The sequence below is a fragment of the Primulina tabacum genome, chromosome 7 (genome assembly GCF_025594145.1).
Source record: "Primulina tabacum isolate GXHZ01 chromosome 7, ASM2559414v2, whole genome shotgun sequence".
Classification (NCBI taxonomy): Eukaryota; Viridiplantae; Streptophyta; class Magnoliopsida; order Lamiales; family Gesneriaceae; genus Primulina; species Primulina tabacum.
Genome location: NC_134556.1, coordinates 34,004,214 through 34,076,302, shown reverse-complemented (window position 1 = coordinate 34,076,302; position 72,089 = coordinate 34,004,214). Strand labels below are relative to the sequence as shown.

Genomic DNA, 72,089 nt, shown 5'->3' with positions numbered 1-72,089 from the left:
GAAATATCGTGGCTCGTGTTGGGACAGAAACTTAATCATACTGATCATGCTAAGAAGTGATGAAGTCCGATCCGGAAAGAAGACCTACCTTTTTTGGAGCCATCCATTTGTCGATATGAAGCAAAGAGTGGTCCGCAGATTTCTTTACAATTCCAATCTGAACATAAGACGGGGAAAATGATTCTCAAAGATCTGAGAACACAATCAAAAAAAGACCACTGTAGGAACTAACATCAACTATCTGTATAATCCTTCGAGCTGCTAAAAAACGTAGATTCTACAGTCGATTTACTGATGTTTGTTTTCCTGCTATCCCTGCACTTGTTATACAGTACATCTGGGCAACTCCAGTTCATAAAGTAAAAGTACATGCTTCAAAATTTTATGATTTCAAACTAACATGGAAAAAAAAAAAGAATACAAAAAAATCGACAAACACCTCATACCCACAAGTCCAATCATTACTAAACAACCCTTTTGGATATAACATATGCAAAATGAAGTGAAGCGACAAACACTTGATCAAATGGAACTACAGGAAAGAACAAGCATGGAGGACAAAATAACGAGGGGGCACTCGACTTCTGAAAAGAGGAGCAAGAGAAGTGATAAACCTCGTCGCGATAAGCTTCAACGGGGTGCTTTCCAAGATCTTGATCGAGGGCTTCGAAAATCTGATCTTCATTTTCAGTAATCAGCTTGATTATGGCCCGGAGCTGGGATTTACGCCACTCCACTCCTCTCGTCTTCCCTCCGCGGAAAGTTCGGTGCAGCTCCGCTAAGCTTAAGCCAAGTCCTTCCATTTCTTCCGTGCGTGTACCAACGACTCAAGCACAACATGTGTGATTTTACTGATCCTGCAGACTCCATTAAATGCACTTTGCCGGCCCCCTTCAACTTGAACCAAAAAATTGGATTATATCATTTCAGAAAAAATAAAAAATATAAAACAAAGAATTGGAATATAATATATTACATTTTCTAAATTCCAAATAAATTAACTTATATGGACATAATCACACTCAATATATTATTTTTTTTATTACAACACACGCGATGGAATCGAACTCGAAGAGCCATCTAATCTAACAGGGAATGAGACCACTAAGTTACATCTCACACGCAATATATTATTTGAAGATGATACAACTTGCAATCACTATTTTTTATTATATGTTCGATAAAATTTCTAATTATCACATAAACGAGCAAATCAAGATAAACTTAAATCTAAATAATGGATCAGATCTTTATTGATGACTCCCAGAAGAAAAAAAAATATTTATTTTAATTATGTAATTGTCATGTTGTAATGTTTTGATTTTATGATTCATCAGAATACCGCGTGACATCGAACGTGACAACATTTTCGACATCTCATCATCCATCCAACTAAAGAAAATTAAAAGTCAACAAACATTAAACGTGGCCAATAATTTACATGCTTATGGTTTTTTAAGCATTAATTTGTTTGACAGTCAGTGTTAAGTTTTTTGTTATCTTATCTAAAAGACGAGTATATTAGAAAGGATATAAAATATAAGATTAAAGCATGATAGATGAAATGGAGGATGATATCAGGAGTCTTATGTGATAGAAAGACGTTTACGAGATTGAAAGAAAAATATTATAAGACTGTTATTCAAACAGTTATGCTTTATGGCTCGGAATGTTGGGCTACTACATGACTACATATGCATAAGATGACGGTAGCAGATATGCATATATTAATTTGGATGTGTGGCAAAACGCGCAAGGATAGAATTAGGAATAAAAAATTGTGAGCTATTTAGATGTAGCCCTCGTAGATGATAAGACTAGGGAGAGATGTCTAGCGTGGTTTGGTTATGTGAATAAAAGACCAAACACGACTCTTAATCCGACGTATCTTAGATTTGCATGTTAATGGAAGGAATAGAATGATTAGTAGACCATTAAAAACTTGGCTAAAGATGATTAAAGATGATATCTTAAATCGTGGTTTAAGAAATGGCGTGTGAGAGAATTAATATTTATGTAGTGTATGATGATATTTTTTAAGCATTATATCATACCAAGCATCAATGCATCATGCGTTTTTAAAATTACAAAAGGATATGGATAAAAAAAAAAAAGTAAAGTTAAATCCTTTAAAAACGAAAAAGAAAAGTTATAAAAATTATAATTAAAAAAAAATTATAAATGCCATGTTTTAAAACTGGCACCATTTTCAAAAGTTGCGAATTACACGATGATGGAGTGATCGGGGTGAATCTTATGTTATATTATATTTAGTATTTCAACTGTATTATATTTTGTTCAAACAAATTTTGTTTATATGAATTATTAAAAAGTAAACTTTTCGAACATCATATAGAAGCATGATATACTAAATTATAGACAAAAAAATCGAGATGTCTCTTTAAAAAAAAGAATATTTCAATCACAATAAACGATCAAAACAGTTTATTATTGATTTTTTTATATAAAAAAATGAACCAAATAGTTTATCAGTTATTAATTGTATTTTATTTATATATAATGTTCAGTGACGGAGTTTGTTTGAGCAAAGTACAGCACATTTTAGAGCACAAATTAGTATACCAGAAGGATTTCGTCCGGACTTTTCGATCTTTGTTAACAAATTCAAACAATTAATTTTTATTTTTAAAATGCATATATTTAGATGGAAGATTTAAAAATTTATCCTCATTTCGGTCCTCAATCTGAAATATAACTTCGATTCCACTTTTTTAGCCAAATCACACAAAGGTCCATGGGGATAGTGAATAAAATAATATTTGTCAAACATTCTATAGGACCGAACGCTTGCCGTTTTACCAAAAGTTATAGCTGGTGGTAATGGTGCAACTCAAATCTTTTAAACCGCACAACAACTCAAGCACCACGATTCGATCGCTCTACTAAGCAGGGACAATTATTGCACCCAACAATCTCCATCCCAATAATTACACTCCTTGCAATCAATGGGAATCGAACCCGTGACCTTAGTTCTGATACCAATTGTAAAACCGAGCGTTTGCCGCTTTACCAAAAGCTATAGCTGGTTGTAATTGTGCAACTCAAATCTTTTAAACCGCACAGCAGCTCAAGCACCACGATTCGATCGCTCTACCAAGCAGGGACAATTATTACACCCAACACATTCTTTAAAAAAAACAATCATCCCATGTTTATTTGAATAGGCTCAAATATACTTGAAAATTTTTATTTTTTCAAAAATTTAATTTGACTTACTTTCTTAAATTTTCAGGTCCTCATCTCTCCCAACTCTTCTTCTATAGCGATGATTGTAGATGAAACATTGGCGTCATTCGATTGTCGTGGGGCTTCGGTTTGTTAGTGTGATTTGTGAGTGAAACAAAAAACAAATCTTCTCGCATTGTAACATGCGTGTTTCGAACCAAACAGCTTATATTATTTGATCCTTTCACGTATCATACATTCAAAAGTAGAAAATAAATAAAGATATTTACAAGATTTGAATCTGGAATTCGATCGCAAATCGATCCATGAAATTGCTCTTACCAGGGATACAATTTTTTGTAAAGATATGAGAACCTGCAACGACTACTCTATCGTGCGCATTGAGTATACCTCGGATAACAAAATAGTATGCAAATCACGCTAGTTGAGTTCATGGTTATAAGCTAATTTAATTATTTGTCTCACTTTGCTACGAAAGCCTAAGTCCGTTATACATTCTTAAAAATCTATAAATAGATAATCACACTCACTATCCAAAGTACAAAATTGTCTATTTGAGTTCTCTATCTTTCGGAAAATATTTATGAAATGTCTCCTGAATTGAGCATCAGAGTGTCAATATAGTGCAACCCCTGACACCTCTTAATTAGTGACGTGGGTGACTATCCACGAAGTTGGTTGTTTATCGATATATAGCTACGTCAACCTATTTCGAGCCATCCATGTATGACTACCTAGTTCTTTTTATGAGTCAATCGTCTACAACTACGTAGACCAGTTCACTAGCAAACCGTCTACGACTACCTAGATCTGTTTAAGAGCCTGTCAGATATTCCTACATTGATATACGTGATCCGAAAACTTCGTCAAATAATATTTAAGGAGTCAATAGCAGGAAAAAAACCCGAAAACTTTAGAAGATTTACGTGAAAGAGCGGAAAATACATAGGCGTAGAGGAATCTTTAGTATGATCATATGTTTGAGGAAAAAGAAAGAGAGGATAAGAAAAATAAGAGGGAGGGAAGGAAGAGGAGAAGAGGAGAAGAGGAGAGCTCTAGTCCCTCTATCCAGCACATTTTTTTCAATGATTTTAATATGAGAGTAGATTTATAAGTTATTAGGTAGTTTCATATCTTTGCTATTTATTACACATGACAAGTATAAATACCTAACGTGACATCCAACCAAATTTATATGTATCATAATTCTACTTCAACTAACTAAAGGTAAATATTAATGAGAAATATAAAAATAGCTAGCGACTTTAAAGAAATTAAGGGGAAAAAAGTTTTCATACGAATCTATTTGAGAAACTGTTGTATATGTTTCAAAAATAATTTTCTAAATGCCGAATTTTATCTAACATATATGGTCAGAGGTGATATTTAAAATTTTAGCCCAAATCTTAGTAAAACATTTATTAACTTATTTAATAATTTTTAGGATAGCAACTACGGATAGAGCATTTTCAGTAATGAATTTTATGAAGATAACACTTTGTAATAAAATGAACAACGATTTTCTTGCAAATTGTTCGGTTGTTTGCATTGAGCGAGGTTTGTTGATTCGATAGATGTTGAATCCATGATAGATGAGTTTGACGAGATGTTTCACAGTATAAAACATATCATTAATGAATTTGATTGACTATCTTGTATATTTTTCTATATTATTTTTATTTGCTTTTTTTTTTAAGACTTATTTGTGTGTGTATTTTCTTGAAATATTATAGTTCTACTATGATAGACTTATTACATAATTTGATGTATTAATTTGTCATGAACAAATATTTTTCAATTAAAAAAATGACGATTTAGGGGTGTATCAGTTGCACAGATTTGCTGACTTTTTTAAATAATTTTTTTTTTAAGTTGATGAATTTCTAGTGATTTTTTCAGAATTTTACAGATTTCTAAAGATTTTACATAATCTTTGTGGATTTATTTAGCACGACTTTTTGGACATTTGTTAACATTTTCATAGAACCCTATCCATTTTATAATTTATTGTTGTGATTTTTTTTAAAAAAATTTAACTAATATTTGAACATAAATAACTTTTATTTATTTGTCAATATACATATTTCATATTTATTGATTTAATTTACAAAATACAATAAATAAGTCAGTATTAAATTTATTACAATTAAAATTTAATATTAATTCTATTCAATATATTTATTTAATTAATTCAAATTTTTAGAAAATGAATAACAAAAATTTCAATATTAATAAATTATCAAACTTAGAATAATTTTATTCATTTTAAATAATTTTTTGTATAAAAAATATATCAAATTTATTTTTGACAATATGTTTAAAAAAATAAACAAAACAATTATTTATACCAGAAAATAAAAAATAAATATGTTAAAATATTTGAGTTAGTATAACTTTATAAAATTTTAATATATTTAACTTATTATAATTATCTTTATATATGTGTGTGTTTATAAACTTTTAAAATTATGTATCAATCACAAACATATTATATATATATATATATATATATATATATATTTACTTTATGGGCCAATAAAATATTATAAATTTTTTGTTATGTGTGTAATAAATTTTTATTAAAATTTTTAGTAAAAATAATTTAAATTTTACAAGGTTTGTGACTGAAATTAGAAAAATAGAATAAACGATCTTAAAAATTTTGAATTTAACTTTTTTTAGCAATAAAAATATGTTTTAAAAAAGTCAGAATAAAAGGAAAAATATATGGAGGAGAAAAAAATGAAATTTAATTTTTGTATTGATTTTTTTAATAAAAATGAAATTTAGCACGCGAGTTTGAAATATTTCTCAAAATGTCCATCCAAATATTTAGGTCGAATCAAATATATTTTTTGACATTTTATAGTTGTATCTTATATTTTAATTCTTGTACTTAATATAAGTTTGTGGAGTTACTAAATGTCTATTTGATATTTTTATTACACCTAAACTTTTGTAGAGTTTTTAAATGTCAAATTTGAATGTCGCATAATTATTTTTCCATAAAAATTATTAAAAGTCTAAAACCAATATACCCCTTTATTTTCAGTTCAGTCCACTTAAACACAAAATCCTGGTTTCATCCTACATATGATGTGCTTTAATCACTAATTTAATCTACCAAATTTCATAATGAATCGGGCCTCAACTTTTTATTCTATTATGTTGGGTGTAATAATTGTCTCTATTTGGAAGAGCGGTCGAACCGTGGTGTTTGTGCTGCTGTGCGATTTAAAAGATTTGAGTTGCACCATTATCACTAGCTATAACTTTTGGTAAAGCGACAAGCGAGCGGTCCTACAATTGATATCAGAGCCAAAGTCACGAGTTCGATTCTCATTTATTGCAAGGAGTGCAATTATTGGGAGAGAGATTGTTGGGTGCAATAATTGTCTCTGCTTAGTAGAGCGATCGAACCGTGGTGCTTGTGCTGCTGTGCAGTTTAAAAGATTTGAGTTGCACCATTACCACTAGCTATAGCTTTTGGTAAATCAGTAAGCACTCGGTCCTACATATTATTTTGAACTACGGTCCAAAATTTTTATTTTTGTAATGCCCAAGATTTAATTACTGTAATCAGACATTGATTAATTGATAAAATTGAAGTTACAAGAGCTCGAAAGGAGAAGCCGGGCGTCGGTGTAATGCAAGCTCAATATTTGTACAGATCTGTTGGCGCCCGAGCGGTAGAAAAGGGCCGCCCGAGCGCCAATACATCAAAATATTGGATTTTGGATAGAACGTATGGCGCCCGAGCGGTAGTTTATGACCGCCCGAGCGCCAGAGTTCAATAAGAAAAATGTTGGGCAGAAGGTTCCGCGTCCGGGCGGTAGTTTGTGACCGCCCGAGCGCCGCCTGGAGATTGTTAAGAATAAGACACGTATCTTAGCATGCAACGTGGATATATATATAGATATAACAAGTTTCAATTTCATCATAACGTTGGAAAAGGAATCGAGAAGCTCCGAGAAATATCCTTACGCCTTTTATCGTGTAGATTTGTGATTTACGAAAGATCCGCCCGTCTGATTTTCAATCGACTTCAGTACTGTATTTCTATCGACAAGAGCTTCAACTGGACGTAAGTTTTATTACGTTTTGATACGATTTGAAATTGTGACATTGCCAGAATCAAATATGATTGATATATAGTGTTCTTGACATAGTAGACATCGTATAATTGAAATCGGATCGAAGAACAGACTGATTATGCAATTGTTATGAATTCTCAGAGTGATTTGATTGTGATTAGACCGATGTGATATCAGAATTATGTTGTTATTGATTATAAGTTGTACCGATATTGATTATGAATTCTGGTATTATATCTGTGATGTTGAGATTGACGGGGTTATCGAGACTGTATCGTTATACCGTCGAAACATCAATGGGTTGATATTGATCAGATTCAGTAGTGACTTCGATTATATCGTGATATCGTCGATATGGATTAGATTGTATCTTGATTCGATATTGATTAGATTATGTGTGATTTGAGTATTGATTAGAATAGATTTGGAATTGAGTTGCATATTGAGATTGTGCCTATGCGATATTGTATTTCAGATTGATATGGACAGATTTGACTTCGAGACTTTGACTTCGGCAGACCGCGAAGACAAAGGTATAAATTAATGTTGAGTTGGGATTGCACAACTCGAGTGAGGTTTGGCTCGAGTTTCCCTAAATCACATACTTTACCTTATTGTATTGATTTGATTGACGTACTTGTTCTCTTGATTTATAGACAGCAGGTATTAGACGAGTAATCTTGTGACAGAAGTGCCTGATAGTGGTGGGATCGCCACGGGCACATTGCACGATGTCACAAGATAGTGTATTGACGATAGGACCACAGTCCATGACGGTTAGGTCAGGACACTAGATGTTTGGTTATATCGACTTGGATAGAACTGGAGTCTTTTCTATTACTGTTGGTCGATATAGGAATACCGACATCTTTATATCTGGGTGTTATGGTTATATCGACGTGGATAGAACTGGAGTCTTTTCTATTACTGTTGGTCGATATAGGAATACCACATCTGGAAACCGGGATCCCTAGACTAGGATTGAGTCTAGTCTTAAATGTGAAGTCATGAGTCTAATTGACAGTTATATTGATTCATGTTGATTATGTTCCTGAATATGGTACATATTGATTTATGTTCCTGATGATGGTACATGTTTAGAATAGGATTTATTCTTGATATGGATTTATATTCTGATTTGAATACATGTTAGACATATCTGTTATATGCGGTTACATTGTTTTTATGATTGCATGTATACATGATTTATACTGAGAATGTAATTCTCACCGGAGTTATCCGGCTGTTGTCTTGTTTGTATGTGTGCATGACAACAGGTGGGATAGGATCAGGGTCAAGAAGAGAACGAGGCTGGACTAGATAGCGTGGAGATCCGGGCTTCGAAGCAACTTAGGATTCAGCACTGATATATAGTTGAACCTAGTTGAATTCTTGTAGATAGTACAAGATTTATATTTTTATGTTTAATATGTAATTTGAATTGAATTACATTACGTTTCCGCTTTGTATTTTAAAAAAAATTTAGACCCTGCTTATTATAAATGTTTAAATTATTCCTAAAGACGATTAAGGAATGAATTAGCGTCCGGGTCCCCACAATTTTTTTAAAAAAATAAAAACTCAACTATTTTTCTTAAAAAATATGCAATTTCCAAATTCTTATTCTTAAGTAAAAATCTTCCAAAAGGAGTGCCTGGGTGGCCAAAGTATTTATCAACATTGTTTATGTTTTTTTTATATATATATAAAAATGTAAAGAACATCTACATATCAACAATAATTGTTGATTTATTGACGTGATATGGAGATTTTTATTTTAGGTTCTTATAAAATCAAAAATTAGAAAATTAATCCAGGAAATTAGCTACTATTATTTTCAATGTTTAATTAATTAAATTTCAATGCTAATAAGCTGATCTTAATTTTTTTTTAAAATTTTAATAGTGTGACCGAAATGAATCGAGTTGTAAAAAAAAATTTGAGCTTCAAATTAGCTATAATATTTTAAATTTTTTATGTTCGATTTTGGATCGAATTAAAACTCAAAAGCTCGAATAGTTTAAACTTTTCTGCTCGAATTAAAGATCGAGCTCGAGTTTTGTTCAAAATTTTCAAACATATCCGTGGATTATTGGAACTACTGTTCAAAATATATGTCACGCCCCGGAACGAGGGTTGGTTGACACCGGCGTTGCTCTCAATTTTACATTCAAAAACAACAAGCCTCAGAAGTACAAAATTCAGAAACCAGTCTTTTATTCATAATAATCATTGTCTGATACAAACTCAATGATAAATGTTTTACAGCGGAAATGTAAAATCAGAAAATACAATGTCTGAACAGATGCAGCGGAATATAAGTCAGAACTAAGAACAACGATCTTCATCACCAGCCCCAAAACTGAAGTTGCTCCTCTTCTTCTAACAACTCTTCATCGTTCTTATCTGAGATGAGTTTGGTGGGTGAGTGATATGATTGTCACTCGGTAAGCGGGTGCGGGAATAACTCCCAGTTTTCGAAATCATTTTCATACAGAAACAGTAATATGAATGATATACAGAAATTCTCATTTTCATAACAGAAATCAATATTCAGTATTCGGAAATCAGTAATCAGTATTCAGAAATCAGGAATCAGAAGTTTAACAAGTAAGCATTGAGCACGTTCGTGAATTTCATGGCTAAACTGATATCAGTCCCCTATATGTTCTCTCCTCTAATGGGTGAGGCCAGTAATCAGTAATCAGTAATGTTCATAATATATATTCCTATCATTAGTTCATCGAGTTTCAGTGCTTCAAAATCAGATATCAGAAATTAAGAATATACTTTTGCTTTAAAACAGAAATCATCAAACTGGTTTCAAGATATTTATACATAAGCCCACTTACAGTAATTTGCTAAAAGTGTTTCGGTTGAAGTCTGAAATCTGCTTCTTCTTGCTACTGGTTTCTGCTGCTCGAAAATCAGCACTCTCTTAGCTCGAAAATTCAAGTGATAATCTCAAGATTTGTGTAACCCATTTCAGAGGTTTGAGAGTGTTATATATAGGCAAAATTCTGACGGTTAGCCTCCCAATTAATGGTCATAATCTGACATTAACAATCTTTATTCCGTTTTAAATGCTTCAGTTACAAGTCATGGCTGAATTAGTAACTGTCTGCTGGAATTTCGTGCTGCTGCTGCTGGATTCTAATCTGCTGGAAAAATATCAGCTTCTGAAATATTAGCTTCTGCTGGAATTTTTAGCTTCTGGTGAAATTTGCTAGCTGCTGCTACTGCTGGAATTTCAGGTTCTCACATCCCTCCCTCCTTATGAGAAGTTTCGTCCTCGAAACTTGGCTATGCATGATCTTCAAAGAGATAAGGGTATTGTTCTCGCATCTTTTCTTCCAACTCCCAAGTAGCTTCTCTTTCGGTGTGATTGGACCATTGTACTTTGATATATGGAATAGTTCGTCGCCTCAGTACTTGGTCTTTGTTATCCACAATTCGAATCGGAATTTCTTCATATTTCAGGCCTTCATTTAAATTTCCCTCAACCAACAGTGGTCCGGCTTCAAGAATATGACTAGGATCGGAAATATATCTCCTCAGCTGCGAAAAGTGGAATACATTGTGAATTCTTGACATGTCGGGTGGAAGTGCTAATCTATAAGCAAGTGTTCCCACTTTCTCAAGAATTTCAAATGGTTCGACGTATCTGGGATTCAGTTTCCCAGCCTTATTGAATCGGATTACACCCTTCATGGGTGATACTTTTACATATGCCTTTTCTCCAACTTCAAATTCAACGGGTCGTCTTTTCTGATCAGCCCAGCTTTTCTGTCGATCTTTTGCAGCTCTTGATCAAAGCGACTTTATCCACTGTTTCTTGGATCATTTCGGGTCCAACAATGGCTTTTTCCCCTGCCTCATCCCAATACAGTGGTGATCGACATTTTCGTCCATACAGAGCTTCGTATGATGCCATTCCAATACTACTGTGGTAACTATTATTGTATGCGAATTCGATTAAGGGCAGATGTTCGCTCCAATTACCACTGAAGTCTAGAGCACAAGCTCTCAGCATATCCTCAAGAGTTTGAATTGTTCTCTCTGTTTGACCATCGGTCTGAGGATGATAGGCCGTACTAAGAGTAACCTTTGTCCCCACAGCTTGTTGAAAGCTCTTCCAAAATCGAGACGTAAACCTAGGATCTATGTCTGATAGTATGCTAGCTGGTACTCCATGTAATCGAACGATCTCATTCATGTACAAGGTGGCTAGCTTGTCCAAATTATAATTCATGCGGACAGGTAAGAAATGCGCAGATTTTGTGAGTCTATCTACGATTACCCATACTCCGTCATGACCTTGTCTCGTCTTTGGTAAACCCACTACGAAATCCATAGAAATATGCTCTCATTTCCATTCTGGAATTTCTAGAGGTTGCAGAAGTCCTCCAGGTCTTTGGACTTGCTGGCACACGTAACACTTGGAAACAAACATTGCCACGTCTTTCTTCATTCCACTCCACCAAAACTTTTTCTTCAAATCTATGTACATCTTGGTAGTTCCAGGATGGAATGAAAATTTCGACTTATGTGCCTCAGACATTACTTCTTGTCGAAGGTTATCGATGTCTGGTATGCACAATCGTCCTTTCATCCACAAGATTCCTTTGTGGTCCATAACGAAGTTTGGTGATTTCCCTTCTTTAGCTTTCTCTTTCAGTTTCACCAAAGCGGAATCTCTATCTTGCCTTATCTTGATAGTCTCTCGAAGGCATGGTTGTACTGAAAGTGATGTCAGGATCATCTTACTCATATTCTTTCGACTTAAAGCATCTGCTACCTTGTTGTCTTTGCCTGGGTGGTAGCTTATCGTCAAGTCGTAATCCTTCATGAGTTCAATCAATCGCCTCTGCCTCATGTTTAACTCTTTCCGAGTGAACAAGTACTTGAGGCTTTGATGATCGGTGAATATTTCACATCTAGCACCATATAAACAGTGTTTCCAAATCTTGAGTGCATATACCTCTGCTGCTAGCTCGAGGTCATGTGTTGGGTAATTCTGTTCATACGTCTTCAATTGTCTCGATGCGTATGCAATCACCCTTCCCTCTTGCATGAGTACACATCCTAAACCTCCTTTAGATGCAGCACTGTAGATGGTGAAGTCTTTGCCTTCATTTGGCAATACTAACACCGGAGTTGAGATAGGCTTCTTCTTCAAAGTCTCGAAGCTTTGCTCACAATCTTCACTCCATTGAAATTTAGAGTTCTTCTGTGTGAGTTTGGTGAGAGGTATTGCTATTGAAGAGAATCCTTCAACAAATTTTCGATAATAGCCTGCTAGTCCCAAGAAACTTCTAATTTCTATCACTGACTTTGGTCTCGGCCAATCTGAGATTGCTTCTACTTTCTTAGGGTCCACAGCTACTCCTGCTGCTGATACGATGTGACCCAAGAATGTGACGCTTTCTAGTCAAAATTCGCATTTCTTGAACTTGGCGTATAGCTCTTTTTCTCTCAGCGTCTGGAGGGTGAGACGAAGATGTTCCTTGTGGTCTTCTTCACTTGACGAACATACTAGAATATCGTCGATGAATACCACAACAAACTTGTCAAGAAATGGCTTGAACACTCTGTTCATGAGATCCATGAATACTGCCGGAGCGTTTGTTAACCCGAACGGCATCACTGTGAACTCATAGTGTCCATATCTTGTTCTGAAGGCTGTCTTCGGAATATCGTCTGATTTGACCTTGAGTTGGTGATAGCCTGACCTTAAGTCGAGCTTGGAAAAGACTGTAGCTCCTTTGAGTTGGTCAAACAAGTCATCTATCCTTGGAAGCGGATACTTATTCTTGATTGTGATCTTATTCAGTTCTATGTAATCGATACACAATCTCATGCTTCCGTCTTTTTTCTATACGAACAGGACAGGAGCTCCCCACGGAGATGCGTTTGGTCGAATTCGCTTCTTATCCAACAATTCTTGAAGTTGTTCTTTGAGTTCTTTCAACTCTGCTGGAGCCATACAGTATGGTGCTTTTGATATTGGTGTAGCCCTAGGAATCAAGTTCGGGGATTGTGCCAGGGAGTTCTTCGGGAAAGACATCCGGAAATTCCTGAATAACTGGAATATCCTCTATCTTTAGAGTAACTTTTTTATTTACCTCGCTGATCGATCATTGCTAGTTAGACTTTCTAGGTCTGAGAAGTAGAAAGGAAAGATTTATGTTCCTTATCTTTACCACGAAGTACGATTTCTTCTTGGATTGGGGTTTGGCATTCTTACTCCGACAATCTACCATTACATGATTCTTGTCCAACCAATCAATTCCCAAAGTACACTGTATAAGATCGGCACTGAATATATGCGTATCCATACTTATTTTTTTCTATCTTAAAATTAACACGATTACTAACTCAAATCTTGAAACCAATATAGAATCTTAGAATATAACTCCTTATCAGCCGATTGCTTCAAGTCCCAATAATTATAACTTAGTTAAAATTTCTTTAAACCTTGAACAGAAGAAACTAAATCCTCAGACAATTCTTCTTTTACTAAATCTTTTCTTAATCAAAACCATGAGTCTAGCATGTTTTAACAAGTTTCATTGGAGGTCCTTTACTTAGCATCTCAAATTTAATGTACATATCATTAATTATTGACACAAAATTTTTTTCTACATCTGAATTTCAAAGCTTATACAATCCTTATCTCATATTTTCATAAATAATATATTATCCGCGAGTCAAACAATTCATCTTAAGTCAGAAGCTTATCTTCGATAGATAAATTCCCAAAAATGTAAGTCAACTTATATCAGATAGGTACATTCCCAATATGATTCAACTTATCTTGGTACATTTCCAAAGAATGTTACACTTCTTTCTTTTCGTATGATAATACCAATCTAGTCTACCTTATCATCTCTTCATTATCACTGTTCTTTTTCCACTACATCTATAGGTACTTCTTCTTCTCTAAGCTCTTAATGTAGCTACTCTGATCAGTCATAATCTTCATCTAAAACAGGAGAGTGAATGTTCAGAATTGATCTCAAGAGTACAGGTTGAGTTATAGACAATTACTGGAATGAACAAAATCAGTACTGTCTATGCATTCAATGAAAGAAAATAGCTCAAAATTTTTCGGTCTCAGAATTCCATGAAAAATTTACTAAAAATCCTTCACATCAAGAACATGAATGGTACCAAGTTTGGTGTAAAAATGCTAAGCCGTTTGGAAATGAAAATTCCTCAAAGTTTCGAAAAGTTGGAAAATTTTACGGAAATGATGATATCACTATCTTAAAGAAGGATTTTGGGGTTCGTCGGCGATGCTAGAACAATTGAATGGTTCTAGGTTAGGTTCTCCTTGTCGAGAGCTTTCCAACGCCTACTTTTAATAGTAAAAATTCCTCCTGGATCAAAAATTATGGCCGTTTGAAGTTTGCGCGAAAAACACCTCAACTTCCAGTGCCATTTGTAAGGTCTACTGCATGCGCTTGCTGGAATCCACTGTCTACTGCAATTCTGATGCTACTGCAATCAGTCTGCTGCTTTTCCAGCATTGTCTGCTGCTTTCCAGCACTATTAGAACCAGTCTGCTGCATTCCGAGTCTACTGACCCAGTCTTCTGCATTCAGATCTACTGTTTTCCATCTACTGGTTTGATACTACTGGTTTCCATCTACTGGTTCTGGTTTCAGATCTACTGGTCTACTGCTTTGTTTCCCTACTGATTTTCCTAACTGTACGTAGTTAGTCTATATTTTCAGTAGTTTATTACAGTAGTAAATTTTCAGAAGTCTATTACAGTATCTTATTTCAGTAACTTTCAGGAATTAATTTCAGAACTCTATCAGAACTTATTATTTCTAGTTCCTCCTCCCCAGATTATGAAACCTGGTTTGCTCTGATACCACTTCAATGTCACGCCCCGGGACGAGGGTTGGTTGACACTGGCGTTGCTCTCAAATTTACATTCGAAAACAACAAGCATCAGAAGTACAAAATTCAGAAACCAGTATTTTATTCATAATAATCATTGTCTGATACAAACTCAATGATAAATGTTTTACAGCGGAAATGTAAAACCAGAAAATACAATGTCTGAACAGATGCTGCGGAATATAAGTCAGAACTAAGAACAACGATCTTCATCACCAGCCCCAAAACTGAAGTTGCTCCTCTTCTTCTAACAACTCTTCATCGTTCTTATCTGAGATGAGTTTGATGGGTGAGTGATATGATTGTCACTCAGTAAGCGGGGGCGGGAATAACTCCCAGTTTTCGAAATCATTTTCATACAGAAACAGTAATACGAATAATATACAGAAATTCTCATTTTCATAACAGAAATCAGTATTCAGTATTCGAAAATCAGTAATCAGTATTCAGAAATCAGGAATCAGAAGTTTAACAAGTAAGCATTGAGCACGTTCGTGAATTTCATGGCTAAACTGATATCAGTCCCCTATATGTTCTCTCCTATAAGGGGTGAGGCCAGTAATCAGTAATCAGTAATGTTCATAATATATATTCCTACCATTAGTTCACTAAGTTTCAGTGCTTCAAAATCAGATATCAGATATCAAGAATATATTTTTGCTTTAAAACAGAAATCATCAAACGAGTTTCAAGATATTTATACATAAGCCCACTTACAGTAATTTGCTAAAAGTGTTTCGGTTGAAGTCTGAAATCTGCTTCTTCTTGCTACTGGTTTCTGCTGCTCGAAAATCAGCACTCTCTTAGCTCGAAAATTCAAGTGATAATCTCAATATTTCTGTAACCCATTTCAGATGTTTGAGAGTGTTATATATAGGCAAAATTCTGACTGTTAGCCTCCCAATTAATGGTCATAATATGCCATTAACAATCTTTATTCCGTTTTAAATGCTTCAGTTACAAGTCATGGCTGAATTAGTAACTGTCTGCTGGAATTTCGTGCTGCTGCTGCTGGATTCTAATCTGCTGGAAAAATATCAGCTTCTGAAATATTAGCTTCTGCTGAAATTTGCTAGCTACTGCTATTGGTGGAATTTCATGTTCTCACAATATATATTAAATATTTGACTGAAATAAAAACTCGAGTTCATCTTGAAAAAAATTAATCATATTAAATTTATGTTCGAATTTGATAATTTCAAATATTTATATGTTGTGGATGGCCGATATGACCCGGAGCTTTTAGAACAAAACGCAATAAGAAAGGGGAAAGAAAGCCTACCTCGTTCTTTCTGTTCTTCTTCGATTTGCTAAACGGCAAATAAGCGCACTACAAAAAATGCGGAGCTCTGAGAATGGTGGGATTGAATCAAGTAAAGAAATTTCAGAAAGGGAAGGAAATATATTAAGTTTCTTAGACTCCACGGATAGTTATCTGATTCTCATGGATTCTTTGTCTTCAGCTCTCCGCCAGGTATATAGGGCAATTAATTTTCTTGATCCCAGTTTCCTCAGGTTCTAATCGATTAAAGATTGGATTTTTTGACATTTGATTGAAATAACCTTATGTAATCATGTGTTTAAAAGCTGGTAATCCCGCGGTTAGAATTATTGGATTAGAAGTTGTAAGGGATCTAGTTGATAAAGGGGAATGAAAGAATAATTATCCTACAATATCATGTTGGTGAATCTCGTTTTGGCTAGAATTATGATTCTTGAACTGCTTGTTTTATGAGCAATTGGCTCATCTCAGACTAGAATTTCAAATTTCATATGTAACGATTCTTGAAAATACATGTTTTACCTCAAAAATATGTTAAGACTCCTAGAGTTTTTGTTTTCGGTCATACAGGGCTGGTTGGAATTAGCCAGTGCTCGGCATTCAATGGGCGCATCTCGCATAAACAGCACCTTGTTCGATCTCAAGTCTCATCATGCTTCGACGACTTTACAAATGCACCAGTATGATGGTATTTATTACTTGGAAAGCTCTATTTGGAACTTTGTGCATTATGTTGATTTAAGAATTTGTATGTGTTGGAAGTTATGAGATCAATGTGGGAAGTCAAATGCCGCAGTTTTATATTCATTCGTTCATCAGAGACTTGAACTTTTAAGAAGAGAATAAAGATGACTGAACTTCATAAGAAAGCAGTTTTCCGGGGATCAATCAAATGGAGAAAAAATCAGAAGCAAGAAGACATATAATTTACTTGAAAATCCATCTAAAATAAAGAAAGGAAAAACCATGGATGCACTGAGAAATTGTTTGTTAATATCATGAAAGTCAATGTAACAATTACAAGAGGAAATTTTTGTGAATATTTTCTTGGACCTTTGTACTTAAATATACATGGTTTTTAACGAGGATTTTGAATTTATTATGTTCCCAGATAGCCCTGATATGGGTTTACCCAACTTCACGTTGTGCAAATGGGCATCGTCTGATGATTCCGAAAGGTACCCCGAGGAAGCCAAATTTGAGGAGGATGAATTGCTGCAGAACAAGTCTAAGAGCCCACGGCTTCTGCATCGGCATACATCTCAGAACTCTGGTATACTTTGCGTCACCAGGCGATCCCTCTATACCCAGGCACAGCCGTCTACTAAGGCGAGTGTGCCTGGGCTTGCCTTTGAAACCCACTTAGGTGTGCTCAAGTGCGTCCGAGTGGGACTTTCTTTTTTTGTTTCGATTCTCTTAAAATTTTTAAGAGAAAATAGAAAAGAAAATCCTACCAAACATCATAAGAAAATAAGCACCAAGAAAAGTCATATGTATTTCATTTTCTAAAAAGAAATTTATTGCAGCTTTATTTCCTAAAGTATTTGAAGATACATATATAGATAGAGCGTTAAACTAGGCTAGACTCTATATCGATTGAGTAGACAAACTAGTGGAGAAAATCCCTCCAGCACCTCTTTGCGCCTTAGTGCTCCTTGCGTCTTTAACAACTATGAGCAGAAGTTTGATTATGAGATGTGTTAATGTTTTCGGCCTTCATGAGTTTGTCCGAGGCAGGCATCTGTGGTTTTCTTGCTTGCCTGTTATTATTCTGAAAACTGTATTAATCATCAAAGAAAGTGACGAGAGAAATTAACACCACAAAATTTGGCAGTTTGGCCAATGATCGCCTAGATGGCTCAAGCTCTTGTATTTCTCTTTTGGTAATATATTACAATGACCACCTAATTACAGAGGTTATTTACACGTGTGAAGGTTAGTGATTTGAGGATTTCACCTTATAAACAGAATAAAATAAAACAAGCGTTTCATGCTAACAAGTGATGCTATAGTTGTGAAATTATAACCATGCCACTACTTGATTCTTGATTTTTTATAAAATAATCAAGAAGAGATGGGAGTTCTTGCTCTTTATTTCTCCTTTCGTACTATTTTATTGATTGATTGATGATTGATATATCTTTTTGTGTGTGCTTTGGTCGTGAAGATCCTAAGGAGATTGGTTCTGAAGGTGGTGGATCTCCAGTTTCAGTTGTTAATCAAGTAAGCTGCCAATTATCCCTCGTATGCATTATTGAAACAGGTGTCCATCGTGGCACAGAGAAGTCAAATCATGCGTGCATCCTGTGACTAATAAGTCATTGATCTCTACATGTATAATTCTTTAAAGGCAGTAACATGAAAATTATTAACTGTCAAATCTTTATTCTTTATGCATGAGCATAATCTGGTTTCTAATTTTTCTAGTACTTGACACATGTGAAACATTTTGAAGTTATGGTGTTTGAGGAAGAAGGGTTGGGACTTAGAAGAACAAGCATGAGAAGTTTGCCTCTCAAACGCAAAAAATTCCAAATTCACTTCAAGTTTTTCTGAGATATGATTTTCGGCTATTAAAAGACATTAAGTCATACTCGTAGCCTAGATTTTTTATTATGTTCCTGAATTGGATTTTGTATATGGATATTGTTTGATTGGCCATTGATTATCAACAGGCTCAAATAGAACGAAGCAAGTCTTTGTCTATGTTCGGAACGTTGGTCTCTCCTAAGCTTCGTGCAACTCAACTATCATTTGAGAGGGGTAAACACCACCTTCTTTCCTGCTGAAACTTTTAATTGTTTGACAACATATACTTGATTCTATTCATCTATCTTTTACGCTTCGGGCAGCTCTGCAAATATTGGTGGAGATATCAAATGTAAGAGCGTCTTTGCTACACGCTCATGATCTAGTGCAGAATGACCGGAAGGCAAACGAATAATAACTGCTGGTGTATCTTCTAACTGATCCATTTTGTGAGATGGAGATAAACGCAGCAGCCATTTACACTCTTGTGATGGCAGTTATTATTTTTGACAGATTTAGGGTACTTTTGCTTGTATACTAAATTATACTTTTTAACTTCGATACTAGAATTGAAGTTGGTTTCTTAACTTGCCTTCATAGTGAGTGAAAATGAGTTGAGACGATTAGGAGGCAGATTTATGGTTTAGTGGCCAAAAAATTGCTATCTATTGTTGTTTTTCAGTTCAACATATCCTAGCATCGTTTGATTCGTAGGATGAGATGATATTTTTGGTCAACGATTTCTTTTAGCTAATGCTTGATACATTTAAATTTTATGAAAATAATAAAAATTAAATCATGAAAAATTTATGTATAAAGAGAGTTCGAATATATAAACTCAAATATATTTTCTCTATAAAAATAAATAAAAAATTTAACGATTATTAAAACTAATTGAGTTATAAAATTTAAATACAATATTTTATTTATCATGATACTTTTAGCTTCTTAGGATCATTTTAAGAAAATAACGAAATGTCAAAAGAGATTTGTTTTAAGCAATCTATATTTGGTGAGCAAGATACTTTTTTACATCCACTCATACTCTCTAATTGAGGGGACTTTTGAGAATGGAGATCACATGTTGTGTGGGTAAGCACAACACGAGGTGTTATTAAAGAATTTGTTGTTTTATCAAAATCTATATTTGATGGTAACAGTATAACTTAAATCTTTTAAATAATAAATCAGTTCAAACAACATGTTTCGATTGTTATACCCAACATGGATATTATCGTACCCAACAATTTCTCTCTCAATATTGTACTACTTGCAATCAATAAGAATTGAACTTGTGACCATGGTTCTGATATTAATTGTAGGATCGAGCCCTTGCTACTTTACCAAAAGCTATAATTGGTGGTAACAGTGTAATCCAAATCTTTTAAACGTACAACAACTCAAGTATCATGTTTCGATTACTCTACTCAACAAGGACAATTATTACACTCAACAATTATGTATTTTTTTTATACAATATCATCAGTTAATCATCTCAATTCGTCTGACAATTTTTCAAATTTATCTGAAAATACGAGGTGTTCGCAAGATCATGGAGTGCTAATTTTCTATAAAAAGTGAACGACAACACGCGATATATACTTACCCCATAAAAGAGGATCCAAATTCATCATTTGCTCTCCATAATTTGATAATCACACTCTCCAACTTGACATTTTATTAATTAATAATCAACATTATCCTCCCTAAATGTTATTTGATATTCAAAACTTACGATTAATTGTTTCACATTAATGACTTATTAATTATATTTATTTAAAATACAACTTAAATTTTGATATTACATAGAAATTTGATTTACTTTTAATTTTAATAGTTGATTGAACCAATTTAAATTTGTATTTTGTTTTATTTAATTTGATATAGATCATTTAGTATCTAAACATGTTTTTGTATTTATTTTGATTCTCTATTTATTTAAAAATCTAATATATACAATATATCAATCTTTTTAAAATAGATATTTATGTCTTAAATATATAATTTTGTTATTTTGGAATTAAGTTTTTGTACAAAAACAATTGATTTTAAATAGTTTTTATAAATTTAATATATTTTTATTTAAATGACAAACAACTGATGTGTTGTATATTTAAAAATGTAAAAAAATATAATTTAATTAAAATTATGAATTCATAGCACATTTAAATTATTTAGAAAAATTATTTTAAGTTTTTAAATAATATGATATAAAATCTTTTTTATTGTTGCGTAAATTTATTAAAATATTAGAAAATCAAAATTCAATACATCCCGATACTTTTCCATTTTTTTTAGTTAACCAAAATTTATATACCTCTATTAAATATCGAGATAAATTTTTTGTTATTTTATATTTTATTTGTATATGATAAAAAAATTCAAACGAAACTGTTGATTTTATTAAAAATACACGTGTCTTTAATAAAATAATGACTCTGTTGCCTTTGTGTGATGTTACTAATATTGGCCTTGTTTTAAAGATTGTGTAGGCTATTGATGGTATACTTATATGCATTTGTGTTCTTCCTAGCAAATAAACAGACTTTCTTGGAAGAAAAAGGTTTACTTCAACAAATATTATGGCTGTATGCGAATTCGATATGTGCTTCACTTTTATATGAGCTGATCTAAAATGTTATGTTCTTTATTCTAAATCTAAAATTTATAAATAAGCGATGGGAAAAATTACATTTCCCTCTTTCACCTGAAGGTTCGATACTATCATTATTTATGTATTTAAATTTATTAAATCAATACTTAACTCCTATTTTTGACATGTAACTATTATTTAGTCGATGATGATCATCCAACTTTCAAAGTATTTACAAGACCGTTGATAGACTTAATTTAATTGTGGTAATGATAGTCAAAACCAGTAGATCGCGTTAGTAAAACCAGAAGATAATATAAAAGCAGAAGTTCTCGTATCGTCTTAACAAAGCAGTACTCTTCGAGTACTTATCAGCTTAGATAAACAGAAGCAGAACTTGACTTTTACTAAATCAGAACTTATCGAACATATATTAAATGTTACCGTTACTTTACTTAGTACGAGTATTAAATGCATCATTAATGCTGAACAAAGTCATTTAATATGTTTTACCAATTGTGGTATGAAACAAGACTGATTGTTCTGAAACTTTTTGCAGGAACCTTTTTCGATAATAAAGCTGATTCTATCAGAAGTCAAGGAAGCCGCTTTGTTTATAGACATTGGATTCAAGACTTCTATAAATACACAAGATCAACGACGTTTATAGGTTACCCAACAACGATTACATTCTCTAATATACGAACGTCGATTTGAGCACTCAGAACTACTTATCATCTTCAAGCTCAATATACAGAAAAGCAGCACATGCTTCATAATAGTTAACTGATCTTTTGATATCATATTGTACTGACTGTTTCTTACTCTCTCTACAAGCTATTCACGTTACTATATTTTTGAGAAGAGTCTGTAATCTGAAAAAGAGTCTTTTTCAGAACTTTGTTGTATTTGTTTTATTGTGTTGAGGAACTAAGAGTTTCAGTAGGCAAAGCATAAGTCTTGCTGAAGTGGGTGTGTACAAGTGTTGTACAGTAAAATCCAAAGTCTTTTAGTGATACCTTCTGGAAACAGAAGATGGAGAGACGTAGAAGATTTCATCTTCGAACTTCCATAAACAACCATTGTCTACTGCCTACTGTTTTATCATTTTCACCATTAAACCATCAGATCGTTTTCGCATTATATTGTGGTCTGCGGGTTATATACTTGAACAAGATAAGCTATAATCTCTAACATGATTCTAGCACCCCTTTGCAAAAACGAAAAAGAGTTTATTCACCCCCTCTAAACTCTATATCGATCCCCAACAAGTGGTATCAGAGCGGGTTTTTCTTGTTCTATATTTACAACAGATATGACACACTTCAGCAAGGTTCTCATGTTCTCAAAAGAAGACTTTGATGACTGGAAGATCCAGATGCAAGCTCATCTTGCAGCTCAAGACGATGACACGTGGTTTGTCATCACAGATGGTCATTTGAAGATCTTAAAATCTAACACTGTTGTTGCTGTTACTGAGGGAGCACCCCAGATGGTTGAGAAGCACAGAAGTGAATGGACTGACGAAGATAAAAAGAAAGTCAATCTTGATAATGTTGCAAAGGACATTCTTTACAAAACCCTCGACAAAAATACCTTCAGTAAGATCAAAATGTGTTCTACTGCCAAAGAGATTTGGGAAAAACTCATCCAAATCTGTGAAGGAAAATGAGCAGACGAAGGAGATTAAACTGTCTGTAGCAATGCAGAAATTTGAGAATCTCAAAATGAATGCTGGAGAAACTCTGAATGAGTTTGATGAACGTTTCAGCAGCTTGGTTAATGAACTAGCAGCTCTTGGGAAAGAATATGACAACAGAGAAATTGCACTCAAAGTGATGAGAGCTTTACCCAAGGAATGGGACGTTAAAACAATGGCTATGAGAGTCTCTAAAGATCTAAACAAGTTGGAGCTACATGACTTGTTTGCTGACTTAAAAGCCTATGAGTTCGAATCTGGAAGTGAGAAGCGGAGAAGAGCCCTCAACAAATCTACCTACCAAGGCTCTTGCTGCTACTGCTACTGCTGCTGCTGCTGCTGTAGTTGTTCCACAAGCCTTACCTGCTACCACCATTGAGAGCACTTCTGAAAAGACTGCTGAAAAGATCATTAATGATGATGTGTCTCTATTTGTGAAGAAATTCTCCAGATTCATGAAGAAGAATCACCGAGCTTACCAAAGCCCTAACCGGAACTTCAAGAAGGACTCACCACCTGGTGACTTGGCGTGTTTTAATTGTGGAAAGATCGGTCACTTTATTGCTGAATGTCCAAAGCCAAACAAGGATGATCAGAAGAAAAAAGAATACAAAAGGAATGACAAGAAATTCAGAAGAGACCGCAAAGCGATGATTGCTGAGGAAAGCAAATCTAAATGAGCGGATTCTAGTTCTGAGTCTTCTAACTCAGAAAGTCATTCTAGCGAAAGTGATGCAGAAGATATCAAATGTATCATGACATATATTGAACTAACCTCGACATCTGGAGAGGTACTTGACTTTGGCTCTGACGAATTTACACGAACTGATTTGATTAAAGCACTGCATGACATGGTGGAAGAGTACTCGAGACTTTCTCAATTATTCGAAGAAGTTAAGATTGAAAATCAAGACTTAAAGAATCAAGTCAGTAAGTTCACTTGCTTGCAAGAGAAAATCTGCAATAATTTAAAAGATGAGATGAGTAAGTTAAGAACTGAGAATGAAAGAGTGAATGCAGACTACCAAACAATGAGGTCTGAAAACCAGAAGCTATCTATTTTGGTAAATGCATGGAACAAGTCTTCTATTTCTTTAGAGAAGATGCAAGAATTTCAGAAGCAATCCGGTGACAGGAAGTGGTATCGGATTCAGCAATAATGAAAGCACTTCTGAAACGAGTGCTAAGCCAGAACTGGATAAAGGCAAAGGGAAATTCATTCACTTTGTCAAATCCAGTGTGATATATGAACATGTAGTACCAACTGTTCGAATTGAAAAGACTGTAGATCAGACGAACAGAACGAAGCATTATGGTCTGGGTTATGTTTAGGGATGGTAACTTTCCCACGGGTTTGGGGACCCCACGGGGAAAACCCGAAACGGGGATGGGGATCCCCGTTTTTTTCGGGTTTGGGTTCGGGTTCAGGGATTTTTTTAAATCCCTGATGTAGTTCGGGGCAGGTATGAGATTATTATCCCCATCCCCGAAATCACCGAACCCGCCCCGAAAATAATATCAATAATAAAATAATAGTATTATTAGTATTAATAATATAATAATATTATTATTTTTTAAAATATTTATAATATTATTATTATTATTATTGATATTGATATTGATATTGATATTAATATTACCTATAATAATAATAGATAATAATAAATTTTGAATTGAGAAAATCTCCGAATCCGTCATCGTATTGCCATATTAATATTTGTAAAACGGGGATAGGGGACGGGGATGGAAAGTTGATCCCCGAAGTTTCGGGTTTGGGGATTCCCCGAAACCCAAAAAGCGGGGATGGGGGCGGGGGATGGGGATGGGGATGGCAAACCCGCCCCCGGCCCGGCTCATTGCCATCCCTAGTTATGTTGAACCTAAGGGAAGAGTTCACCTAGAGTTCTGGATCCAGCAGAGGTTCAACTCAGGATGACAACCCTCTATGAAGGTTAAAAAATACCAGTACTATAATTATAGACCTGTTCAGAAGAGATACAGGCCAGACAACAAAATAGAAGGGAAGAACAACATTAAGATGCATTCTGTTAGAAATAGCAGACCTTCTGTTGCACACACCTCTTTGGATACGCGAAGTACAAGGTCACATAAAATTGTACAAATGTGGGTTCTAAAGGGCTGATAAGGATTGGACCCAAATAGATTGGGTACCAGATACTAAAATTTGTGTTTGTAGGAACAGGAGAGGAAAGCCAAAATCAGCAGCTCCACATGGTATCTGGACAGTGGATGTTCTAGACATATGACTGGACAGAAGAATCTACTATCAAAAGTAATGAGTTGTACTGGACCAAAGATAACATTTGGGGACAACTCAAAAGGGAAAACCGTGGGTAAGGATAAGAATATCCATGGTAACATTATTATCAATGATGTACTATTAGTTGAAAATCTTGTTTACAACTTGATTAGCATTAGCCAACTGTGTGATAATGGTTACTCTGTGGCTTTTCAGAAGCACACATGCACATTTAAAAATGCTGATGAGTCTACTGTATGAACTGGAAAAAGAGAAGGCAATACATACAAAGTTTCATGGAATAAAGATCATATTAATGTTCCTACATGCTTAGTTGCCTCTCTTAGTGATAAACATTGGCTATGGCACAAGAGATTGAATCATCTGAATTTCAAGTCAATCAATAATCTCAAGAAGCAAAACATAGTTGATGGTTTGCATGATATAAAATTCGTTAAGAATAATGTGTGTTCTGCATTTCAACTTGGTAAGTAAGTCAGATCTAGCTTCAAGAATAAAGATAAAAAATCAACTTCAAGGTGTTTGGATTTATTGCATATGGAATTTTTTAGTCCAATCCCTATCATGAGCTTAGGGTGAATGAAATATACATTTGTTGTTGTTGATTATGACTTTTCTAGATTTACTTGGGTCATATTTCTTGCCGGAAAAGATCAAATCAATATTCTCCTGATCAAGCTTCTGAAAAAGATTCAAAATAAAAAATCTATTTCTGTCATTAAAATCAGAAGTGGTCGGGGAACTGAGTTTACTATCAAGATTCTTGAGTTATACTTCGATTAACAGGGCATTCATCATGAATATTCAGCTGCCAGAACACCTCAACAGAATGGAGTAGCTGAGAGGAGAAATAGAATCCTTAAAGAAGCTGCTAGAACAATGCTAGCAGATGCAGACATCTCTCAGCGCTTCTGGGCAGAAGCAATCAACACAACATGCTACACACAAAACAGAACAATGATCAACAAAAAGCACAATCAGACTCCGTATGAGATATGGAAAGGGAGTAAGCCTAACGTATCTTATTTTCATGTATTTGGTTGCAGATGTTTTGTTCACAATAATGGTAAAAATTATTTGTCTGCATTTGACTCAAAATCAGATGCTGAACTATTTCTTGAATATTCAGCAGTAAGCAAAGCTTTCAGAACCTGCTACTGCTTTGGCTGAGCCTGATTCGAATCCATCAAACCAGGAAGAAATTTTTTTAAACCCTTTTGTCTGGAGGAAATCCCATCCTCCATCTTTGGTTATTGGTAATCATGCAGCTCCATTAAGAACCAGAAGGCAAATAATTATTGAATATATATATGCATGCTGCTTTTATCTCTCAGGATGAACCAAAGAAAATTAAAGAAGCTCTTCTGGATCCCAGTTGGATTGAAGCTATGCAAGAAGATCTGAATCAATTTAAAAGAAATGAAGTTTGGTTTCTTGTACCTAGACCAACTCATCAAGATGTTATTGGAACACGGTGGGTGTTTAGAAACAAACTAAATGAAGAAGGCACTGTGGTCAAAAACAAAGCAAGACTGGTGGCTCAAGGTTTCAGACAAGAAGAAGGAATAGACTATGATGAAACCTATGCACCAGTAGCAAGGCTTGAAGTGATCAGAATATTTTTAGCCTTTGCTGCCTTCAAAAATGTCAAAATTTATCATATGGACGTGAAAAGCGCCTTCCTAAATGGTCTACTGCAAGAAGAAGTCTACGTTGAACAACCTCCAGGTTTTATCGATCATTTCTTACCGAATCATGTATTTAAATTACACAAAGCCCTCTATGGTTTAAAACAGGCACCTCGAGCTTGATATGACACACTCTCACAATTTCTAGTCAATCATGATTTTACTATCGACACAGTAGACAAAACTTTGTTCACTTTAGTTAAAAATAAGCACATTCTGTTAGTACAGATTTATGTTGATAACATTATCTTTATGTCAACTAACCCCAAATTGTGTGCAAAGTTTTCCAAATTAATGCAGAACAATTTGAAATGAGCATGATGGGAGAATTAACATTCTTCTTAGGACTACAGATCAAGCAACTTGATACTGAAATCTTCTTGAATCAAGCTAAGTATACTAAGGAACTACTGAAAAAGTTTGGCATGGAAACATGCTCTGCTGCTTCTACTCCTATGAGCTCATCTACTAAACTTGACAAGGATGAGAATGGAATTTCAGTAGAGGTAACTCAGTATCGTGGTCTTATTGGTTCACTGTTATATCTTACTGCCGGTAGACCTGATATTATATTTGTTGTCTGTATTTGTGCAAGATTTCAATCTAACCCTAAGCAGTCACATTACATTGCTGCTAAGCGCATACTGAAATATTTGAAGGGCACTCGAAATGTCGGCTTATGATATCCTAATGATTCATCTTTCAATCTTATTGGATATTTAGATGCTGATTACGCAGGTTGCATGTTGGACAGGAAAAGCACAATTGGTTTTTGTCAATTTCTTGGTGATAGGCTAATCTCCTGGTTTAGTAAAAAGCAGACTTCCATAGCTACGTCTACTGCAGAAGCAGAGTACCTTACTGCTGGAAGTTGCTGCTCTCAAATACTATGGATACAACAACAACTTAAAGACTACGGAGTTCAAGCTTCTAAATCACCTATCTTCTATGACAATACCAGTGCTATAGCAATCACGCAAAATCCAGTACTTCATTACAGAAAAAAACACATAGATATCAGACACCATTTCATCAGAGATCATGTGCAGAAGAAGGACATTCGTCTGGAATACGTTTCTACTGATCAACAAGCAACAGATATCTTTACAAAGCCTCTGCCTGAGAATAAGTTTTCTTATTTTCGAAATGTTCTTGGTTTAATTGATTTAACTTGAGTATATTGTTGTTATCAGTTTGTTGATTATTATCAGTTTCCTGTTACTCAACTAATATCAGTTTGTTTATAAGAAAAAGGAGATAATTTGTGGCAACTATTGATATTTATTAAGAATAAAATCGACGCCTTACAACTTGATTCAAACTTTTTTTACAGCATTTTGCCACAATCTAAACCAGTTGTTCAAATCATGACTCCTAATATTCCGAAAGTTTTCGGAATTGGCAACTAAATCAAGCAACTCCCACTCCCTTGACAGTAGCATGTGGTTCATCGCATCTCCTTGACCAGCTCGGATATGTGATCGACTCGAGAAAGCCTCTTAAACCTTATTGCGAGTGACCTCTGTCTAGCAGAAGCAGGAAATTCTCCGGTATTGATTAATTGGAGGTCATGAACAGTAGTCCAAATGGACATAACCTCCGTAAAGACGAAGTCTTCTGCACCTCTTATTAATTCTTGCAAACGTTGAGGTGTCCATGAAGGATGAGGAACATGAGTGCTGCTTTCACAATCCATTGGAATACAAATGTCATTACGAGCAGAAGTTATCTTCATTTATAGACAAGACTTGAGGAAGACGAAGAGTCATTGAGCCTTAAATTATTCAGACTGCGTTTTTCTCATCCTTTCTTCTGTTTATTTCTTGTTATTTATTTATTTATTTGCATTAAGTAAAAAGCAGTTAGTAAACAGAGATATGAAAAAATGAAATATTTCATTCATAAAACCAGATGCATTACATTGTCTTATCTATTATATTTTGTTGATATCAGCAGTTTGAATTACTACAAAGTACTTCAGCAGGAATCTAACTAAGCTCTGCTGGAATCCCCTCGCTTTGCATGGTCATGGTTTGTGAAAGGGATTATTCCGCAGCTTAGTCCTTCTAAAAACGAACAATCTAATTGATTGTTCATATTACAGGCCAATGAATTTCTTCCAAGTCTTCATATCTTGAAAAAGGATGTCTTCGGACATCATCTTACGAGAAGCTATAAATTGTCCTTGCAATTCCTCTGCTGAATCAGTCTCTGGAGAAGACTCCGAGAGAATTTTTGCATCATCCATTTGTGATTTTTTATTTGTGTACATAACTTAGTTTGTGAGATTGCAGGTACTTATATAGAGTATTGGGAAGCTAAAGAGACATCCAACCGGTCACATCATGCACGAATATCAAGAGTCATCTATCATTCCCTCAGATATTGTATCTATTACATTTATTAGTTGCATTAATTGAGGGGAATATTATTTTATTCTGTCTTTTTCTTTTCCGTTCTTTATCAGAAGCAGAAGAAGGTTTGTCTTTTCGATAAAACAATATGTCTACTGGTTTTTATCAAGATGCTGAAATATTTCAGTAATTCTTAACATCCAGTAGATATTATCATAAGACGACAAACCCTCTTCTGATATTTTTCAGTAACCGCTTTGGACATCCCGCCTATTTTAGTTATTTTAAAATTTTGGCGTATCTGACACTCTTTGCTTAACTTTTCAAATTCAACCGTAAACAGATTGACACGTGTCCTTATGTTTCATTGACGGCTGTACATTCTAGACTTTAACAGTCTTTTCTCAGTCATTTCACCTTTACGCTTTCAGATCTTTCGCATACTAGCTACTGCTTTCTCTCGCATTCACACTCTACTGCAGAATCTACTCCAAATTCTTTTTGTTTGCAGAAATGGCCGGAGTTTACACTCTAAATGCTTATCAAGTTAATTTTGCTTCAGTCCTAACAATCAAACAAAAATCTGGTCAGCATGTTTAAAGCCATCGAGAAATTTGGTCTCAGAAAGTTTTTTGAAACACTAGCTGTTATCTACAAGACTGCTCTTTTAGAATTCTATGCCAAAGCAACAGTTGACTAAAGGAAAATCATCTATTCCTAGGGAGATGTATCTATTTCCATTGATGCTGCCCTATTGGGATCGACCTTCTTTCTTCCATGCTTAGGTATCTGTGACTTTTCTGATACTTATGAGGAGGAGATGTCGGCTGCCCTCGTCACTTTGCTTCAAAAAGCTTCTGAAGATGGAATATCAAGTGCTTGCTGATATTGTGGTAAAGGCACTATTGGTCAAAGCTGATACGTTTGACAGATTGACTAAGGAGAAGGTACAAGTGATGTTGACCATCATTTCTGGATTTAAGGTGGATTGGAGTGGATTCTTGTTTAGAATCTTGAAAGATATGGTTCTGAGGAAGAGTTCTGGTTTTGCTGTTCAGATCAGCAAAATGTTTAAGGATGCTGGTTTTCCTTTCACTACTGAACATGACGCTTCTTACGTAACAATGGTCGATGCTGAAAATGTACTTGCTCTAAGGCCAAAGCCATCTGTGGCTGAGTTCATTGCTTTGAAGAAGGAGGTAGGATATGCTCAATATAACGCCCAAGGACCTCAGAAGAAGATCAAGAGAAAAAGAGCGGTTATCTCCACTGATTATGATAAAACAGTATTTGAGGAGTCTGCTGCTCCTACCCAAACATATATCCCTGTCACCCCTAGCAAGAAGAAGGCTCGCACAGTGCTCCGCATCAAGAAAACAGCAGCCATTGCTGATTTAGACACTGTCCCCTAGAGACAAGTGTTTCGAGAAGCGCCTCATCTTTGCAAGAATCTGTTCCTGTCACTAAGCCAGCAGCTACTTCTTATGCCACCACTTCGTCTACTGCTCCGACTTTCAGACCATTGTCTGGAGCCGTTATTCGTGAATCCACTGCAGGATCTTCTGCTTTTAGACCCGTGATGCCTGTCTCATCTTCAGATAAAGGCAAAGGAAAACTAGTTGCAGAATCACAATTTCACGGCGCCAAATCATCCGTTTTAACTAGCATTGATCTTCATTCGGAGGAGATTGAGAAATCTGCCAATGAAGGAATGACTTTCTTTGATGATTGGCATAAGGTTCGAGTATTCCATCCACTCACATTCTTCAGAATACCATGTGCATTTCGTAAAATGGTAAAGAATGAAGAGAAGGTTTCTGATCTTGCCAAAGCTGAAAATGTGATTGAAGTAATGAGACGACGAAGTTTCATTCTTGAGCAGCTGAAACGATAGAAGCTGGAATCAGTTTTAAAGACTCTTCAGTCTAATTTTGATGCTATGATTCCCACTGCTACTCAGGATCAGAATGCGATCCATATTCTGACTGACCGATTGAGAATGATGAATGAGCAACTTCTTGCTCAAGAACAGACATTTGAAGAATCTGTACAGTATTTAGTAGGCTTCATTCCAGACTTTGCTCGGACTAAGCCAGTTGAGGAAAGGACTACAGCTCCACAAGAAGCTAAGGTCTCTAGTAGTCTTGCATCTCCGAAGTTGCCTACTCAATCATCTTCTCTTATTTATGTTCGGGAATTGGCTTCAGTTGATGAAGGAATTCAATCCATTGTTGTTACTGTCTCTACTGCTCCAGAACCTACTCAAGATGATGATGTGGTTCATACAGAAGCTCATCCAGCAGAACAACAGACGGAAGGATTAGATGCTGCTTCACTGCTGCCAAATTTGGAGACATTTTCTACAGAACATCAAGCAGAAATGGAAGCTCTGTTGAACATTCCATCTGAATCCATTCCAGCTTATGCGCAAATGGAAACCACTGAAGCTAATCCACCAGAAGAAAGTGCAGCTCCTGACCAATCTACTGCCTTTGGAGGAAATTCTGCTGAACGGTCCCCTGCTGGTACTACTGCTCCAACCGAAATTGCCTCTTCTACTGCCTTGATTTTCCCTCCTACTGGTTCACCGGCTCACATAGCTCATATTGCTCATCTTGCTGAAATTTCAGAACGTCTACTCGCAAGAACTCCATCACCAGAAGAAGAGCACTTCAATCATCAGTCTGAGATTGATACTCTGAGACGTAATATTGAAAGAGTTTCAGAGATGGTAAAACAGTTGTCCTACGATCATGCTGGTGAAGTCAGTGCCACCAACTTCTTCCGTGAACGCATTTCGAAACAAGTCATTAACACAGCTGAATCATTGGCAAAGCTTGAAGTTGAATCCAGTCTCTTCAGGAAAAATGTTTTGACCAGTCATGCTAACATCATGCTCATTCAATGTGACGTTATTCGAACTGTCTCTGATCATGACTCGTGTCTTCGCACAATCTCAACTAAAGTTGAAGCTACTGATTCGAAACTTGAAACTATCGATGCCAAGATTGAGTCCCAATCTCAATCTCTTCAGGCCCTTAATGATCGCATTTCGAATCAATTCTCATATTTGGAGATGATGAATGATAGCATTATCAATCTTACTGGACGAGTGGATGAATTACTCACTCGTTTTGATGCCAAAAAGGGGGAAGCAGTAAGTAGGACAGAAGGAAGGACAAAATAAGGTAGATCTGGAGGACATCATCATCAAGCTGAACCATCTTTCAGAAGCCAAGATCCTCGGGATGAGGATACACTGTTCAAGGATATCGGAACTGATGATTAATCTTTATGATTAATACTCTTTTGAACTCTGCTTTACTGCTTATTTACTTATCAATTATTTGGTTATAATTGCTATCTGTTTTTGATATAATTGTTTTTTTCATCATACTAACTTATAGGTTTTGGCATCACCAAAAAGGGAAAAATTGATAGAATTAATTTAATTGTGGTGATGATAGTCAAAACCAGTAGATCGCGTTAGTAAAACCAGAAGATAGTATAAAAGCAGAAGTTCTCGTATCGCCTTAACAAAGCAGTACTCTTCCAGTACTTATCAGCTTAGATAAACAGAAGCAGAACTTGACTTTTACTAAATCAGAACTTATCGAACATATATTAAATGTTACCGTTAATTTACCTAGTACGAGTATTAAATGCATCATTAATGCTGAACAAAGTCATTTAATACGTTTTACCAATTGTGGTATAAAACAAGACTGATTGTTCTGAAACTTTTTGCAGGAACCTTTTTCGATAATAAAGCTGATTCTATCAGAAGTCAAGGAAGCCGTTTTGTTTATAAACGTTGGATTCAATACTTCTATAAATACACAAGATCAACGACGTTTATAGGTTACCCAACAACGATTATATTCTCTAATATACGAACGTCGATTTGAGCACTCAGAACTACTTATCATCTTCAAGCTCAATATACAGAAAAGCAGCACACACTTCATAATATTTATCTGATCTTTTGAGATCATATTGTGCTGACTGTTTTTTACTCTCTCTACAAGCTATTCACGTTATTAGATCTTTGAGAAGAGTCTGTAATCTGGAAAAGAGTCTTTTTCAGAACTTTGTTGTATTTGTTTTATTGTGTTGAGAAACTAAGAGTTTCAGTACGCAAAATATAAGTCCTGCTGAAGTGGGTGTGTACAAATGTTGTACTGTAAAATCCAAAGTCTTTTAGTGATACGTTCTGGAAACAGAAGAAGGGAAGACGTAGAAGATTTAATCTTCGAACTTCCATAAACAACCATTGTCTACTGCCTACTGTTTTATCATTTTCACCCTTAAACCATCAGATCGTTTTCGCACTATATTGTGGTCTGCTGGTTATATACTTGAACAAGATAAGCTATAATCTCTAACAGGATTCTAGCACCCCTTTGCAAAAACGACCGTCAAATAAAAGTGTTTATTCACCCCCTCTAAACTCTATATCGATCCCCAACAACCGTATAAAGATACTAGATATCATTTACTTCAATTTCATATTTAATTATTATCATTCAAGTTTAAGAATGATTATTGAAAGAACATTTGGAGTATGCAAAACACGATGAAAAATATTAAAAAATATGCGAACATTTTATCTGGATACTCAATTCAAAATTATAATGATGTGTTTTGCTTTGCACAATTACATAAGACGGTGTGATGCGACTTGAGACATTATTGAACAACCGAAAAATAGTGATTATTTGCAAGAAATCGAGCAAGGTGGTGAAAATTATTATGTCTGTGATAGATGTACAAGACGGTATGAGCTAGCACAAGACATCAGAGTAGGTCTCTTGTGAGACGGTATCACGAATCTTTATATGTAAGACGAGTCAACTCTACTGATATTCACAATAAAAAGTAATACTCTTAGCGTAAAAAGTAATACTTTTTCATGGATTACCCAAATAAGAGATCCGTATCACAAAATACGATCCGTGAGATCGTCTCACACAAGTTTTTGCCATTAAACAAATGAAAGAGGTGAGAGACGTTATAAGAAATTCACTGCCAATATAACAAGGTTGACTTAGTAAAATCCCGTCAAAACGACAATTCTAAAAAAGAAAGATATATCATGAATCTCGAAATAAGTGTAATACAATATTTAATTGAAAACATTTAATTTTATGCAATTTTTATTGCTATTTTTTTTTATAAAAACTTCTCTATTTTCTTTTAAAAAATTTCAAATGTGAATGGAGGATATTTGAAAACATAAAATTCAATTATTACTTGCATTGATTATATCAATTCAGTCAAATTCAATTGTAATTCATTTTTATATCAATTCAAATGTAATTTATGAATTATATTTTTTTTCTTTATTCGAATTGAAACTGAATTATATTGAAAAATAAACTATATTTAAATTTTTGTATTTATTATATCAATTCATTTAATTTGGGATATGATTTTGTGTTACTATGATATATTTATATTTTAAATTATATAAATAATTCAGTCTTTTTTCTACATCACTCAGACAATCAATTTTCAATCAGAAAAAATGAAAAAATAATGCAATGTTCAATATCACACGTGACGTAAATCATTCAAAAATACATTTTGCGCTTAAACTTTGATTAGTTCATTGATACTAACTACCCGCATAGAAAATAAATACGTAATTAAATGTGAATTATTTTCAATTTATTTTTAAAATTCAAATTTGATATTCCTTGAAAATATAAAATATATTAAAGTATTTGCATTGATTCTATTATTATATTTAATTTCGATTATAACTTTAAGTTGGTGTTACTTTATATATTTTATATTTAATACTCTCTATCATATTAAATAAAATATAAAACTTTTATATAATATTACGTTACTCAACTTTTCAAAAGAATGTCCGTAAATTGTTATTATTTTTATGTATTTTAATAAAAATTTAAATTATGCATCTTAATAAAAAATTTGATATAAATATTTTTAACATGTCTAAAAAATAATTACATCTTTAATTAAAATTTATTTATCTAAAAATGACAAAAAATTGAATTTTTGAAAAATGTTTATTTATTATTTAAAATTTTGATAAATTAAATAATATATAATTTTTAATATTTTTTTTCTATTTTTTGTATTAATAACAGTTTGATTTAAAAAGATAAACGAGTCAATTTAACGACAAAATATTGTTATTATCATTTGAATGTTATATCAAATTACATAAATATTATGACATAATTTTTTATATAATATTTAAAATTTAAATATATTCATTATATTATATCAATAACTTTTAAAAATATTCAAAAACTAATACTTATTAATTTTAATTATATAAAATAATACTTGGTGCATTCTCGCATGAGTACATTTTTTTGGGTCGGAAAATAAAATAAAACCTATTCCCGCCAATGAAATTGAAGAACTCCCGCTAACCCTGAAGCCCCAAGATCCGGATTAACGAAGAGTCCCACTTTTTCTCTCACACGCACGATCACAGAATGGCGGACTCCGCTTCCCCCCAATCTATTTCTCCGGCTTCACTATCTGATGCCGACCCAAAATCCATCCCCAATTCGAAGAACACTGTCCACATCGGGGGATTACTGGTGGAGTTCCCTTACCGGCCTTATGGCTCGCAGCTTGCATTCATGAATCGAGTAATCTCCACTCTCGACCGATCACAGAGGGACGGACACTGCCATGCGTTGCTGGAGTCTCCAACCGGCACTGGGAAATCCCTATCGCTCCTTTGTTCTGCTCTCTCGTGGCAGCAAAATCAGAAATCGAAGAATATTCAAGCTAATTTAATGCATTCCAGCTCCAGGGCTAACCCAGAGGCAGTTAGCGACCCTATTAATCATGGAGGCGGTTTCATTCCCGAAACACAGCCTTCAGGTATCAGGCAACCAAATTTTAGATGAACAATAGAACGCGGGGTTTTTCTTATGTTTGTTGAGTTGAGAGATTAGGAGTCCATCTTTACATTATGGACTCTCTGTCAAATTCTGGTGAACGTTTCATTTGACTAAGCTTTGCCAGCTTTCCCTTTGCATCTTTAATTTGTTGTCATTGCGAGTATTATTTATTTTCATTATTTTTGCATCTATGCAATAGTTGTCTTGTGTCCTAATGTCCTCTCTTGGTCTTTCTTTTTTGTCAGGAAACCCTGGAGTACCACCACCACCAGCAACTGGTGCAAAAAAGGAGAAGCCAAAGTTAGCTCCCACAATCTTTTATTCCTCGTAAGCTTCATCCCCTTGGTCAACTCTATTTTTTTTCAATAGAAATATTTAGATTTGTATTACATCTGATTTAAACTTTGAAAATAATTAATATGATCTACCATAAAATTTCTGCGATAAGTTATTGTTCAACAAGTTCTGTACAGCAGGGCATTGCCACATTGGTATGCACGTTTATTTTTCAGCTCAGAAAGAACTGATTTTTAGTTGCTGCTTCGTTTTATTAGGAGGACACACTCACAAATCACTCAAGTGATCCGAGAGTATAAGAAAACTTCGTATCGGGTACCAATGGCGGTTTTGGTGGGTTTACTGCAATCAAGCCTTTCCTTTTTTATGTTATTTACTATTTCATGGCCATTTTTAGCCTAACATCATCATAGAAAAGGGTTTATGTTTACCCAGTTACAATTTTGATGTTCCACCATAATTAGGCAAAATTTTCTAATCTAGTTATATCTCATTTTACCTCAATGCTTGCTCAAACAAAAACATGGCTGGAAATTGTGTTGCTTTAACTTGGGTTGTGTGATCAGTGGATGGATGTATGTTTCGTTCGGTGTAGTAGAATAATTTTTATTGTTTAGGATTTAGACTGTTAATCAAAGGTACCCAGGGAATAAGCGAGTCAGGTAACATACCTATCAAAATAGTAATTTATTACTTGAATGCTCTTATTGTTTATCAATTATAGAATATTGCTGTTTAAACACACATAGTCACATATGTGTGTGATTATATACCTCTCAAATATAATCTCAATATGTTGTTTGTTGTAGTTCGGAGTTGAATTTTTTCAAAAGTGTGGTTAGTTTCAAATGTTGGGTTGGATAATGTCTTACCAATAAGGATATCCTTGATAACTGAAATAACCTTAGTCAAAATTAAGCATATTTGTGTTCTTTTTCGGTAACTCAATTTTAGATAAAGTTGGTGCACGAGGGCAGCATACCTGGAAACAAGATGAAAAAAAGAAGTATAACAAAACATGTTTAGCACTAGCTCTTTTCCCTGAATGTTCTATATTCCTTGGAAAACCATAAGGAACAAAAAGGAAAAAGATAAACATAAATCATCTAAGCATGGGTTGAAATGGTTTTTGTCGATTTTTGTTGTCACGAGTCCTTTATTTTGGAATTTTTTGTACAGCGTTGGATTTGTGGATATTTAGTATGTGTAAATCAAATGTCTGTTGAAATAACATTAGTACAGGGGTTGGTCTCTTTTATGGCATCCATATCAAACTTTTTCTTTGTTGGATTAAAAAAACTGTAAGCATATCTAATCGCATATCTAATCACAATCCAAAATATGCATTAGCTGGCCAGGCTATTTTATAACCTCAGGAAGAAGCTAGGGGCTCAAAAATAATGTATGGATTCCATTTAATAGGTATTACTGATTGGAGATTTAGGCAATGAAGATGAGTTTAAAGAACCCAAAAATAGCTGGAAGTTTCCTTCTCTCACCTTTCTGCTGTATGTTTTTACACTATTAGTTCCAAAAGATGAATTACTGGTGTAAAATTGCACTTTTTGATCTTAATCTTTCCTAATGTTTACTATCAGGGGTCAAGGAAGCACTATTGTACAAACCCATATGTGCGTGGGGAAGAGAATGTGGATGAACAATGGTTTGCTGTTTTTTCCCTTGAAAATGTATTCCTTATGCATGTTTTTCTACTAATAACTATGATTGCAATCCAGTAAGCTGCTTCTGAAGAATACAGAAGATACCTGCCCAGAATTCAAGTAAAATAATCTTCTTTTCGCATGTACTTTTATGCCTATGCAGTTTTATTACCCCTTGCCTGATTTTTGTTCACCATCAGAAACGTGCATAAAGTCAAAGGTCACCCCTCTCTTCAAAAAGGAGGTTGTCATGAGGTTCATGATATTGAGGATCTTGTCAAAGTCGGACAAGTAGTCAAAGGTCCCTTTTCTAACTTCTCAGTTCATTACTTAATCTTGGTTCGGAAATCAACCAAGTCGCTGAAGATCTTTTATTTTCAGGTTGTTCATATTTTGCAGCACGTTCAATGGCACAAGACGCTGAACTGGTCTTTTGCCCATATAACTATATTATGAATCCAATCATCCGGGAAGCAATGGAAGTTGATATTGATGGCAGTGTTATCATTTTTGATGAGGCACAGTATGTTAACTTCATTCCCTTTCCTCCAACATATGTGCTGATAAATAAATAACTATCGTTTTCCAAGAAGTACCCTTACTCAATTATCGAAAAATCACTTCAACATAGCGCCTGCAAAGTTTTTTAGGACATATGTACGAGTTAACATCTTATCTAAATGTTTTGATGTTGTAATGGCCCATTTACCTGAAAAACAGTAACAGTTGGAATACAACAGTTTAAGCTTAAAGTTTGTAGTATTTATTCTCTAGTTTTTTTTGGTTTCAGCAACATAGAAGACATAGCTCGTGATGCTGGTAGTATCGATGTTGAAGAAGAGGCTTTGTTACGTAAGTACAAGCCTCTACTCTTCTTTTATTTGTTACCTGTTAAATCATCTCAAACTGCGGTGTTTTGGAAGATTTACAGACAGATCTGGGGCAACTGAGCCTCAATGATGCCATGACTTACCAGCCTTTGTTCGAGATGATGCAGGTGCTTTTTTTTGTTGTTGAGCTCTCCATTTGCTTCTTTTACTTCATTCCAGTTGTTTGAAAACTCTTTTATTTGGTGTAGGACATCTTGAGTTGGATTGATAGGAGGAAAAATACTCTAGTAAAGCGTGAATTTCAGCGTTATTTCCGTTGGTAAGTCATTTGAAAATTTATTAACCATCTCACTTTGTTGATGCTGTTGTTGCATAAGTTCAAAGCCATGCGTATTGGTACATAGAATAGAAGACTTTGTTATACTTACGATTATCTTTTATATTGTATTCTGGATTAAAAGCCCATGCCCATCCAAAATTTTAAATCTAGGCTCGCAGTAAAAATTATGAGCTTAGGAATCCATTCACTTCCTTAAGCAAACTGGTGTTGGAGTGAGTTAAAAAAGATATTCACAGAACAAGAAAATTCCGAACTTCTCCGAACTTTGTTGCTGGATTCTTTTTCAGCCTTTTGGCAGAGGGAACTTTTGAGGAAAAACATAGTTAGCCTCTAATGGAACGACTATTCCAGAAGTGTCCTCATTTTTTCTTGATATATTTGGTTACATTATAAATTGAAACTTCAACTTATAATACTTTTAACTTTTTTTTATTTTCCGTAACCAATGTTCGTCAGTTGGACTGGAGATAAGGCCTTAAAAGAGCTACATGAAGCCAATATTTCACTGCAGAACTTCTCAATCTTGGGAGAATGTGCCAAAAAGGTAGTTACTACTTGTTGGTATATTTACCTATACCTGCTCTTTTCTTAATGACGGGCAATCACTTTTAAGGCTATCAAAGCTGCCTCGGAAGCTGAACCAGACATTCCTCATTTAAGTGGAATCGCAGCAACTACCCTTGAAGGCAAACTATTCATACCCATATTCTTCTATTTATCCAATGAAGTAAATTTTTATGTGTTATCACTGGATTTGTGAATATTGTACAGGATTGTTCTCATCGCTTAGTTACTTCTTTGGTGGAAATGGTATTCATGCTTATGACTATGAATTGGGATTGCAACGATATATGCAGAAAGGTGAAAGTTGGTGATCTACACTAAATTATGATTATTTTATCTAGTAACTTTTGATCAATATTTGTATTCCCCTCGCTGATGTGGAGCTTAAAAGCGTGATAAAGCTTGAAGAGTTTAATAATAAGTTGTTGGGTGATTCCTATTCTTGCATAGTTAGTCAATTTAACTAAAATGGAACAGTGAATGAGTGAAATAAGAATCTTGATGTCCCAGGCCTTCTCACACGAAAGAGTTTCTTGTTATCGCCATCTGTATTTACATTTTATTATTATTATTATTTTTGGCTGTATGCAAACTTCATTTTTGAGCAACTATACGAGGACCATTGATGTAAGATAGTTCACAAAAGTATCTTCTATAAGCACACCTAATCTTCATTACACAGATAGTTCAGGTGCTTATTCAGCTTCTAGTATTCATCTTTGTGAAAGGCTTTATAATATAGTTCACAAAACGCTGCAGGTGGCTGGACAGTCATATTTAGTCTCTGGTGCTTGAATCCAGCTGTCATTTTCAAAACTATTGCAGAGTTTTCTCAGTCAGTAATTCTGACTTCAGGGTAAATATAGTTATATTCAGTTCACTGAGGCATTTCTTGTTAAATGTTAATCATTTTCACAGAATGAAACATTCCTAGATTGATAGACTATACTAATTGGGGATGATTGATTGGAGAAATCTGTTGCTCACGTTGTTGCTTGGATTTTCGTGAGTGCTCTATAATTTTGACGTGTTTGAATCATGTTGCACAGCTTGATCCGACTGAATGCAATCACTGTCAAACAGAGTTTCTTGTAGCTCACATCTTTGCTAGGCATAATCATCTTTAATCAATATAACTTACTTATTTGACGATGGTTTTCTCATCTTTTAAGGACTCTGTCACCGTTGAACACTTTTTCATCTGAACTTGGTGTTCAGTTTGGCACTTGTTTGGAAGCTCCACACATCATTGATGTAGATTCACAGGTAAAATAAACTTTTTGCCGTGTTTATATCTTTTGGATGAATTTGCTTCCTATTTGTCCAATCTGAAAGTTGACCAGTCGTCTGCCCTAGGTATGGGCAGCTGCAATTGCCCATGGTCCCGGTAATTATCCATTAAATGCAAGTTATAAGACAGCAGATGAATATGCTTTCCAGGTTTGTGCTTATACTATCAATTTCGTATTGATACAAAAAAGAGTTCTCTCTCAAATTGATGAAAGTTACTATGTTCTTTCAAAGGATGAAGTAGGCACATCTTTGGAAGAAATATGCAAGGTGGTTCCCGGTGGGTGTCTAGTATTCTTCCCTAGTTACAAGCTGCTGGATAAACTAAGCACTCGGTGGCAGGAAACTGGTCAATGGTCTCGGTTAAATGCTCAGAAGTCCTTGTTTGTTGGTAGATAGTTGAACTCCTTTCTAGTAGACTTCTTTGCTTTGAAATTGGAGTGAATCTTTCGTTTGCACACGGTTTCCATATCTTGATTCAGCTGCTTTTATCTACCCTCCTCTACAATACTTAATTCTGCTGTTTGTTTAGAACCAAGAGGAGCTGGTCAGGATGCTTTGGAGCCTGTTTTAAAGGGTTTCTATAATACTATTCAACGGGGATCAAAGCAGGTCAACACCAGAAAGATAAGAAGTAAAACATCAGGTCTAAAAAATGGCATGATGACCCTTAAAGAAGAAAACAAAGAAGGCGCTGCTTTTCTTGCTGTTTGTCGAGGAAAGGTAATTTATTTCGATTTTTTGTTTATTGGACATCAAATGTGAGGTATGATTTTAATGGGGAAAAACATGATCATGAAAAGACTGTTATCTTTTATCCTGATTTGTGGTGATGAATATACCTTTTGCATGCATACAATGTCATTTTCGGCAACTAACTGTTTAAGATGGATTTAGTTCCATCTAATTGAGTAAAGCTGTGGATTTAAACCTTTATTATTTTGTTTATTTTTGTTTAAACTTTCCCATTATTTAACCACAAAATTGGAATGTACAAGGAAAAGAATACACAATCAACAATAATAATCAGATTCTTACTTAAATATTTAATTTTTTCATGGTTCTAACAATAGCTGTTCAGAACTTCGCAACATTTGCCTTAAATTCTGAGGGACATATGCTCCTTATGAATTCTGTGCATCTATATATGTCCAGTTGAGCTTTACATCGAGCATTGATCTTTGCAGGTATCTGAAGGGATGGACTTTTCAGATGATAATGCTCGAGCTGTTGTATCCTTCCATATATCTTCTGTAATAGGACTGTTTATCTTACTAATTGAACATTATCAAGGGTCTGCATGCAAGTTTTTCATTTTAAATTCTGAATAACAGATTTCTGAAATTTACTATTTAAAAGAAGGCTAAACTAATGATATTTTGTTCAATCAAGTCGAAATGATATGTTCTATCAATGTTATGCTTTAACCACCTCAGGTGATTGTTGGGATACCCTTTCCAAACTCGTAAGATTGCTCTTTTCTACACTTAATTACTATTGAGTTGCCTTGATCCTTTTAGTAATTCTTGATCATTGACTGCCAGTTATGACATTAAAGTTGCTCAAAAGAAGAAGTTCAACGATACATATGAGTTGTCAAAAAACCTCTTAAACGGGAACGAGTGGTACTGTCAGCAAGCCTTCAGGGCTCTTAATCAAGCTACAGGTACTTATTCTTGTGCATAATGATTTACCCAAAAATTTTATGAGTCTTGTTATCGATAATCAGCATGTGTGCATGTCTTTTAATGTTAAGTTACTTTCAATTCCTAGTAGCTTTATCCACACAAATCACATTTATTTGTTTTTTCATAAAATTCAGTTGTTTGTTTAGAATATCAAAGAGTATTGGCTATTTTGTTTTTGCCTTCAAATTTTGCCAATTAATCAAAGCTTCATTCCAATTCTGAGTTTTTTCTTCACATTGCTGCGTTCTTCAACTTAAAAATGATTGTGTATCTTCTTCCCCCTTCAGCTTTTCCCTGTCCTTTTCTCTTACTTTAATACATTTGCCATTTGGATTGAAGGGCTAACAAAATGTGAAAAATGAGTAATCTTTATTGTCATTGTTCATGCTGTAAAAAATGTGGTTACAACAATTTCTGGCATCAATAGATGTAGATATTTTTATTGCCTGATATTGTTGATGGTTTTAGAGCATCAGTAAGTAGTAAACTTGTGAAAGGTGAAAATTTGACATTTCGTACCTACTGGAATCTTGAATGGTGAAAATCTGAATAATAATTATTCGGAACAAATTCATGTACACTGAATCTGCAACTCTTAGTCGAGAAGTTTGCCGAGACAATATAGTTAGAACAAATCTGAATGGCGGTCAGCACTCCTTACGTTTGCAAAACGCAATAAATATCTTGGAGTCATGCTGAAAATAAATCTAAATTTTCTCTAAGTCATGCCCGACTTCTCACTTCTCAGAGTTTGAATTCAAGAGTACTAACCTCTCGAGCTCCTGAATCATAAATGTTTTCCTGACATTTCATTTCTGACGCCTAGCCAGTTTTGGGGCAAATGGTGAGTGACTTGCTCAATAAACATGAGAATAAGACAAAATAAATAATAGCGAAAACATTCTTACGTTATATAACATAGTATAACCACACAAAAATAAATTGAATATAATAGAATACAAATAAAAATGAAACATGATATACTCATATATCACAATGAATGTATCATGAGTATTAATTTCAAATTATACTTGTTGAAATGGCGTTGTAAGGCCATGACATTACTCTTTATGGGCCTGCTTAGATCGAGCAGGACCTAGCCTAAGCTTTCCTCATGGTAGCCCATGCGGCACTTAATCACGGAGCTCTCCACCACTAGCAATGGAGTATGTATCTCTCCAAGTGTTGAACCCAAAACCTCCGGGGCAAGCACTTGGATTAAAAAGATTTAGTACTAATTGAGCTACTTGGGGAGGCACGTAGTAAGGCCCATGGCTCTAGCCCTTTTGGGCCTACTTGGACCGAACCAAAGCTTCCCTCATGGCAGCCCATGCGGCACTTACTCACAAAAATCTCCACCCCTGGCAGTGAAGTACGTGCCTTTCGAACCCAAGACATCCAAGACAAGTACTTGGATTAAATAGACTTAATATCAGTTGAGCTACTACCTCTTTTGGGCCTACTTGGACTGAGCCAAAGTTTCTCACATGCCAGTCCATGCTACACTTATTCAGAGAACTCTCAACCCCTGGCAGTTGAGTATTTGTCTCCCCAAGTCTTGAACCCAAGATCTCCTGTTACCAAATCTCTTTAATCTAAGTACTTGTGGAGATCTCGAGTTCTTGAGTTGGGGATACATGTACTCCATTGTTAGGGGTGGAGAGTTCTATGAGAAGTGTCATATGGGCTGTCATGAGATAAGCTTTGGTTCGGTCCAAGCAGGCCCAAAAGGAGTAGTGCCATGTGCCTTACAGGTGCATTGGTGAATGTTGACTCCGTAGTCGAAGATCTTATCATAGTTGTCAATAGCCCCCGTAGCCCTCGCTATAGCGAATAGCGTGGCGAAGCGACACCACATCGCTACGGACCGCTACACGCCATGGACTTTGCAATAGCGCTCGCTATCCTCGCTATTGGCACTATAGCGACAATCGCGATAGCTGAAATAGCGGCGCTATTGCAAAGCAAAGCTACATGCTTATTTTATATCCTTTTTTTTGCTTTTTAATTTTGGTTTTTTCGGCATACTTAGTTAGGTTTTTGTTGGAAATTATATTTTCCTGCATTTCTTGCTTTTTTTTTCTGTCTTCTATGATATTTCAATGAAAAAACTTAAAATAATTTCAGAAATTAGTATTTTACGATTAAAATTGATGGAATATTATGCTGGAAATTAAGTTTTTTAAATTGATGTTACTATATGCTTTATATTATATATTTATATACTCGTGGCGTTTTACTTTCAAATAACCCTCGCTACGCTATTCGCTACGCGCTATAGCCATGGGCAACCTTTGCGCTACGGGGCGCTATGCGCGATTGACAACTATGGATCTTATGCGCTTGTTTGACCTCATATGTCATAATCGTGAAAGGCAAAATTAATCCCGTTCTTTAGTTTCAGAACAAGATTTATTAACCGAACATTGGGGCTCAGAATGTTCTTTATCGCATGTTTGATTCGTCTTCATGGTACAATGATTTTTTATGTTTTTAAAGAGATTAAAAATAGTGCAATACTAAAAAAACTTGAAACATTTGCAAACGGGTCTTTGCTAGAGTGGAACCACCATTACTGTTAGCATAAATAAATTTTATTTTGCAGGATTATTCTACAGTCTTGCTTCCAAAATTTTATGTAAAACTAACCTAGAATGGTTGCAAGTGTTATCTTTAGTATTCTGTTCACGTGTATAGTTACAGACCTCTTCTACTTCTTGTCCTTGCTGGTTATCAACTGTTCTGGTTAACCTGACTTTAGCTGCTTGGCAACCTACCGATCCTTCACTCTATTGTATGATTACATTTTTGGAGTTTGGCTGACTCAGCTTGGATAATCTTAATGTTAAATTAAATGTTGACTCCCCGAAACCTTGTCTTGTTGACATCGGTGAGACAGTAGCTGAGCTCCCAAATGCACACTGTTGAGCAGTTGACTGCCTTCTTCGGTTTTCCAACCCTCATCACAATACTCCATCGACTGCCCAGCATCGTAAATTTGTAATCTTCTGACTGCTATTATCTAAAGCGTCCAGCTCGTACATAACTTAGCCTTGCTAGGCCCTCACAAGAACCATCACTATAGGACTCAATGGATTTAGTCACTTCTGATTTATGCGTTAGTTCCTCCTATATAACTAACATTAGATAATTTGTAAAATAACTTTGGTCAGTTATTTTTTTTAAGAAAATAATCTTGTCAAATGTATTTGAAATATATGTTATTTTCTTAAAAAATAGTTGAAAAGGTTTTTTAAAAAAACTCTAATAACTCTCAATACCCAATGATCTACTTCGTTGCTACTGCTATATATTTTTGGTAATGCTTTTGATGCTAATTGTTATTAACTACGTTACCTAATCATGTTAATAGTTTTTTTCTTTTTGCAGGTCGCTGCATACGACACAGATTTGATTATGGAGCTATCATCTACTTAGGTACTTGTGATTAAACTTCTTCACAAATGATAAGCTACCCATATCCATATGTTGAGTACTAACTTTTCGTTCATTGTAGAGCAGCAGTATTTAGGCATTTACATGAGAGAAATCCTCAAACTTGTGCTTTTTTTTTCATTTGAAATCTTTTTCTGATGCTGAGGTGCTGGAATTGGATTGTCAAGCATATCTGTCCATTCAACCAATGGATATAACTGAAAAGGAATTAACGAAATAGGCTTCTGTTTGAAAGAAAATAATTAATTAGTATCACAAGGTGCTTTTATTGCATTATTTCATCTGTTTTGTGACCAAATGATTGGATTGATTTGCAACCAAAATAATTCCTTTGATTTTTTGTTTTCTTTTATATAAATATTACAAAGTTTATATTGCATTTTGCGTTAGAAGATGTCCTGGTGGTCCATTTCTGTGCTCAACTTTAACAAGTTTTAAAGTTTAGATAAGCCTTCACCAATGTATATTGGCTTTTAAATAGTATTTTCGAAATTTTAGCACAATATTGTTCGATTTGAATGCAGATGAGCGTTTCCACAAAGATAGAAATAGGACAAACATTTCAAAGTGGTTGCGTGATTCAATTAAGCTGTATAGTTGCTTTGAGGAATCGATTAGCAGTTTGAAATCTTTTTTCGGAGATGTGAAGGTATGAGAATATATTTATCCTGTAAGCCAAATATTTGACTGAAGCCACTGATATAATAAATATTTGACTGAAGCCACTGATTTTTCTGAATGCAGGATCGCATTGCAAATTCATCACAAAATTCTGCTATTGATAATGAAAACGTTAATACAGTTGATGAGAAAAAGGGGACAAGAAAGAAGAGTCATAAAGTGATCAAATCTGGTAATTATCATCAAGTGGAATCAAATTATTTTTCTGAAAATAAAGAAGCTGTTAGGTTTCTTTCAGACCAAATCTGGTGATTATTCACCCTTCATTTCCTTCAGATAAACATAATTCACTGACTACTCAAACTAGAGGTGAAGTAGTCAAGATAATGGATAAAAAGGAGTCCGGTGTTCGAGAATATATTGACCTAGAATTTGATACTGGAACGGATTCAAGGTAATTTTCAGACTTCAATTTTGTGAAAGTGGATTTGACCCCCTTTTGATATTTGAAAAGGCTATTATGAAAATTTTGTTTTTAACTTATTCGGGCCAAGCTTTTATTGGTTTGATCTCAGCCATAATTTAAGTGAACAAGTCAACCACTGTTTAAGATTCTTCTCCGTTTCACTATGATTTTAGGAGAAGTTGGCAGTATTTTAGGTGTACTATCAACCATGAACTTCGTTAGTCATCTTAATGACAATTCTCTTGTGCGCCTTGTTGTGCTCTCTTTTTAACTACCGTTAAAATACTCACTATGCAGGTGGTCTGTGACTCCTTCAGTGGCACCGTCCCCAGATGATTTAGTTCTTACTGTTATTCAAGAAACGCCTGGTATAAATGCCCCTAGCCTTGTAAAAACTCTAGAATTCTTCTCCAAGCATGAATACTCAAGTCCCAGAGCTGACCATGGCTCCATGGTGCTTCCAGAGCCATCTTCATTTCAACCAACCTCTCTTCGGAGTTCATATGCTGGTCCTATTAAAGAACTTGTCACTACTCCTGAGACTAAAGCAAACAACATACAACCTGAAGCTGATTCACCCTGGAGTGTCAATTCTCATGGTTGGAAAAGGAGGAAATTCACAGGTCTGCCATCAAGTGGCTCTGTCAGGACATTTAATACTCCACCTTTCTCAATTCCTGATAGTTTTGGTTCTTTGGCGAGCTCAGTAACAACTACAGATGTGAACCACAGGACTGATGAGTTGATTCATTCAGAAAATAAATTTGACAAAGATAAATCGTTTCCATCCTCAAGTCTTAATAATTTTGTTGGATCATACACCTCATATAACCTTAATATGGATCAGAGTCTACAAATCTTCTGCTCAATCTGCAGAAATCCACTCGGTCTGCCAGAAAACAATTTGGGTGTTAAGTGTTCACCTATTTCATCGTCGAAAGGTTATTTGACTTCCCTATGGAAAAAGCCTTTTGAAGCTGTAGCTGCAGGAGCGTCAAGTGTGGATGTTTTGGTATCAGATGCATCATCAATTGATAAGCGTCTGTGCGGAACAGCTAGAGAAGGTGCATCAGGACAAGGAATTTGGTGCAAGGAAGATGGTTGTGTATATGATTCTATATTTTGCCCCTTCTGTGTTGATCTCAATAATTGTCTTGGGGTTCTGGTTGTGGCAACTGATGCATCAAATATCGAGTTTCAGAACAAGGTCCATTTTCATGTTATGGAGCTTATATATGATGAGCTTTAGCTTTAGTTACTGCTTCCTACTCAACACCCTCACTTTTGCTTGGTTCTTTACTTGCAGATATTGTTCTATCGCGATCACTTAGAGATAAAGAAATTTGAAGCAACACAAGAAAAGGTAATTTTTTTTGTTATATTATTTTTAAACGATATAGCAAGTAATTTGGCCAAATCTAGGAAAGGAGATGTATAAAAATATAAATGTATAACTATAGACGTGGAATGGTGGTTGCATAAAACTAGTGTTCAAAGAATAAAAATGTGTTGGAATTTGTCACTGTGTTATGTGCACCGGATACAGACATCAAAACTGACACAAGGTCGAGGCTTCTTTTTTCTGGGTTTGGTAGATGATACTCATATGAGTAGTGTCTTCATCCATTTAGCTCATGACACGTGTGATGAATCATTGTCACTCGTCCATACATCATGGTGGAATTGTTGGTCCCACGTGCGGAATTTGAGATAATAAAACCCGAAAATAAAGAATAAAATATACACCGAGATTTACGTGGAAAACCCCTAAAAATTATTAGGGTAAAAACCACGGGCAAGATGAAAAGAATTCCACTATAATATTTTATGGTGTACAACTCACTCACTGTGTTTCCGAAGAGAACACACACTCTCTTAATACAGGAGAACAAAACACCTCACAAATATTATAGAACTAAGCACTCAAATGCTTATAAGATGAGAGAAAACTCGAAGAAGGGATGATTTCAGAATGAAGGGGGGGCTTTATTTATAGAGCCTCTTGACCGTGTGAAGATGCGTATAAAACGCGTCTTCCATCTTCCACGAAATTTCCTCCGAAATAGCAACCCACATTTTTTTTCTCTTCAAAGAAGGCAACAAAGCATGTGGTCCCTACAATAATTATTGCCGACATTTCTCCCACTTGGAGATTTGATTGAGAATCAAACACATCTCCACACATCCTTTCAATCTTGCCATTCCCTGCTACTTACGTTTCCGTTAGACCACTTGAGGATCTACACCACTCAAACTTATCAGTGTTCACTGGCTTGATCAGAAAATCAGCTATGTTGTCCTTCGTATGGATCTTCTGCATATCCACGCTTCCTTCTTCTACTACTTCCCGCACAAAGTGAAATTGTACTCCAATGTGTTTAGTCCTGGAATGAAAGACTGGATTTCTTGCGATGTGCAAGGCACTCTGACTATCACAAAACAAAGGAACATTATCTTGTTTGTGTCCGATATCCTCCAATAACCTTTTAATCCATATTGCCTCCTTGCAAGATTGAGTAGCTGCCATGTATTCTGCCTCTGTTGTAGATAACGCCACAACTGTCTGCAGTTTTGAAACCCAGCTTACTGCTCCCCCTACAAATGTAAACACATAACCAGTAGTAGATTTCCTCTTATCAGGATCACCTGCATAATCTGAATCGACAAAGCCCCTGAGTGTAAAATCCGATCCTCCATAACATAATGCAGCATTCGAGGTACCCTTAATGTATCTAAGGATCCTCTTAACAGTGCTCCAATGCTCTCTTCCAGGATTCGCCATATACCGGCTAACTGCTCCCACTGCTTGAGCAATGTCCGGTCTCGTACATATCATGGCGAACATCAAACTTCCCACTGCTGATGCATATGGTACTCGAGACATCTCCATCCTCTCTACTTCACTGCTAGGACACATCTCGGAGGATAACTTGAAGTTAATAGGAAGAGGGGTCAAGATTGGCTTACTATCTTGCATGTTGAAGCGTTGCAAGACTTTCTTCAAATAATTTCTCTGTGAAAGCCAAATCTTTCTGTTACTTCTATCTCGGTGAACTTGCATCCCTAGAATCTTGTTTGCTGGTCCCAAGTCCTTCATATCAAATTCCCTAGCCAACTGTGCCTTCAATCCTTGGACCTGATCTTTGTTGGGGCCTGCTACCAACATGTTGTCCACATACAACAGCAAAATAATATAATCATCACCAGACCTCTTGAAATATGTACAAGGGTCTGCACTCAATCTGTTGTATCCAAGGCTCATGATATAGGAATCAAATCTCTTGTACCAACACCTCGGCGCCTGTTTGAGACCGTACAGAGATTTCTTCAACCTGCAAACCAAGTTCTTTTTGCCTATTTCCGCAAAAACTTCTGGCTAGAGCATATAGATTTCTTCTTCAAGATTTCCATGAAGAAATGTCGTTTTTACATCTACCTGTTCTAGATGTAGGTCAAACACCGCATACAATGCCAACACTATTCTGACTGTTATCAGTCGAACCACAGGAGAAAATATCTCATTGAAGTCAATGCCTTCTTTCTGAGCATACCTTTTTACCACCAACCTAGCACGATACCGCTCCACTTGGTTATTGCCATCACGCTTGATCTTATATACCCATCTGTTTCCAATGGCTTTCCTTACTCGTGGTAGTGTAACAAGATCCCAAGTTTTATTCATGTCTAATGCCTCCAACTCTTCTTGCATTGCTATCATCCACAGGGATACATCCGAGCTTTGAGTAGTCTCGTGGAAACTCGATGGCTCACCATCCTCTGATAATAGACAATATGCAATGTTGCTTTCAGTGACATAATCTGAAAGCCAACTTGGTGGTCTTCTGTCTCGAGTTGACTGTCTCACATTAGAAACCTCATACTCAACATGTTCTTGTTCTTCGTGCTCTGGTACTGCTTCACAAGAAACTTGACCTTCGTCCGTCTTATTTTTCACCTGAAAAATAGTAGTTTCTGAATTCGGTGTGCCTTTGTCTCCCTTTACTTTATCTTCCTCGAAGATAACATCCCTGCTGATGACAAGCTTGTGAACAGTAGGATCCCACAAGCGAAACCCCTTTACTCCATCAGCATAACCCAAGAAGATACATTTTCTGGATTTCGAATCCAACTTTGATCTTTCTTGCTCATTGTACAGAACGTACACAGGACTTCCAAATGTATGCAAATGAGAATAATCTGTCGGCTTCCCGGTCCACATCTTCATCGGAGTCTTCAGATCAATCGCCACTGAAGGAGAACGATTGATAATATAACAAGCGGTTTTGACTGCTTTTGCCCAAAATGACTTATCCAGACCCGCAATCCTCAACATAGCTTTTGTTCTTTCCAACAAGGTTCTATTCATCCGTTCCGCCACTCCATTCTGTTGAGGTGTGTAAGCCGTCGTGAATTGTCTTTTGATGCCCTTGTGTTGACAATATGCATCAAATTCGTCACCGGTATATTCTTCTCCATTGTCAGTCCTCAGACACTTGATTTTCTTTTCCGATTCAAGTTCAACCCGCGCTTTGAAATCTTTGAAAATCTGGAAAACATCTGATTTCTTCTTGATTGGATACACCCAACATCTCCTAGAAAAATCATCAATGAACGAGATAAAATATCTCGCTCCTCCTAGGGATACAACCGATGCTTGCCAAACATCCGAATGAATCAGCTTCAATATACTTTTGCTCCTTGCAGTAGAAGTGCCAAACTTTAATCTGTGTTGTTTACTGGTAACACAGTGCTCACAAAAGGGTAGTGACACTTTTGTAAGTCTCGGCAGCAGCTTCCGTTTTGAGAGAATTTTCAACCCTCGTTCTGACATATGCCCGAGCTTTCTATGTCATAACACTGTTAATTCTTCTCCTGAACCAATTGATGCAACAGCTAGTTCTGCCTCTTTGTGTGTTTCTCCCAAAAGTACATACAGATTTGCAGCAATCTTTTCCGGCTTCATAACCACAAGCGCGCCTTTCACAATTTTTATGATCCCTTTCTCGATATGAGTTTTGCACCCGATGTCATCCAATTGCCGCAAGGACAAAAGATTTTTCGTCAGTCCTTTCACATGTCGTACCTCCTGTATGGTGCGAATTGTGCCATCAAACATTTTAATTTTGACAGTACCAACCACAGCGATTTCCAAGGCATGATCATTTCCCATGAATACAGATCCTACTGAGACTGGTTCATAATGATCAAACCATTCTCTCCGAGACGTCATATGCCACGTCGCTCCTGAATCCATAATCCATGTGTCACAAAATTTTTGCCTGTCTTCTGCAACAGTTGCTGCTTCGCTGAATAATATTTCACCACTGCCTGAAGTACTGACCACATTTCCTTGAGGGCTTTTATCGATACTCGTACACTCTTTCTTGAAGTGCCCTTTACCGCCACATTTAAAGCAGTAAATATTTTTCTTCTTACTTCTCGACTTTGATCTACCTCGTCTTTGGCTCCCACTAGAGTCACGGTCCATAAACCTTCCTCTTATCATCGGCAAAGCCTCTGTCTGCTTCGATGTTATCAATCTGTCTTCCTTATTCTTGCGCCGGCTTTCTTCTCCGAGAACCGCAGTCAAGACATCGTCGAATTTTAAAAAGCCCATAAGAATATCGTTGGTTATGTTGATGATAAGTTGATCATATGAATCTGGTAGACTTTGAAGTAGAAGTTCCGCACGTTCATTTTCCCCTATTTTATGCCCCATGGAAGTGAGTTGGGCAAATAGAGTATTTAGTGTGTTGATATGGTCGGTCATCGATGAAGATTCCGCCATCTGAAGAGTATAAAGCATTCTTTTTAGGAAAATCATGTTGTGTAGCGACTTGACCTCGTACATCTTTGTCAGAGTATCCCAGATAACTTTGGCTGTTTTTATCTCAGAGATACTTGATGTGGAAGATCAGTCTAGGCTGCAACCACAGAGCATACTCAGAATTTTAAGAAATTTTAAACCAAGGCTCTGATACCACTTGTTGGTCCCACGTGCGGAATTTGAGATAATAAAACCCGAAAATAAAGAATAAAATGGACACCGAGATTTACGTGGAAAACCCCTAAAAATTATTAGGGTAAAAACCACGGGCAAGATGAAAAGAATTTCACTATAATATTTTGTGGTGTACAACTCACTCACTGTGTTTTCAAAGAGAACACACACTCTCTTAATACAGGAGAACAAAACACCTCACAAATATTATAAAACTAAGCACTCAAATCCTCCGAAATAGCAACCCACGTTTTTTTTTTCTCTTTAAAGAAGGCAGCAAAGAATGTGGTCCCTACAATAATTATTGCCGACAGGAATGAGTGACCATGATTTATCCACTCAAAACATGCATCATTTGTTGATTGGACAAGAACATTACTCACGTAGGTAACATGAACAAAATATTTTTTCTGTAACATAGTTTGCAATTTTTAAGGCTTTTGTTTCACCAGAAACGCTCTACAATATTCTACCTTTTAGCTATATGGAACCATTATTTTTATAAATGCTAATGAGGTGGCTAATTCCAGGCTTTATCTCCACCTGACAAGTCAATCACCGGTAAAAAAGCTGGAGTCATTCCCATCGAGAACTTCGCATATATTTCCCCAACTCAAGATTCAGGAGGTTGGAAGCACACAAGATCACGTGTAAGAGCACAATCTTTAGTCCTGGTACCGCTGCCTCTCATGTTAGCAGTTATATTTAATTCGGTAATCTTGCAGATACGGCTCCCAAATAAATCTTAGCAGTCATACAAATCCTTTCTTGGGTGATGAACAGAGGACACAAGTCCTACACTCTCTGTGTTGCAATTTTTTAGTTCTCCTTTCAGCACAAGTAGCAAACAGGCTACGAGGTTGATACTTCCGATCAAATATGCGAGATAGGGCCCAATGAATTCCATTGCAAGCATTTCATCAGAACTTCAAAAATGTTCTTGATTGGCACAGTGCTTCCTCCTGTTGGAAATGAATCAGAGGATATGCGGATCGAGGTCCAAAGTTTAATCTATTTCACAAATCCATGCAAAAGAATTATCGACACGGGAAATTATGTTTTTAGATTGATCATCTACACAAATATCTATAAAATGCATTGGTTTAGTTTTCTCTGTTTAAGAGAATTCATATACCCCTTTTGAGTTTGAAGGGTTCCGGCCCTCTAATGTTGATGAAGAATATTAAAGTCTCTACTATCTCAAAGCATTTAATCAAAGTTCTACATCAAATTTTTTGCCCAGTTTTTCAGTTTTTGAAATACTAAATTTGGAAATCAACATTCAAAATCAAATGACATAAACTAAATAAACTTATCATTTTAATTAAAAAGTCTTGATAATTATCTATTTTTTATTTAGGTAATCGCATGCTTAAAAGTTGAATATTCATTACTTAAAACACGAGTTTAAATATAATTGGCGATGATAGTATATTTTTCATTTTAAATCAAATTATTCTCCTATTTAAAAAAAATTCGAGTAACATCTTTATCTTCTATAAAAAGTGGATATAAAGATAAATAATTTTTAAATATGTTTAATTTTTAAGTAACATCTTTCAAAATTAAGGTTAGCTTCGTCTTCCAAAATTTTAAAAAAATATTTAAATAGTTATCTTTGATTTGGTGCACCGTGCACGATAAAATGAAAAAAGCGTCCCGCCTGCAACACCCGACTGCCTTTATTTATTTCAGGCCCAGATTTCATTTCTCAAACCAAAAACTACCGCACTCTCCGCCGCTGCCAACCTCGCAAACCCTAACCGTATCAGGTATTTTCTTACTATCTTGATGCAGTTTCGCACGATTCTCACCTTTCGTTTTCTCAGATTTTTTATTCGTTTTCTCAGTTTTTCAACATGAAAGGGGGGAAATCGAAGGCTGAATCGAAGAAAGCCGACGGCAGGTGACTAGAGATTTCTTTTTCTTTTTCCTTCCGCTGTTTTATCTATCTCTCTCTCCGTTTTTTTCTTTTTTCTGGAAAATATAATCTTGTGTCATTTCTTAGATAGAGGTTGTAGATCGCGGAGCTTGAAAGTGTTCTGCGTATATTTATGAGATTCATTTTCGCGTTAGTTTTCGATTTTATTATATTTTAGCATTTAATTTGATAGAATTAGTGATTGGCGTTTGTTATAGTGGTCCTCCACAGCCTTCAGTTTTCGTCGCAATTCTTTGGTAGTTTGTTTCGTAAGTTTGGGTCGAAACTCCTCCTATTTCTCTTGTCACGATTGAATTTTTTTGCTTGATTTTACATTGTGCTATGTTGATTTCTGATGATTGATAAACATTTTGAGTATGCATGTCAGAAAAAATTTGATTTACTTGTTTATCAATTTTTTAATTAGTTATATTTAATCAATTATGATTAATCAATTTTAGCATTTACTTGTTATATTTAATCAATTATGATTAATTTCTTTGGTTTGCACTCTAGGCTTGCAGTGAAGAAGCAAACAAAGAAGGAGAAACAAGCGGCAAAGGACCCTAACAAGCCAAAGAGGCCTCCAAGTGCTTTCTTCGTTTTCATGTCAGTGAATGACATTTCGTGGATTTTCCTGAAACTTTTCTTTGCCAACTTATTAATTAGAATTTTATACTTTTTCCTGCAATGTTCATATGGTAATCTGTTGTATAATGTGAAATCATTGGGTGCAGGGAGGACTTCAGAAAGCAATACAAGGAAAAACACCCCAACACTAAATCAGTTGCTGTGGTTAGTCGGTTCTTCTTTGTTAAATATACATGAGAATGAAAATAGTTTTGTTTACGAGACCTGAAACAGTTAATGGAACTATTATAGATTGGAAAGGCTGGTGGTGATAAGTGGAAGTCAATGGATGGAGATGTAAGTACAAATTTCTGAGGTCTATGTATTGGTAATTAACTTTTAAATTATGTTTTTGACGATAACATATGAATTCGAATATCAGGAGAAAACTCCTTTTGTCGAAATGGCAGCACAGAGGAAGGAGGAATATGAGCGGAAAATGGAAGCCTACAACAAAAAATTGGTACCCACAGTGTAGTTTCTTTTTTTCCCCTCCTTTTGTTATATGATATGATATCATTACATATCCTGTTATTTTAATAGGCTGGGGGTGGTGATGACGATTCTGACAAGTCCAAGTCTGAAATTAACGACGAGGATGACGAGGATGGCAGTGGAGATGTATGTTGTTTTTTCGTAGTTTCATTTCACAATTACACTATGAAGCATATCAATTACTGATGAATTTTTTCGTTAAATGTAGGACGAAGAAGACGATGACTAAGCGCTAGGTGGTGGTGAAATCTCTTAGAAGGCTCTTTTGGTGGTCGATTACAGAAATTTTAATTTCTTAACATCAACTTTTGTTAGTACATTTGGCAATTTCTGGTATTGTAAAGGTTCTTAGTCACATGAAGTAGACGTTTTTAAATTGGGATTTGATTTTATAGCTTTTTTGACCTATTAGAGCTACTGATAACTTTTATTATGGTGGTATTTCCAAGTAATTCAATAGTGTTGCCAATCCATGTTATCACAAGTTTTAGCTCGCTATATTGTTGATGTTTGGCTTTGTGCTTGTGGAGCTTTTACCAAATATGTGAGACTCCTACCTGAATCAACCCGTTTATGCGACGTGAGAACGTGAACCAATTGTTATTGTTCTTTCTTTTTGATATCCGAGTCTCTATTGATTTTTAATGGGAAAGAGTCCTTCCGATGTATTCAAAACTCAATGGTGGTCTTGCAGTAATCCACCCGCCTTTCATACGAAATGTGCTTTTAGTCATGTTATTAATGACATGGGTAAATCGAAATTCTTTTACTGTTGAAACTATGTATTATTTTGTATTAATGTAGTATTGTTTTTTGAGTTTAAAATAATTGGACAGTGAGACCACTCGTGTCTGGGTCCCTGGTTGCAACCGGGATATTCCAAGCTCGTACATTTATGTGTAACCGAGTTGGGACCTAAACCCGGTCGAATTTTATAGGTCCTGTTCCACCAAGTTCCGCTAAAATTTGGTCTGTCTTCTATCCAACACGTTTAGGCCAAGAATATATTCAGTTTCAACCGGAGGCAGAACAAAAGCTTTTACCCGAAGTATATCATGTAAATCAGTTTAGCGTTAACAAATATTTTCAGAGTTTATAAATGCTAATTTTTATTCGCCATATTATGACAACTAGTTTTTATATGTGTAGTTGTGTATATTGCATTTTAAGTCAAATGCTAAAAAGTCAGTAGAGGAATGAAGAGTCAGCCATTCATAAAGAAGAATATGAGAGGTAGTCAATACAAGTACACTGGACTATAGTAGGCGAGTTCCAAACTATTAGCATGCCCTCCTCCTTACCTAGGACAAGAACATGACACTTATCGGAGCCTTGTCTAGGCGAGCTCTATGACAGTGGTCTCCTATTTCACACGCGTGGTCTCTATTTTCATTTTTCTTTTATAAGTAGTAGGCTTGATTGTTTCATTTCACATTCACTATTGGGTACTAACTGAAAATTTAGGGTCCGATTCCAGCAAATGATACTAATCAGTTGCAGGTTTTAAATTTGTCATGAGCCTGCAATCACGAAGGAGACAGTTAGAAAAAGGCGAGAGGGTGTCCCGCCGTCGTCCCTCCGACGCTCAAGTTAGAGACTGAGGATATAAGGGGAGCAGCTAAGTGTGCTGCTGAAAAATAATATAGTGAATATGAATGAGTATGACACTCAAACCTGATATTTATAAGAGAATACATGAGCCTTTCATGGGGCTTTTACCTTGCCTAGGAATGAGTCAGGGAGTTTGGACCTGATTTTGATGGGCTCATTTATGAGATATCAACTATATTCTTATTGTCGTTGTGTCTGTCAACTGTCTTTCTTATTATATACACGGTCTGTAACTTTAACCTTTCTTATTATATACCCGATCTGTAACTTTAACGTTGGAGGGTATATGTCAGATCAATCTATTAGCCCTTTTATAACACTATGTTCATGATTTCAGGCTCCTAAGGGCATCCGCATCTGTAGTCATTAATCTATGTTATTAACTTTCCATCTCTTCAAAAAGTGTGGGGTCCACAAGACACATAATCATTATATTAACATTTTCCCATTATTAATACACACTCATATTCATTTAATATCAACCGTCATTATTTATGGATCCCAATGTCCACTTATTCATATTTTTTATTTATTTTATAATAAATATTATTGAAAATAAATAATATTATTATTTTAAAAATAATTTAACATCAATATTGATTAAAATATTATTTAAAAAAATGAAAAACTGTTGTACTATTTGATAACATTCTTTTAACTTATAAATTATAATTATTTAAAACATAATATTATTTGATTTATAATTAATATATATATATATTATATATATAGATATATATTCAAAAGAGCCGTTTGGCTTTTTTGTCCTTTTCTTTTAAAAAAAATTAATGTGGATTAATGATATTAATTCTGATGAATTTTTTTGCTAATAATCTACATGCTCACATTAATACATGAATATTAATTGGTATTAATAATTATTCATTAATGCACGCATGGGTCAACTTTCATTATTAAAAAATGCATTTTATTTTGAAAGTTGACCCGTGCATTAATATATAATTATTAATATTCATGTGAGCATGTAGATTATTAATATTTACAAAATTATAATCATCCAAATAAAATCGTAAGCCCTGATTACTTTGACATGGCGGGGGCAGATCCCGCTAACTTGTCCGAGTAACGGAGTTTTCTTAACTGTACGTGATGCGGATAAGCTTCTTTACATAAACGACGTCCTAACACAATACTAATACCTAAGCGACAAGGGGTGCCTTCCCATTACGTGGGTAAGGTAGCTGAAACCGCCGCAGCCACGGCGGAGCTGAAGCTAAAGAATAGGAAGAAGAAAGGACGCCCTCCTAAAGCTTCTTACCTCCAATCTACCCCAACAAAACCAATTAATTATGTTGCCTACCCATCCAGCGACCGCCGACCCACTCGCAAGAGCCATAGTTTGAACAATTTGATTGAATTCTATGAAGAGGATGAAGACGAGAGGAAGGAGAAGAAAGTCAAGCTGGTTGTTCGGTTGCCTGAATCCAATGGAGAGGACATTGATCAGAAACAACAGAATAACAGGCGGCGTTCGCGGGATTATGCTTCGGGTTCTGGATCGGATTCTGACCCAAATTCTGACGATCAGGAGGGATCGAATAAGAAACGAAAGATTAATACTTTGGATCGTGGATCAAACCATGCGGATTCCATGCAGGTCCGTTTTTATTGCAAGTATGTTTTGCATATGGGAATTTATTAAAGAGTAGCCGTATTTTGGAAAACCGTACGACTATTGCCTATAACTAGCTGGCGCTACTGTTTTATTTACTAAATTTCCCCAAGTCCTTTTCTCCTTGACTTTCATTGATGGCTTTTCTTGTTATTTGTTCAATTTTACCACTTTGTTGGCTTCTTAATAATTGTGGTTTCATTGATTTTTGCAGGAAAAAAAGGTTTCGACAGTGACAGAAACTCAACATGGTTTTTATTACATCCACAGCATTTCTTGATTGCATTTGTGTTTGGATTATTTGATTGTGAACTTTTCACTTTCGTGGACAGGGTCACCAATGAATTATGGTCCCACGACACCTTTGCCAGACAAAACATTGTTGTTCTTCATTCTTGACAGGCTCCAAAAGTAAGTACTTTCTTGTCTACCTGTTCTGCTAGCTTAGAAACTTATTTCTTCTTTATATGGCACTTTTTTTTCTTCCAATTTTCAGTTTGTCAGTGTTGGTTGATTGGATGGATTTACTGCAGGAAGGATATATATGGGGTGTTTTCTGAGCCCGTGGATCTCAATGAGGTGACTGAGTACATTCAAAGGTTGATGAAAAATTATGGGTTTTTGGAGGGGCTGATATGGAATTATTTTTCTTGCAGCTGCCTGATTATGGTGAAATAATTGAGCACCCTATGGACTTTGGAACCGTGAGGAAGAAACTTGATGGTGGAGCTTATAAGAATTTGGAAGAATTAGAGGTTGGTTATTTCTTTTTGGACATGCTATGAATAATTTTTTGATCTACGGATGAATTATACTTGTTGGTTGAGATGGTTGGAAGTATTGATGCGAAATATGCTGAGATGTGCTTAGAATGCTTGTCTAATCCAAAGATCAAATACAACTCATTTAGATATTTCAAAAATATTGCTATTGGGCCAGTAGGACCCTAAATTCTATTTCCTGGTCATCACCTTTTTATGGATATTGCTCAACGAAGAGTTAAGTGAGTGTTCTTGATATTACCATTTGACGCGAGGCTAATGTGTTGACTTAAATTATCAAAGTATCATTTAATTTTTTTGTGAAGAAGCTCGATAATAGTATCAGACATCTTGGGCATTTGATGGAGGCTGTGTTTTTGCATTGTGTTTGTTGAGCACTGTCTCTCTCTCACATAAAATGTTTCTGGTTGATGAACATAGTATTGCAATATATTTTCTACAATGTACATATGACATATCTAAGGATAATGAGAAAAAACTATGCTGCCATTGATGATTAATAAACAATTTTACTTACCTTTTAATAATATTTTGGACCTAAATTAGGCAATAACATGTTTGGACCAATAAATTTGAGGCCAGGGATGTGAATGATTTTACCAAGATCGTAGGAATCAAAGAACAAACTACATGTGAAACTGCAGCTGCATAATAATGTGAACCAATTGCGACGATCATGCAATTTGCCTTGATCCACTTATAATCACTTTTCCTCTGTTTATTGTTAACTAACTATAGCATCACTGTCGTAAATTTTTATCTTTTTAATTTCTGCATTTTTTTGGGATTCAGATAATAGTTCTTGACATATTCATATTCTATATCTCCCCTCAATTTATTGTTATCCTTGGAAGTTGATACAAACATGTGATTTGGTTATTCTTGGTGTATCTGTGCAACATTGATTTCTTAGAATTCTACATGGAGATTAATTACTGTAATTGATGGTGAATTCCCCTGCATTTTCAGACCGATTTATTTCTGATATGTTCGAATGCCATGACGTATAATGCTCCAGATACCATCTATTATCGGCAGGTTTGCGAAGCCTTCAAGCTTTGTTTGTTTCTTCTGCACAATGATCATGCTTTATATTTGAATCTTGAAATGCATTAGGCACGATCTATCCAAGAACTTGCAAAGAGGGACTTTGAAAATCTGAAACATGAAGGTGATGCTGATGAACTACAGCCCAAAATAGTGCGGAGGGGAAGGCCACCAAGCAAGAACCAGAAAAAGCCTGTTGATACATCTACACTAGAACGTGTTAGTCCTTATCCTTCTTCAGTTGCACTTCTTGCTAACGCAGGAGAGAGAATAGTTGGGTCGAACTCCTATAATTTGAGAAAGGTACCAACACCTCAGAGATATCGATAAACAGCAGATCCCGCAAATTTCCGCTCTAGAAATGGTGAAAATAGCTCGGAATGGTTGTCCGATTGGAGTGACTTTCCAGGTTCACATTTATGTTTGTGATTCAGTCTGATCCTAGTCGCACGTTTAGTTGATTCTCCTGTGAATTATCGATTCTTCCGCAGCTTCCATTTTACGGGCTGGCATGAAGTATGGTAACAAACTGTTAAGATTGGAACTTGGACCTAACTCAACCCCAAAAGCTAGTTCAAGGGGGAGGATTGTCCAAGCCCATATATACAACTCTCATGTTATTTATCCAACCGATGTGGGACAATTAACATACCCTTCTCACGTCCAGGAATGAACATCTGGAGCGTGGAGTTTACAAATGACCCAATTATGGGCAGAACGGATGGCCTAATTATAGGCAGTCCAACACATAACGGTGGAACCCGAGCTCTGATATCATGTTAAAGTATACTGAAATCTCGCGGACAGAAGAAGACTCCATTGTCGAACTTCCAGAATGAAGGAATCTTATACCCCCTACTCCAGCTGAATTTTTTGATCCTTTGCCTCAACCTCCTGCTACTAATGTAGCTTCCCCGGTTTTCCAGCCTCAGAAACGTTCCTTGCGTGTCTCCAAGCCTCCTGTTTGGACCAAAGACTATTCTTGCCCTACGTTATCCCATAGTAATTTGGCTACTTCCAAATATCCTCTCAGTCAGTATCTCACTTATACCAAGTTCTCTACACCTTATCAGTCTTTCTTGTATTGCATTTCTGCTGACAGAGAGCTAACTCTTATCATGAGGCTGTCTTGGACCCTCGATGGAAAGCAGCTATGGATTTAGAACTAGCCGCATTGGAGTCTAACCACACTTGGGAATTAGTGCAATTGCCGATTGGAAAGAGATCCTTGGTTGTCGGTGGGTTTATAAGATTAAGTGACACCCTGATGGTACAGTTGATCGCTTTAAAGCTCGTTTTGTAGCCAAAGGCTACACTCAACAAGAAGGGATCGATTATCATGACACATTTTCCCCCGCCGACAAGATTGTCACTATATGATGTTTGATAAGTGTTGCGGCTGCGAAGAATTGGCCTCTTTATCAAATGGATGTGACTAATGCTTTCCTCCAAGGTGATTTGGATGAAGAGGTGTATATGCAGGTGCCACCTGGTCATTCTCTTCAAGGGGAGCAGTGTGTTTGTCAACTTTTTAAGTCCCTTTATGGCCTCAAACAGGCTTCACGCCAATGGAACACTAAATTTGCTGGTGTTTTGAGACTGGCAGGCTTTGTCCAGTCACCCCATGGTCATTCTCTTTTTACTAAGTGTGACTCTTCGCATATCACTTTATTGTTGGTTTATGTGGATGACATTGTAGTAATTGGAAGTGATGAACACGCTATTTCTGCTCTCAAAATGTTTTTACATTCTCATATTCATATTAAGGACCTTGGGCACTTGCGTTATTTCTTTGGCATTGAAGTGGCTCGGTCCAAGGAGGGGATTTATCTAAACCAACGCAAATATATGTTAGAATTATTAGCTGATTCTGGTTTGACAGGTGCTAGAGTTTGTGACAGTCCTGTTGTGCAACATCAGAAGCTCACAAGTCATACACTGGATGAGTTTAATCGACAGAATTCTGCCAATTAGCTTGATGATACTTTGCTGGCCGAATCTGATGTTTATAAAAGATTGGTTGGGAGGCTCATTTACCTTACTATTACAAGACCTGACATTTGTTATGCTGTACAAATTCTTTGTCAATTTATGCATGCACAAAAAAGATCACATATGGATGCAGCTCTGCGTGTGCTGCGCTATCTAAAGTCTGCGCCTGGTCTGGGAATCATGTTGCCAGCCAATAACAATTTCTCATTGTGTGCTTATTGTGATTCTGATTGGGCAGCATGTCCAATGACATGTTGTTCGGTTACGGGTTATTGTATCAAGTTGGGAAACTCCCTGATCTCCTGGAAATCTAAGAAGCAAAGTACGATGTCACGATCGTCCGCTGAAGCGGAGTATCGAGCAATGGCGAGCACCACATGTGAAGTGACTTGGATACCTGGGTTACTAACAGACATGGGAACGACATTGAGCACCACGCCAATCTTGTATTGTGATAACCAGGCTGCTCTACATATTGCGGCAAATCCATTATACCATGAGCGCACCAAACATATAGAGATTGATTGCCACTTGATTAGAGAAGAGATCAAGAACAGTGTGATCAAGACTCAATACATTCCCACTACCGAGCAACTGGCCGATATCTTCACTAAGGGTCTAAGTCGGGAACAACATTCTTATTTACTGTCCAAGATCGGTGTGTTAAACATACACCAATCTTGAAGGGGAGTGTTGAGAGTTAAAAAGTGATAACACGTTTTTGACAAATACGTTTTTTGTTCCTTTAGTTTAGTATAAATAATTGTACTCTTTGAACTCATTTCAATTTTTTTCCCGCAATAAGATTCCTCTATTCTGGAAGTTCGACAATGGAGTCTTCTTCTCTCCGCGAGATTTCAGTATACTTTAACAAAACAGTTTACAGTGGATGAGAACAGGCGTGATACGTACAGTCTATTTAATCCAGAGTCTTCGGGAAATAAACTACCTGTTTTGTCAAATGCTTTTGGAAATTTGAAGTGGTTGGTGCCGGTATGTATTTCGAAGTTTTATAAAGTTAGTGTCTAGAGATGGGAGATACGTCTTTGCCAACAGATTGCCAATTAAAAGACACTAACATTTTTCCTTATATTTTTCATTTTCTTCATGCATGATTTAGGGATGAAAGCTAAAGAGAGCCCATTTGGAGCCTCAGCTTCTTAATCTGTGTAAATATATTCATTTTATGCATCCATCACGATGAAACTTGTAGGTGGGGCTGCACGAACCACTTGCTTATGTGAGAAGCCTGGCTGAGTATGCAGCAAATCTTGGGCCAATAGCCTGGATACTCGCATCAAAGAAAATAGAATCTGTCTTACCTTTCGGGATACAATATTGGTCCTGGCTGGGTTGGCGAGAAGGCAACTCCTTCACAACCACTGTGGCTTTCATCCGAGAAGGAAAATTCATTGAGCAACACATCCACTTACTTCAACTCTAACAAACCAGCAACACCCTCAACTCCTGTAGTAAATTCAGCTGTTGAATTTGGTGCTTCTGAAGGAAAGCTTGAAGCTGCGAGGAAACCAAACAGCCAGAACGAGCTAGCTGTGCAGGGTAGACTATCTGCTTCTGTAAAAACAAAGTTCCCAACTCTGGAAAATCCAATGTATCAATCCCAAAGATTCCATGATTCCGGAGTCTGTGCAACGACGGCTAAAGTAGGATATTACATGATAAATCATCCTATACCAAATTATTTATTTGATCACACTTTTAAACCCAAGGGTCTCAAGTTTTTCCTTGATTAACAAAACACATGCTTCAAAATTTCATGCCTGATTCCCGAGCGTTTGTTACCTTTTCCCATATAATCTCGCCAAATTATATTGAACACTTCAAAAACATTTTAATTTTTTTTCATATATTTTAATGACAGCCATTTATTCTTTTAATAATTTAAAATTTTTTTCGTCTTTGTTTTTTCTACTTGAAGATTATTTTACAAAATAAAAAAATATCACAAATTAAGAAAAATATTTGACCAAGATCGTTTTTCAAACCATCCCACGAGAAATTATAAAATATTAAAATTATATAATACCAATAAAGTGGACAAGATGAGCAAGTAGACATCATGGACTGTGAAAATAGAGTACCATTTTCCTTTGTTTTTTGGTTAAAGATGAGCATTTTCTTCATATATAGACCCACCCACCGCATACAAATAATATGAAAAAAAATTCGTGAAGCCAACCATTTCTTCTTGCAAGTTGTTATCAACTCAACAAAAATTTGACCAACATTAATGACAGATAATTTATGAAAATAAATATAATTGAAATATTTTCTATTTAAAAAAAAAAAACAAACAAACAAACAACGTATGGTATGAATACACGACTATATACCTCTTCACCAAATATTATATTAAACTATTTTCGATGATTTATAGTTCATCTCATATCAAGATCTCAAATATACGAGACGAGATCTGTAACAAGCTTCTTCTACTATTCAAAAAAAATAAAATTTATATTAATTATATTTCAATTGTACAATATATATTCTAAAAATATTCCACTAAAGTTAATTACCTATTGTTTGTTATAACTATAAAATACAAATCAAATCAATGACATAAAAAAAAAAAAAATCATTGTGATAGATTGATTTTGCCATTGTAATAGAATCTAACCATGCATCATTAATTAATTTTATAAATAGATTTATTTGTTAATTAATTTGACATGCATTCACATCTTGATTCTATAATCAGTAATTAAATGTTTGATATAAAATATATTGTTTTTAAATTATATGTTGACAGTTTTTTTAAATGTATGAATTAAACGAGAGGATGATCATAGAAAATATTAAAATTTGACTTGTTATTGATGGATTCACGTCGATTCAATTGCTCATCAACATTATATAGTTTTATTGGGGTAATTTCATACATAAAAAATCATAAATGATCATGTATTAAATAAATACTATTTTTCTTCTTAAAAAATAATCTTTTACTTCCTCGAATTTTTAAAGGAAAAAACTTGTGTGAGACGTTCTCACTGGTCGTATTTTGTGAGACAGATCTCTTATTCGAGTCATCCATGAAAAATTATTATTTTTTATGCTAAGAGTATTACTTTTTATCGTGAATATCGATATGATCGACCCGTCTCACAGATAAAAATTTGTGAGACCGTCTCACAAGAGATCTACTCATTTTTAAAACGAGGTATAAACTCATGGCGGGTGAATTGCATATAATCCCTTGAACACCCACTCTCCAATGTGAGTGGGCGTTATAACGCCCACTCACATGAGAGAGTGTGTGGGGCGTTCATACATATGAACGCCCCTTTGTCAGTTTTTTTTAAAAAAAAATCCGAAACTTAGCGACGGTTTGGTAAAAACCATCGCTATTTGCGACGGATTTTCAAAACCCGTCGCTGAACGCGGGTCCCACGCACGTGATGAATTTTTCTTATTTAATGTTATTTAATGTATTAGTTTAAATTTTAAATTTGTATGTTTTAAAAAAAAACGAAAATTAAAATAAATTAAAAAATAATGTTAAATAAAAAACTAACGGTTGTTTTTGTTTTTGTAATTTTCATTTGTTATAATTTTCAATCATTGTAATTTTTATTTTCGTTAATGTAACTCTCCGATCAATTAGTATTTTACATCTTCTCTTAAGTTTAATTTATTTTCTAATATTTTTATGCAAGTGTTATTTATTATTATATGTTGTACCGTTTTATTTTAGGTTTATAATAAATTTTTAATTTTAATTAAATGACACTCATAAAATTAAATTATTTTACGTACTGAATATATAAAAACAAATTATTATTAATATAAAATAATAATAATTTAAATTTCTTAAAAAATTTGAAATTGAATTTATTTAATGTAAAATAAGAGTAAGATGAATGAGTGGACAGCGAGACCTACAAATAATGAGTGTGAATGTTAAAATGAATGTGGGAGAATAGATGTGTTAAGAGCATCCACATGCCACATTCACACTCATTATTTGTGGGTCCCGCTGTTCACTCATTCATCTTACTCTTATTTTACATTAAATAAATTCAATTTCAAATTTTTTAAGAAATTTAAATTATTATTATTTTATATTAATAATAATTTGTTTTTATATATTCAATACGTAAAATAATTTAATTTTATGAGTGTCATTTACTTAAAATTAAAAATTTATTATAAACCTAAAATAAAACGGTACAATATATAATAATAAATAACACTTGCATAAAAATAAAAGAAATTAAATTAAATTTAACAGAAGATGCAAAATACTAATTCAAGGATTGTTGTTGTATTGTGACCAAATATGTTCAACTAAGTCGGCACGAAGTTGGTGATGCACATGAGTGTCACGTATTTCGGAATTTGTTCGGAGATATTTATGAAATCCTCGATTTGAGCCCTGGACGGGTTGTGCGGGTTCGTCACCTTCATCGTTGTACCAATTTGTCACGTGAACCCCCTCATCTTCGACAATCATGTTATGTAAAATAATGCATGTTAACATAATATATTTTAACATTTTTCTGTACCAATAACGAACTGGACCTCTGACAATTGCCCATCGAGCTTTGAGCACCCCAAATGCTCGTTCAATATCTTTTCTTGCAGACTTCTTGTCTTTCCTTAAAAAGCCTCCTCTTTGGATCCTCCGGGCAAGTGTCTTTCCTTAAAAAGCCTCTCTACTGGAATATTGAGACATTTTGGAGTAAACAAATTCAAGTGTATCTGTTTGCCGAATTGTATGTTTGTAGAATAAAGAATTGTATAGTACAAGTTGTCTATTTATATTGAAATTTGCAACGGCTATATTCCAACGGCTATTTTGCAACGGTTATATTCACCAACAGATACTTTAAACCAGTGCATAAAATAAGTAACAACGTTTAGCGACGGTTTTTGAAAAAACCGTCGCTAAATGTCCAATTTCTTTGGGCGTTAAAATAATTCAAAACACGTAGGGCCCGCGTGTCAGCAAATCGGCGACAGTTTCTATAAAGCAGTCGCTAATAGCGACGGTTTTTGAAAAACCGTCGCTAAGTATGCAATTTTTTTTAAAAAATAAACTGACACAGGGGCGTTCATACATATGAACGCCCCACACTCTCTCTCATGTGAGTGGGCGTTATAACGCCCACTCACATTGGAGAGTGGGTGTTAAAGGGGTGTTATATTAAAGGGGTGTTATAACACCCCTTTAACACCCAATGTGGGTGCCATAATGTAATGTGTTATGGCATATGGACCCCACGATTTTTGATGAGGTGGTGGGACCAATACGGGTGCCCTTGTGAAATCTCAAAATAACTAATTATTCAATGTGAAAATAAATAGGTGTTTAACTCCTATATTTTTTTAATAAATACTCGTAGACCCCTAATAAAATATTACTACAATTCTAATATTTTTTTTACCATATTTTCCATATGTAATTCAAAATCTAATAGGTACAAATGAATATAAATCATATTATTTTTTATGTTTTATTTTTTTAATCATGTTGTTGTATTTATTTAATTTATTTGATTATTTTATAGTGTCTTGTCGCAAAAACTATTATATTTTAAATGTAAAAATATTTGTTGTATGGTTTTAATGATAATTTGTGTATATTCAAACACATAAAATATGAATTATATATTATCAGACTTATTAAAAAAGTATATGTCACGCCTCGAGACCGAGGTTAGTCGATACCGGCATTATTCAACAATCACATAATTGCTAAACAACAAGCCTTGTAGTACAATATAAACCAAAACCATTTTATATAATAAATATCATAAAAATGGAATCGTCTTTACAGTAGTAACTCTGAAAACGATACAAATCTGCGGAAGCGTTTATAACTTGAATTAAAACTTACAAAACTATATTCTTAATTAAAATTCTTCATGCGTCCACTATCAGTCCAAAAACTGGTTTCCGATTCTTCTTTCTCTATTTCTTTTTCTGATTTGTCTGGGGAGTGTAGAGTAAGGGGTGAGTGATATAGTCGTCACTCAGTAAGCGGGGGCCGTTCGAGCACAATATAAAAATATTTACACAATTTTCGAAATAACACATAAACATATCATGCTTTTCATAACATATCATCATATTCATATCATAACAGCACTGCGATTTTTCACCTTCTATGATTTACTGATATCAGTCCCTAATTTTTAATCCTCTAAGGGAGCGAGGCCATAAAACGGTTCTATCCCACCGTAAATGGCCATATGTTTGGATTCCCACTCATTTTCAATGAATCCTCACAGTGCCAACACGTAAACGTATCAAAATCGCATAAAAAAAACGTAGAAACAGAATGACGGTGCTCGACCAAATTTTTCGAAAACAAGAAAACACATAACCGAAATTTAAGGATTTAAAACAAGCCCACTTACCTCAGACTGGAAGAAAACATGAAAAATTCGAAAATAATAGAAGAATCACCCAACCGACACTTCAAAAACGCAGCAACACATCTACCAGAAAATCAGTCGTCTTGAAAAAATTCCTTGCGCCTTATGACACCGTTGGATCGGGCTCAAATTTTTACAGTACGTTCACAAGTACGTCAAATAAATTATGAACGGTGAAAATTGGGTTTGGAAGTCGTTTTGACCTGCTTATGGACGAAAAACCGTAGGTATGCTGTTCACGCCTAAAATTTGAGCAATTTTCTTGCAAATGCTATAAACAAAAAACGAACCAGTTGGATTTGGCCCAATTTTGGATATGCTATTCAAAACATATCGAAGCATATTCTGAATGGTGGAGATCAGATTCCGAGCACCAGAACAAAATAAACAAATTTATGAACTTGGACAGAATTTTGATGACTCGTGCAGAATTTCTGGGAGGAAATTTTGAAAATTGGAGAGGAAACTCGAAAATTTCAGTGTAAATTATGAATGAGAGCTTATCCTATTTATAGGGGTGATGTGAAAATCCTACCATAATTCGATTGATATTTTTTCCAAAATTGGGAGATGCTCCTTCCATAAATATCGAGATGTTCCTTCCATAATTATTGATATGCTTCTTTGTTGAGAAAAGTTGTCTTATATGTAATATTTCCTTCCAAATTTGATTGATATCCAGCCTTATTTCGAAATTAATACATGATTTATACTGAACTTTGAATTTCATGTATTTATTAGCTTGGAATTTCCAATACCATATATTATTTAATATTTTCGAATTTATTATAACTCGAAAATAAATTCTTATACATGTCTATATTTAATTAAATAATTATCTGCCCAAAAATTTGGGTTCTCACGGTATACATCAAAAATTATAAATTTGTGGTTATTCAAGCTTCTTTTTTTAAAAACATAGGTGATCAAATCTCTATTTATTTTTCACAAAACTACTGTAAGACGATTTTATAAGCCAATTTTGTCAGATGTATATCTTATTTAGGTCACTCATTAAAAAATATTACTTTTATGTCAAAATATTATTTATTATTATAAATATAAATATGATTGATCTATTTCACATATAAAAATTCGTGAGACTGTTTCAAAAAAAAAAAACTTGTTATTTATTTTTCATTAAGAGGTTATTATCTATTTTAATATTTCACATGGGGTTATGTGAAGTTTATCGAATTCAGTTGAATTTATATGCACTTTATAGAGAAAAAATTATCTGCAACAATTAATGTAACATTCAATGTTGCATCAACCATCGATAGCCACAATTTTAATTTAACATATTTAGAAGATTGTCACATCAATAAATACTCGACACATGACAATTATTAATTACTACTAAAAGCAAAGATGTGAACAGAACAAGCAATGCAAATTTTGAAAACAAGAAAATGATAGAATATGTTAAGATCGAAAATTAATTTAGAGAGAGATGAATAAATAAATTTAATAATGTGTAAGTATTTTGGTTGAGTTAGCGATACTAAAATAAAATTCATGTACCTGGGTTTATAGTAAACCAACAGTAAAAATAGTGCGGAAATAGAATGACTAAAACTGTTTGGAAAAAATAACTTGTATCAAAAATTCAGTTGGATTATCAAATGAAAAATAAATTACAATTAGACTAAAATTTAAATATGCACATGTTATTTTTGGATGTTTGGATATTTCAGTACTCCTACATTATCATTTCTTCTTTGCGGAATGATTTCACAAAAAGATTTTGATAATTACAAATAATTTGAAATTACCAATTTCAGTCGGACTTATCAGTGCCTAAATGAAGCTCTTAGTATACTTCAATT

General features: G+C 35.0%; 5 protein-coding genes and 1 pseudogene across 8 annotated transcripts in view; 5 read left to right on the top strand and 1 right to left on the bottom strand.

Moving 5' to 3' along the window:
* The window catches only part of LOC142551388 (aldehyde dehydrogenase family 3 member F1), a 3,496-nt gene extending 2,610 nt beyond the window's left edge, over positions 1-886 (bottom strand). For both annotated transcript variants that reach the window (XM_075660603.1, XM_075660604.1), the window contains exons 1-2: positions 615-886; positions 89-157 (exon numbers count right to left, since the gene is read on the bottom strand). In XM_075660603.1, the coding sequence (XP_075516718.1) occupies positions 89-157; positions 615-803 (258 nt within the window). In that variant the 5' untranslated portion in view covers positions 804-886. The remainder of the gene's footprint in view (positions 1-88; positions 158-614) is intronic.
* A 15,551-nt stretch (positions 887-16,437) lies between these two features.
* Positions 16,438-19,710, top strand: LOC142551380 (uncharacterized). The gene is made up of 6 exons (XM_075660586.1): positions 16,438-16,686; positions 17,065-17,182; positions 17,606-17,767; positions 18,662-18,717; positions 19,170-19,257; positions 19,347-19,710. The coding sequence occupies exons 1-6, from the start codon at positions 16,552-16,554 to the stop codon at positions 19,436-19,438; spliced, it is 651 nt and encodes a 216-aa protein (XP_075516701.1). The 5' UTR covers positions 16,438-16,551; the 3' UTR covers positions 19,439-19,710.
* Positions 19,711-36,029: 16,319 nt separating this feature from the next.
* Positions 36,030-54,955, top strand: LOC142551379 (uncharacterized). Of its 3 annotated transcripts, XM_075660585.1 has the most exons (30): positions 36,030-36,511; positions 36,777-36,858; positions 37,086-37,161; positions 38,427-38,491; positions 38,565-38,609; positions 38,690-38,790; positions 38,871-39,012; positions 39,280-39,341; positions 39,413-39,486; positions 39,568-39,638; positions 40,116-40,203; positions 40,273-40,345; positions 40,431-40,520; positions 40,983-41,079; positions 41,396-41,489; positions 41,580-41,663; positions 41,748-41,904; positions 42,046-42,236; positions 42,701-42,745; positions 42,950-42,978; positions 43,058-43,179; positions 46,592-46,639; positions 47,182-47,306; positions 47,402-47,510; positions 47,615-47,732; positions 48,042-48,112; positions 48,209-48,951; positions 49,051-49,107; positions 54,276-54,395; positions 54,471-54,954. In XM_075660585.1, exons 1-30 carry the CDS (start codon positions 36,115-36,117, stop codon positions 54,492-54,494), a joined length of 3,600 nt encoding a protein of 1,199 aa, XP_075516700.1. In that variant the 5' UTR covers positions 36,030-36,114; the 3' UTR covers positions 54,495-54,954. The 3 variants fall into 3 exon arrangements, with proteins under 3 accessions (XP_075516700.1, XP_075516698.1, XP_075516697.1); XM_075660583.1 differs by having other exon boundaries at positions 48,042-48,951; positions 54,297-54,395; positions 54,471-54,955; XM_075660582.1 differs by having other exon boundaries at positions 48,042-48,951.
* A 387-nt stretch (positions 54,956-55,342) lies between these two features.
* Positions 55,343-57,285, top strand: LOC142550889 (HMG1/2-like protein). The gene is made up of 8 exons (XM_075659935.1): positions 55,343-55,517; positions 55,596-55,651; positions 56,183-56,275; positions 56,404-56,461; positions 56,549-56,593; positions 56,679-56,759; positions 56,840-56,917; positions 57,000-57,285. Exons 2-8 carry the CDS (start codon positions 55,605-55,607, stop codon positions 57,018-57,020), a joined length of 423 nt encoding a protein of 140 aa, XP_075516050.1. The 5' UTR covers positions 55,343-55,517; positions 55,596-55,604; the 3' UTR covers positions 57,021-57,285.
* Positions 57,286-59,442: 2,157 nt separating this feature from the next.
* On the top strand, positions 59,443-62,371 carry LOC142551378 (uncharacterized). Its single transcript, XM_075660581.1, has 7 exons — positions 59,443-60,020; positions 60,250-60,286; positions 60,368-60,446; positions 60,569-60,614; positions 60,692-60,790; positions 61,787-61,855; positions 61,934-62,371. Exons 1-7 carry the CDS (start codon positions 60,015-60,017, stop codon positions 62,192-62,194), a joined length of 597 nt encoding a protein of 198 aa, XP_075516696.1. The 5' UTR covers positions 59,443-60,014; the 3' UTR covers positions 62,195-62,371.
* LOC142551377 (uncharacterized) lies at positions 62,062-65,610 on the top strand (annotated as a pseudogene).
* Positions 65,611-72,089: the final 6,479 nt, after the last annotated feature.

Bases quoted from the DNA above. Each gene is read 5' to 3' on its own strand.
- LOC142551380 (XM_075660586.1), top strand. From the start codon at position 16,552: ATGCGGAGCTCTGAGAATGGTGGGATTGAATCAAGTAAAGAAATTTCA. The intron at 16,687-17,064 runs GTATATAGGGCA...TCGGTCATACAG, and splicing joins TGTCTTCAGCTCTCCGCCAG to GGCTGGTTGGAATTAGCCAG. The intron at 18,718-19,169 runs GTAAGCTGCCAA...GATTATCAACAG, and splicing joins CAGTTTCAGTTGTTAATCAA to GCTCAAATAGAACGAAGCAA.
- LOC142550889 (XM_075659935.1), top strand. From the start codon at position 55,605: ATGAAAGGGGGGAAATCGAAGGCTGAATCGAAGAAAGCCGACGGCAG. The intron at 56,594-56,678 runs GTAAGTACAAAT...TTCGAATATCAG, and splicing joins GGAAGTCAATGGATGGAGAT to GAGAAAACTCCTTTTGTCGA. The intron at 56,760-56,839 runs GTACCCACAGTG...TTATTTTAATAG, and splicing joins AAGCCTACAACAAAAAATTG to GCTGGGGGTGGTGATGACGA.
- LOC142551378 (XM_075660581.1), top strand. The intron at 60,615-60,691 runs GTGACTGAGTAC...TTTTTCTTGCAG, and splicing joins AGCCCGTGGATCTCAATGAG to CTGCCTGATTATGGTGAAAT. The intron at 60,791-61,786 runs GTTGGTTATTTC...CTGCATTTTCAG, and splicing joins AGAATTTGGAAGAATTAGAG to ACCGATTTATTTCTGATATG.
- LOC142551379 (XM_075660582.1), top strand. From the start codon at position 36,115: ATGGCGGACTCCGCTTCCCCCCAATCTATTTCTCCGGCTTCACTATCT. The intron at 41,080-41,395 runs GTAAATATAGTT...TCATCTTTTAAG, and splicing joins TCAGTAATTCTGACTTCAGG to GACTCTGTCACCGTTGAACA. The intron at 41,490-41,579 runs GTAAAATAAACT...CGTCTGCCCTAG, and splicing joins TCATTGATGTAGATTCACAG to GTATGGGCAGCTGCAATTGC.